The sequence below is a fragment of the Schistocerca gregaria genome, unplaced genomic scaffold (genome assembly GCF_023897955.1).
Source record: "Schistocerca gregaria isolate iqSchGreg1 unplaced genomic scaffold, iqSchGreg1.2 ptg000156l, whole genome shotgun sequence".
NCBI classification, from domain to species: domain Eukaryota; kingdom Metazoa; phylum Arthropoda; class Insecta; order Orthoptera; family Acrididae; genus Schistocerca; species Schistocerca gregaria.
This window is the reverse complement of record NW_026061720.1, coordinates 6,138,710-6,210,798: the sequence shown is the minus strand read 5'-3', so window position 1 is coordinate 6,210,798 and position 72,089 is coordinate 6,138,710.

Here is a 72,089-nt window from a genome sequence, read left to right as displayed (position 1 = left end):
GACCAGTAGTAGCTTCCGATGCACATCTGGAGGCATACTGTAATCTGTGGACTATCAGAATGATGATGGAACACAGAAATTGCATCGGGATTGAATACAACAGTCACCATGCCCACTTTCCTCCGCGGGAGTAATGTCTCAAACAGTCTACGCTTTGATCGTTCCCTGGAAGACCAGTAGTAGTTTCCGATGCACATCTGGTGGCATTCTGTAATCTGTGGACTATCAGAGTGTTGATGATACACAGAAATTGCATCGGGATTGAATACAACAGTCACCATGCGCACTTTCCTCCATGGGAGTAATGTCTCAAACAGTCTACGCTTTGATCGTTCCCTGGAAGACCAGTAGTAGTTTCCGATGCACGTCTGGTGGCATTCTGTAATGTGTGTGCTATCAGAGTGTTGATGAAACACATAAATTGCGTCGGAATTGAATCCAAGAGTAACCATAAGCACTTTCTCCACGGGAGTAATATCTTAAAAAATCTAATATTTGATCGTTCCCTGGAAGACCAGTAGTAGTTTCCGTTGCACATCTGGAGGCATTCTTGAATTTGTGGACTATCAGAGTGTTGATGAAGCACAGAAATTACATCGGGATTGAAAACAACAGTCATCATGCGCACTTTCCTCCACGGGAGTAATGTCACAAACAGTCTACGCTTTGATCGTTCCCTGGAAGACCAGTGGTAGTTTCCGTTGCACATCTGGAGGCATTCTGTAATATGTGGTCTATCAGAGTGTTGATAAAACACAGAAATTCCATCGGGATTGAATACAACAGTCACCATGCCCACTTTCCTCCACGGGAGTAATGTCTCAAACAGTCTACGCTTTGATCGTTCCCTGGAAGACCAGTAGTAGTTTCCGATGCACGTCTGGTGGCATGCTGTAATGTGTGTACTATCAGAGTGTTGATGAAACACAGAAATTGCATCAGGATTGAATACAACAGTCACCATGCGCACTTTCCTCCATGGGAGTAATGTCTCAAACAGTCTACGCTTTGAACGTTCCTGGTAGACCAGTAGTTGTTTAGGAAGCACATCTGGTGGCATTCTGTAATCTGTGGACTATCAGAGTGTTGATGAAAGACATAAATTGCATCGGGATTGAATACAACAGTCACCATGCGCTCTTTCCTCCATGGGAGTAATGTCTGAAACAGTCTATGCATTGATCGTTCAATTAAAGACCAGTACTAGTTTCCGATGCATATCTGGTGGCATTCTGTAACCTGTGGACTATCGGAGTGTTGATGGAACACAGAAATTGCATCGGGGTTGAATACAACAGTCACCATGCCCACTTTCCTCCACGGGAGTAATGTCTCAAACAGTCTACGCTTTGATCGTTCCCTGGAAGACCAGTAGTAGTTTCCGATGCACATCTGGTGGCATTCTGTAATCTGTGGACTATCAGAGTGTTGATGAAACACAGAAATTGCATCGGGATTGAATACACCAGTCACCATGCGCACTTTCTCCACGGGAGTAATATCTTAAACAGTCTAAGCTTTGATCGCTCCCTGGAAGTCCAGTTGTAGTTTGTGATGCACATCTGGAGTCATTCTGTAATCTGTGGCCTATCAGAGTGTTGATGGAACACAGAAATTGCATCGGGGTTGAATACAACAGTCACCATGCCAACTTTCCTCCATGGGAGTAATGTCTCAAACAGTCTACGCTTTGATCGTTCCCTGGAAGACCAGTAGTAGTTTCCGATGCACATCTGGTGGCATTCTGTAATCTGTGGACTATCAGAGTGTTGATGAAACACAGAAATTGCATCGGGATTGAATACAACAGTCACCATGCGCACTTTCTCCACGGGAGTAATATCTTAAACAGTCTAAGCTTTGATCGTTCCCTGGAAGACCAGTAGTAGTTTCCGTTGCACATCTGGAGGCATTCTGTAATCTGTGGCCTATCAGAGTGTTGATGAAACACAGAAATTGCATCGGGATTGAATACAACAGTCACCATGCGCTCTTTCCTCCATGGGAGTAATGTCTGAAACAGTCTACGCATTGATCGTTCAATAGAAGACCAGTACTAGTTTCCGATGCATATCTGGTGGCATTCTGTAACCTGTGGACTATCGGAGTGTTGATGGAACACAGAAATTGCATCGGGGTTGAATACAACAGTCACCATGCCCACTTTCCTTCACGGGAGTAATGTCTCAAACAGTCTACGCTTTGATCGTTCCCTGGAAGACCAGTAGTAGTTCCCGATGCACATCTGGCGGCATTCTGTAATCTGTGGACTATCAGAGTGTTGATGAAACACAGATATTGCATCGGGATTGAATACAACAGTCACCATGCGCACTTTCCTCCACGGGAGTAATGTCTCAAACAGTCTACGCTTTGATCGTTCCCTGGAAGACCAGTAGTAGTTTCCGATGCACGTCTGGTGGCATTCTGTAATCTGTGGACTATCTGAGTGTTGATGAAACACAGAAATTGTATCGGGATTGAATCCAACAGTCACCATGCGCACTTTCTCCATGGGAGTAGTGTCTTAAACAGAGTAAGCTTTGATCGTTCCCTGGAAGACCAGTAGCAGTTTCCGATGCACATCTGGAGGCATTCTGTAATCTGTGGACTATCAGAGTGTTGGTGAAACAGAGAAATTGCTTCGGGATTGAATACAACAATCACCATGCACACTTTCCGTCATGGAAGTAATGTCTCAAACAGTCTACGGTTTGATCGTTCCCTGGAAGACCACTAGTAGTTTCCGGTGCCCATTTGGAGACATTCTGTAATCTGTGGACTATCAGAGTGTTGATGAAACACAGAAATTGCATCGGGATTGAATACAACAGTCAAAATGTGCACATTCCTCCATGGGAATAATGTCTCAAACAGCCTACGCTTTGATCGTTCCCTGGAAGACCAGAAGTAGTTTCCGATGCACATCTGGTGGCATTCTGTAATCTGTGGACTAACTGAGTTCTATGAAACACTGAAACTGCATCGGGATTGAATACAACGGTCACCATGCGCACTTTCCTCCATGGGAGTAATGTCTCAAATAGTCGACGCTTTGATCGTTCCCTGGAAGACCAGTAATAGTTTCCGATGCACATCTGGAGGCATACTGTAATCTGTGGACTATCAGAGTGTTGGTGAAACACAGAGATTGCTTCGGGATTGAATACAACAGTCACCATGCACACTTTCCGTCATGGAAGTAATGTCTCAAACAGTCTACGGTTTGATCGTTCCCTGGAAGACCAGTAGTAGTTTCCGATGCACATCTGGTGGCATTCTGTAATCTGTGGACTAACAGAGTTCTATGAAACACTGAAACTGCATCGGGATTGAATACAACGGTCACCATGCGCACTTTCCTCAATGGGAGTAATGTCTCAAATAGTCTACGCTTTGATCGTTCCCTCGAAGACCAGAAGTAGTTTCCGATGCACGTCAGGCGGCTTTTTCTGTAATCTGTGGACTATCACAGTGTTGATGAAACACAGAAATTGCATCCGGATTGAATCCAACTGTCACCATACGCACTTTCTCCATGGGAGTAATTTCTTAAACAGTCTACGCTTTGATCGTTCCCTGGGAGACCATTAGTAGTTTCCGATGCACATCTGGTGGCATTCTGTAACCTGTGGACTATCAGAGTGTTGATGAAACACAGAAATTGCATCGGGATTGAACACAACAGTCACCATGCGCACTTTCCTCCATGGGAGTAATGTCTCAAACAGTCTACGGTTTGATCGTTCCCTGGAAGACCAGTAGTTGTTTCCGATGTACATCTGGTGGCATTCTGTAATCTGTACACCGTCAGAGTGTTGATGAAACAGAGAAATTGCATCGGGATTGAATACAACAATCAGCATGCGCTTTTTTCACCACGGGAGTAATGTCTCAAACAGTCTACGGTTTGACGCTTCCCTGGAAGACCAGTGGTAGTTTCCGATGCACATCTGGAGGCATTCTGTAATCTTTGGACTATCAGAGTGTTGATGAAACACAGGGCATTGCATCGGGATTGAATACAACATTCACCTTGCGCACTTTCCTCCAGGGGAGTAATGTCTCTAACAGTCTACGCTTTGATCGTTCCCTGGAAGACCAGTAGTAGCTTCGGATGCACATCTGGAGGACTATCAGAATGATGATGGAACACAGAAATTGCATCGGGATTGAATACAACAGTCACCATGCCCACTTTCCTCCGCGGGAGTAATGTCTCAAACAGTCTACGCTTTGATCGTTCGCTGGAAGACCAGTAGTAGTTTCCGATGCACATCTGGTGGCATTCTGTAATCTGTGGACTATCGGAGTGTTGATGATATACAGAAATTGCATCGGGATTGAATACAACAGTCACCATGCGCACTTTCCTCCATGGGAGTAATGTCTCAAACAGTCTACGCTTTGATCGTTCCCTGGAAGACCAGTAGTAGTTTCCGATGCACGTCTGGTGGCATTCTGTAATGTGTGTACTATCAGAGTGTTGATGAAACACAGAAATTGCATCGGAATTGAATCCAACAGTCACCATGCGCACTTTCTCCACGGGAGTAATATCTTAAACAATCTAAGCTTTGATCGTTCCCTGGAAGACCAGTAGTAGTTTCCGTTGCACATCTGGAGGCATTCTTGAATCTGTGGACTATCAGAGTGTTGATGAATCACAGAAATTACATCGGGATTGAAAACAACAGTCATCATGCGCACTTTCCTCCATGGGAGTAATGTCACAAACAGTCTACGCTTTGATCGTTCCCTGGAAGACCAGTGGTAGTTTCCGATGCACATCTGGAGGCATTCTGTAATATGTGGTCTATCAGAGTGTTGATGAAACAAAGAAATTCCATCGGGATTGAATACAACAGTCACCATGCCCACTTTCCTCCACGGGAGTAATGTCTCAAACAGTCTACGCTTTGATCGTTCCCTGGAAGACCAGTAGTAGTTTCCGATGCACGTCTGGTGGCATTCTGTAATGTGTGTACTATCAGAGTGTTGATGAAACACAGAAATTGCATCGGAATTGAATCCAACAGTCACCATGCGCACTTTCTCCACAGGAGTAATGTCTCAAACAGTCTACGCTTTGATCGTTCCCTGGAAGACCAGTAGTAGTTTCCGATGCACGTCTGGTGGCATTCTGTAGTGTGTGTACTATCAGAGTGTTGATGAAACACAGAAATTGCATCGGAATTGAATCCAACAGTCACCATGCGCACTTTCTCCACGGGAGTAATATCTTAAACAATCTAAACGTTGATCGTTCCCTGGAAGACCAGTAGTAGTTTCCGATGCACATCTGGAGGCATTCAGAAATCTGTGGACTAACTGAGTGTCTATGAAACACAGAAATTGCATCGGGATTGAATACAACTGTCACCATGCAACCTTTCCTCAATGGGAGTAATGTCTCAAACAGTCTACGCATTGTTCGTTCCCTCTAAGACCAATTGTAGTTTCCTATGCACGTCAGGCGGCTTTTTCTGTAATCTGTGGACTATCACAGTGTTGATGAAACACAGAAATTGCATCCGGATTGAATCCAACTGTCACCATACGCACTTTCTCCATGGCAGTAATTTCTTAAACAGTCTACGCTTTGATCGTTCCCTGGGAGACCATTAGTAGTTTCCGATGCACATCTGGTGGCATTCTGTAACCTGTGGACTATCAGAGTGTTGATGAAACACAGAAATTGCATCGGGATTGAACACAACAGTCACCATGCGCACTTTCCTCCATGGGAGTAATATCTCAAACAGTCTACGGTTTGATCGTTCCCTGGAAGACCAGTAGTTGTTTCCGATGCACATCTGGAGGCATTCTTGAATCTGTGGACTATCAGAGTGTTGATGAATCACAGAAATTACATCGGGATTGAAAACAACAGTCATCATGCGCACTTTCCTCCATGGGAGTAATGTCACAAACAGTCTACGCTTTGATCGTTCCCTGGAAGACCAGTGGTAGTTTCCGATGCACATCTGGAGACATTCTGTAATATGTGGTCTATCAGAGTGTTGATGAAACAAAGAAATTCCATCGGGATTGAATACAACAGTCACCATGCCCACTTTCCTCCATGGGAGTAATGTCTCAAACAGTCTACGCTTTGATCGTTCCCTGGAAGACCAGTAGTAGTTTCCGATGCACGTCTGGTGGCATTCTGTAATGTGTGTACTATCAGAGTGTTGATGAAACACAGAAATTGCATCGGAATTGAATCCAACAGTCACCATGCGCACTTTCTCCACAGGAGTAATGTCTCAAACAGTCTACGCTTTGATCGTTCCCTGGAAGACCAGTAGTAGTTTCCGATGCACGTCTGGTGGCATTCTGTAGTGTGTGTACTATCAGAGTGATGATGAAACACAGAAATTGCATCGGAATTGAATCCAACAGTCACCATGCGCACTTTCTCCACGGGAGTAATATCTTAAACAATCTAAACGTTGATCGTTCCCTGGAAGACCAGTAGTAGTTTCCGATGCACATCTGGAGGCATTCAGAAATCTGTGGACTAACTGAGTGTCTATGAAACACAGAAATTGCATCGGGATTGAATACAACTGTCACCATGCAACCTTTCCTCAATGGGAGTAATGTCTCAAACAGTCTACGCTTTGTTCGTTCCCTCTAAGACCAATTGTAGTTTCCTATGCACGTCAGGCGGCTTTTTCTGTAATCTGTGGACTATCACAGTGTTGATGAAACACAGAAATTGCATCCGGATTGAATCCAACTGTCACCAAACGCACTTTCTCCATGGCAGTAATTTCTTAAACAGTCTACGCTTTGATCGTTCCCTGGGAGACCATTAGTAGTTTCCGATGCACATCAGGTGGCATTCTGTAACCTGTGGACTATCAGAGTGTTGATGAAACACAGAAATTGCATCGGGATTGAACACAACAGTCACCATGCGCACTTTCCTCCATGGGAGTAATATCTCAAACAGTCTACGGTTTGATCGTTCCCTGGAAGACCAGTAGTTGTTTCCGATGTACATCTGGTGGCATTCTGTAATCTGTACACCGTCAGAGTGTTGATGAAACAGAGAAATTGCATCGGGATTGAATACAACAGTCACCATGCGCTTTTTCCACCACGGGAGTAATGTCTCAAGCAGTCCACTGTTTGACGCTTCCCTGGAAGACCAGTGGTAATTTCCGATGCACATCTGGACTCATTCTGTAATCTTTGGACTATCAGAGTGTTGATGAAGCACAGGGCATTGCATCGGGATTGAATACAACATTCACCTTGCGCACTTTCCTCCAGGGGAGTAATGTCTCTAACAGTCTACGCTTTGATCGTTCCCTGGAAGACCAGTAGTAGCTTCCGATGCACATCTGGAGGCATACTGTAATCTGTGGACTATCAGAATGGTGATGGAACACAGAAATTGCATCGGGATTGAATACAACAGTCACCATGCCCACTTTCCTCCGCGGGAGTAATGTCTCAAACAGTCTACGCTTTGATCGTTCCCTGGAAGACCAGTAGTAGTTTCCGATGCACATCTGGTGGCATTCTGTAATCTGTGGACTATCAGAGTGTTGATGATACACAGAAATTGCATCGGGATTGAATACAACAGTCACCATGCGCACTTTCCTCCATGGGAGTAATGTCTCAAACAGTCTACGCTTTGATCGTTCCCTGGAAGACCAGTAGTAGTTTCCGATGCACGTCTGGTGGCATTCTGTAATGTGTGTACTATCAGAGTGTTGATGAAACACAGAAATTGCATCGGAATTGAATCCAACAGTCACCATGCGCACTTTCTCCACAGGAGTAATATCTTAAACAATCTAAGCTTTGATCGTTCCCTGGAAGACCAGTAGTAGTTTCCGTTGCACATCTGGAGGCATTCTTGAATCTGTGGACTATCAGAGTGTTGATGAAACACAGAAATTACATCGGGATTGAAAACAACAGTCATCATGCGCACTTTCCTCCACGGGAGTAATGTCACAAACAGTCTACGCTTTGATCGTTCCCTGGCAGACCAGTGGTAGTTTCCGATGCACATCTGGAGGCATTCTGTAATATGTGGTCTATCAGAGTGTTGATGAAACAAAGAAATTCCATCGGGATTGAATACAACAGTCACCATGCCCACTTTCCTCCACGGGAGTAATGTCTCAAACAGTCTACGCTTTGATCGTTCCCTGGAAGACCAGTAGTAGTTTCCGATGCACGTCTGGTGGCATTCTGTAATCTGTGTACTATCAGAGTGTTGATGAAACACAGAAATTGCATCGGAATTGAATCCAACAGTCACCATGCGCACTTTCTCCACGGGAGTAATATCTTAAACAGTCTAAGTTTTGATCGTTCCCTGGAAGACCAGTAGTAGTTTCCGTTGCACATCTGGAGGCATTCTTGAATCTGTGGACTATCAGAGTGTTGATGAAACACAGAAATTACATCGGGATTGAATACAACAGTCACCATGCGCACTTTCCTCCACGGGAGTAATGTCTCAAACAGTCTACGCTTTGATCGTTACCTGGAAGACCAGTGGTAGTTTCCGATGCACATCTGGAGGCATTCTGTAATATGTGGTGTATCAGAGTGTTGATGAAACACAGAAATTCCATCGGGATTGAATACAACAGTCACATTGCCCACTTTCCTCCACAGGAGTAATGTCTCAAACAGTCTACGCTTTGATCGTTCCCTGGAAGACCAGTAGTAGTTTCCGATGCACGTCTGGTGGCATTCTGTAATGTGTGTACTATCAGAGTGTTGATGAAACACAGAAATTGCATCGGAATTGAATCCAACAGTCACCATGCGCACTTTCTCCACGGGAGTAATATCTTAAACAATCTAAACGTTGATCGTTCCCTGGAAGACCAGTAGTAGTTTCCGTTGCACATCAGGAGGCATTCTTGAATCTGTGGACTATCAGAGTGTTGATGAAACACAGAAATTACATCGGGATTGAAAACAACAGTCACCATGCGCACTTTCCTCAATGGGAGTAATGTCTCAAAGAGTCTACGCTTTGATCGTTCCCTGGAAGACCAGTAGTAGCTTCCGATGCACATCTGGAGGCATACTGTAATCTGTGGACTATCAGAATGATGATGGAACACAGAAATTGCATCGGGATTGAATACAACAGTCACCATGCCCACTTTCCTCCGCGGGAGTAATGTCTCAAACAGTCTACGCTTTGATCGTTCCCTGGAAGACCAGTAGTAGTTTCCGATGCACATCTGGTGGCATTCTGTAATCTGTGGACTATCAGAGTGTTGATGATACACAGAAATTGCATCGGGATTGAATACAACAGTCACCATGCGCACTTTCCTCCATGGGAGTAATGTCTCAAACAGTCTACGCTTTGATCGTTCCCTGGAAGACCAGTAGTAGTTTCCGATGCACGTCTGGTGGCATTCTGTAATGTGTGTACTATCAGAGTGTTGATGAAACACAGAAATTGCATCGGAATTGAATCCAACAGTCACCATGCGCACTTTCTCCACGGGAGTAATATCTTAAACAATCTAAGCTTTGATCGTTCCCTGGAAGACCAGTAGTAGTTTCCGTTGCACATCTGGAGGCATTCTTGAATCTGTGGACTATCAGAGTGTTGATGAATCACAGAAATTACATCGGGATTGAAAACAACAGTCATCATGCGCACTTTCCTCCATGGGAGTAATGTCACAAACAGTCTACGCTTTGATCGTTCCCTGGAAGACCAGTGGTAGTTTCCGATGCACATCTGGAGGCATTCTGTAATATGTGGTCTATCAGAGTGTTGATGAAACAAAGAAATTCCATCGGGATTGAATACAACAGTCACCATGCCCACTTTCCTCCACGGGAGTAATGTCTCAAACAGTCTACGCTTTGATCGTTCCCTGGAAGACCAGTAGTAGTTTCCGATGCACGTCTGGTGGCATTCTGTAATGTGTGTACTATCAGAGTGTTGATGAAACACAGAAATTGCATCGGAATTGAATCCAACAGTCACCATGCGCACTTTCTCCACAGGAGTAATGTCTCAAACAGTCTACGCTTTGATCGTTCCCTGGAAGACCAGTAGTAGTTTCCGATGCACGTCTGGTGGCATTCTGTAGTGTGTGTACTATCAGAGTGTTGATGAAACACAGAAATTGCATCGGAATTGAATCCAACAGTCACCATGCGCACTTTCTCCACGGGAGTAATATCTTAAACAATCTAAACGTTGATCGTTCCCTGGAAGACCAGTAGTAGTTTCCGATGCACATCTGGAGGCATTCAGAAATCTGTGGACTAACTGAGTGTCTATGAAACACAGAAATTGCATCGGGATTGAATACAACTGTCACCATGCAACCTTTCCTCAATGGGAGTAATGTCTCAAACAGTCTACGCATTGTTCGTTCCCTCTAAGACCAATTGTAGTTTCCTATGCACGTCAGGCGGCTTTTTCTGTAATCTGTGGACTATCACAGTGTTGATGAAACACAGAAATTGCATCCGGATTGAATCCAACTGTCACCATACGCACTTTCTCCATGGCAGTAATTTCTTAAACAGTCTACGCTTTGATCGTTCCCTGGGAGACCATTAGTAGTTTCCGATGCACATCTGGTGGCATTCTGTAACCTGTGGACTATCAGAGTGTTGATGAAACACAGAAATTGCATCGGGATTGAACACAACAGTCACCATGCGCACTTTCCTCCATGGGAGTAATATCTCAAACAGTCTACGGTTTGATCGTTCCCTGGAAGACCAGTAGTTGTTTCCGATGCACATCTGGAGGCATTCTTGAATCTGTGGACTATCAGAGTGTTGATGAATCACAGAAATTACATCGGGATTGAAAACAACAGTCATCATGCGCACTTTCCTCCATGGGAGTAATGTCACAAACAGTCTACGCTTTGATCGTTCCCTGGAAGACCAGTGGTAGTTTCCGATGCACATCTGGAGACATTCTGTAATATGTGGTCTATCAGAGTGTTGATGAAACAAAGAAATTCCATCGGGATTGAATACAACAGTCACCATGCCCACTTTCCTCCATGGGAGTAATGTCTCAAACAGTCTACGCTTTGATCGTTCCCTGGAAGACCAGTAGTAGTTTCCGATGCACGTCTGGTGGCATTCTGTAATGTGTGTACTATCAGAGTGTTGATGAAACACAGAAATTGCATCGGAATTGAATCCAACAGTCACCATGCGCACTTTCTCCACAGGAGTAATGTCTCAAACAGTCTACGCTTTGATCGTTCCCTGGAAGACCAGTAGTAGTTTCCGATGCACGTCTGGTGGCATTCTGTAGTGTGTGTACTATCAGAGTGATGATGAAACACAGAAATTGCATCGGAATTGAATCCAACAGTCACCATGCGCACTTTCTCCACGGGAGTAATATCTTAAACAATCTAAACGTTGATCGTTCCCTGGAAGACCAGTAGTAGTTTCCGATGCACATCTGGAGGCATTCAGAAATCTGTGGACTAACTGAGTGTCTATGAAACACAGAAATTGCATCGGGATTGAATACAACTGTCACCATGCAACCTTTCCTCAATGGGAGTAATGTCTCAAACAGTCTACGCTTTGTTCGTTCCCTCTAAGACCAATTGTAGTTTCCTATGCACGTCAGGCGGCTTTTTCTGTAATCTGTGGACTATCACAGTGTTGATGAAACACAGAAATTGCATCCGGATTGAATCCAACTGTCACCAAACGCACTTTCTCCATGGCAGTAATTTCTTAAACAGTCTACGCTTTGATCGTTCCCTGGGAGACCATTAGTAGTTTCCGATGCACATCAGGTGGCATTCTGTAACCTGTGGACTATCAGAGTGTTGATGAAACACAGAAATTGCATCGGGATTGAACACAACAGTCACCATGCGCACTTTCCTCCATGGGAGTAATATCTCAAACAGTCTACGGTTTGATCGTTCCCTGGAAGACCAGTAGTTGTTTCCGATGTACATCTGGTGGCATTCTGTAATCTGTACACCGTCAGAGTGTTGATGAAACAGAGAAATTGCATCGGGATTGAATACAACAGTCACCATGCGCTTTTTCCACCACGGGAGTAATGTCTCAAGCAGTCCACTGTTTGACGCTTCCCTGGAAGACCAGTGGTAATTTCCGATGCACATCTGGACTCATTCTGTAATCTTTGGACTATCAGAGTGTTGATGAAGCACAGGGCATTGCATCGGGATTGAATACAACATTCACCTTGCGCACTTTCCTCCAGGGGAGTAATGTCTCTAACAGTCTACGCTTTGATCGTTCCCTGGAAGACCAGTAGTAGCTTCCGATGCACATCTGGAGGCATACTGTAATCTGTGGACTATCAGAATGATGATGGAACACAGAAATTGCATCGGGATTGAATACAACAGTCACCATGCCCACTTTCCTCCGCGGGAGTAATGTCTCAAACCGTCTACGCTTTGATCGTTCCCTGGAAGACCAGTAGTAGTTTCCGATGCACATCTGGTGGCATTCTGTAATCTGTGGACTATCAGAGTGTTGATGATACACAGAAATTGCATCGGGATTGAATACAACAGTCACCATGCGCACTTTCCTCCATGGGAGTAATGTCTCAAACAGTCTACGCTTTGATCGTTCCCTGGAAGACCAGTAGTAGTTTCCGATGCACGTCTGGTGGCATTCTGTAATGTGTGTACTATCAGAGTGTTGATGAAACACAGAAATTGCATCGGAATTGAATCCAACAGTCACCATGCGCACTTTCTCCACAGGAGTAATATCTTAAACAATCTAAGCTTTGATCGTTCCCTGGAAGACCAGTAGTAGTTTCCGTTGCACATCTGGAGGCATTCTTGAATCTGTGGACTATCAGAGTGTTGATGAAACACAGAAATTACATCGGGATTGAAAACAACAGTCATCATGCGCACTTTCCTCCACGGGAGTAATGTCACAAACAGTCTACGCTTTGATCGTTCCCTGGCAGACCAGTGGTAGTTTCCGATGCACATCTGGAGGCATTCTGTAATATGTGGTCTATCAGAGTGTTGATGAAACAAAGAAATTCCATCGGGATTGAATACAACAGTCACCATGCCCACTTTCCTCCACGGGAGTAATGTCTCAAACAGTCTACGCTTTGATCGTTCCCTGGAAGACCAGTAGTAGTTTCCGATGCACGTCTGGTGGCATTCTGTAATCTGTGTACTATCAGAGTGTTGATGAAACACAAAAATTGCATCGGAATTGAATCCAACAGTCACCATGCGCACTTTCTCCACGGGAGTAATATCTTAAACAGTCTAAGTTTTGATCGTTCCCTGGAAGACCAGTAGTAGTTTCCGTTGCACATCTGGAGGCATTCTTGAATCTGTGGACTATCAGAGTGTTGATGAAACACAGAAATTACATCGGGATTGAATACAACAGTCACCATGCGCACTTTCCTCCACGGGAGTAATGTCTCAAACAGTCTACGCTTTGATCGTTACCTGGAAGACCAGTGGTAGTTTCCGATGCACATCTGGAGGCATTCTGTAATATGTGGTGTATCAGAGTGTTGATGAAACACAGAAATTCCATCGGGATTGAATACAACAGTCACATTGCCCACTTTCCTCCACAGGAGTAATGTCTCAAACAGTCTACGCTTTGATCGTTCCCTGGAAGACCAGTAGTAGTTTCCGATGCACGTCTGGTGGCATTCTGTAATGTGTGTACTATCAGAGTGTTGATGAAACACAGAAATTGCATCGGAATTGAATCCAACAGTCACCATGCGCACTTTCTCCACGGGAGTAATATCTTAAACAATCTAAACGTTGATCGTTCCCTGGAAGACCAGTAGTAGTTTCCGTTGCACATCAGGAGGCATTCTTGAATCTGTGGACTATCAGAGTGTTGATGAAACACAGAAATTACATCGGGATTGAAAACAACAGTCACCATGCGCACTTTCCTCAATGGGAGTAATGTCTCAAAGAGTCTACGCTTTGATCGTTCCCTGGAAGACCAGTAGTAGCTTCCGATGCACATCTGGAGGCATACTGTAATCTGTGGACTATCAGAATGATGATGGAACACAGAAATTGCATCGGGATTGAATACAACAGTCACCATGCCCACTTTCCTCCGCGGGAGTAATGTCTCAAACAGTCTACGCTTTGATCGTTCCCTGGAAGACCAGTAGTAGTTTCCGATGCACATCTGGTGGCATTCTGTAATCTGTGGACTATCAGAGAGTTGATGATACACAGAAATTGCATCGGGATTGAATACAACAGTCACCATGCGCACTTTCCTCCATGGGAGTAATGTCTCAAACAGTCTACGCTTTGATCGTTCCCTGGAAGACCAGTAGTAGTTTCCGATGCACGTCTGGTGGCATTCTGTAATGTGTGTACTATCAGAGTGTTGATGAAACACAGAAATTGCATCGGAATTGAATCCAACAGTCACCATGCGCACTTTCTCCACGGGAGTAATATCTTAAACAATCTAAGCTTTGATCGTTCCCTGGAAGACCAGTAGTAGTTTCCGTTGCACATCTGGAGGCATTCTTGAATCTGTGGACTATCAGAGTGTTGATGAAACACAGAAATTACATCGGGATTGAAAACAACAGTCATCATGCGCACTTTCCTCCACGGGAGTAATGTCACAAACAGTCTACGCTTTGATCGTTCCCTGGAAGACCAGTGGTAGTTTCCGATGCACACCTGGAGGCATTCTGTAATATGTGGTCTATCAGAGTGTTGATGAAACAAAGAAATTCCATCGGGATTGAATACAACGGTCACCATGCCCACTTTCCTCCACGGGAGTAATGTCTCAAACAGTCTACGCTTTGATCGTTCCCTGGAAGACCAGTAGTAGTTTCCGATGCACGTCTGGTGGCATTCTGTAATCTGTGTACTATCAGAGTGTTGATGAAACACAGAAATTGCATCGGAATTGAATCCAACAGTCACCATGCGCACTTTCTCCACGGGAGTAATATCTTAAGCAGTCTAAGTTTTGATCGTTCCCTGGAAGACCAGTAGTAGTTTCCGTTGCACATCTGGAGGCATTCTTGAATCTGTGGACTATCAGAGTGTTGATGAAACACAGAAATTACATCGGGATTGAATACAACAGTCACCATGCGCACTTTCCTCCACGGGAGTAATGTCTCAAAGAGTCTACGCTTTGATCGTTCCCTGGAAGACCAGTGGTAGTTTCCGATGCACATCTGGAGGCATTCTGTAATATGTGGTCTATCAGAGTGTTGATGAAACACAGAAATTCCATCGGGATTGAATACAACAGTCACATTGCCCACTTTCCTCCACAGGAGTAATGTCTCAAACAGTATACGCTTTGATCGTTCCCTGGAAGACCAGTAGTAGTTTCCGATGCACGTCTGGTGGCATTCTGTAATGTGTGTACTATCAGAGTGTTGATGAAACACAGAAATTGCATCGGAATTGAATCCAACAGTCACCATGCGCACTTTCTCCACGGGAGTAATATCTTAAACAATCTAAACGTTGATCGTTCCCTGGAAGACCAGTAGTAGTTTCCGTTGCACATCTGGAGGCATTCTTGAATCTGTGGACTATCAGAGTGTTGATGATACACAGAAATTGCATCGGGATTGAATACAACAGTCACCATGCAACCTTTCCTCAATGGGAGTAATGTCTCAAACAGTCTACGCTTTGTTCTTTCCCTCTAAGACCAATTGTAGTTTCCCATGCACGTCAGGCGGCTTTTTCTGTAATCTGTGGACTATCACAGTGTTGATGAAACACAGAAATTGCATCCGGATTGAATCCAACTGTCACCATACGCACTTTCTCCATGGGAGTAATTTCTTAAACAGTCTACGCTTTGATCGTTCCCTGGGAGACCATTAGTAGTTTCCGATGCACATCTGGTGGCATTCTGTAACCTGTGGACTATCAGAGTGTTGATGAAACACAGAAATTGCATCGGGATTGAACACAACAGTCACCATGCGCACTTTCCTCCATGGGAGTAATGTCTCAAACAGTCTACGGTTTGATCGTTCCCTGGAAGACCTGTAGTTGTTTCCGATGTACATCTGGTGGCATTCTGTAATCTGTACACCGTCAGAGTGTTGATGAAACAGAGAAATTGCATCGGGATTGAATACAACAGTCACCATGCGCTTTTTCCACCACGGGAGTAATGTCTCAAACAGTCCACTGTTTGACGCTTCCCTGGAAGACCAGTGGTAATTTCCGATGCACATCTGAGGGCATTCTGTAATCTTTGGACTATCAGAGTGTTGATGAAGCACAGGGCATTGCATCGGGATTGAATACAACATTCACCTTGCGCACTTTCCTCCAGGGGAGTAATGTCTCTAACAGTCTACGCTTTGATCGTTCCCTGGAAGACCAGTAGTAGCTTCCGATGCACATCTGGAGGCATACTGTAATCTGTGGACTATCAGAATGATGATGGAACACAGAAATTGCATCGGGATTGAATACAACAGTCACCATGCCCACTTTCCTCCGCGGGAGTAATGTCTCAAACAGTCTACGATTTGATCGTTCCCTGGAAGACCAGTAGTAGTTTCCGATGCACATCTGGTGGCATTCTGTAATCTGTGGACTATCAGAGTGTTGATGATACACAGAAATTGCATCGGGATTGAATACAACAGTCACCATGCGCACTTTCCTCCATGGGAGTAATGTCTCAAACAGTCTACGCTTTGATCGTTCCCTGGAAGACCAGTAGTAGTTTCCGATGCACGTCTGGTGGCATTCTGTATTGTGTGTACTATCAGAGTGTTGATGAAACACAGAAATTGCATCGGAATTGAATCCAACAGTCACCATGCGCACTTTCTCCACGGGAGTAATATCTTAAACAATCTAAGCTTTGATCGTTTCCTGGAAGACCAGTAGTAGTTTCCGTTGCACATCTGGAGGCATTCTTGAATCTGTGGACTGTCAGAGTGTTGATGAAACACAGAAATTACATCGGGATTGAAAACAACAGTCATCATGCGCACTTTCCTCCACGGGAGTAATGTCACAAACAGTCTACGCTTTGATCGTTCCCTGGAAGACCAGTGGTAGTTTCCGATGCACATCTGGAGGCATTCTGTAATATGTGGTCTATCAGAGTGTTGATAAAACAAAGAAATTCCATCGGGATTGAATACAACAGTCACCATGCCCACTTTCCTCCACGGGAGTAATGTCTTAAACAGTCTACGCTTTGATCGTTCCCTGGAAGACCAGTAGTAGTTTCCGATGCACGTCTGGTGGCATTCTGTAATGTGTGTACTATCAGAGTGTTGATGAAACACAGAAATTGCATCGGAATTGAATCCAACAGTCACTATGCGCACTTTCTCCACGGGAGTAATATCTTAAACAATCTAAACGTTGATCGTTCCCTGGAAGACCAGTAGTAGTTTCCGTTGCACATCTGGAGGCATTCTTGAATCTGTGGACTATCAGAGTGTTGATGAAACACAGAAATTACATCGGGATTGAAAACAACAGTCACCATGCGCACTTTCCTCAATGGGAGTAATGTCTCAAAGAGTCTACGCTTTGATCGTTCCCTGGAAGACCAGTAGTAATTTCCGATGCACATCTGGAGGCATTCTGTAATCTGTGGACTATCAGAGTGTTGATGAAACACAGAAATTGCATCGGGATTGAATACAACAGTCACCATGAGCACTTTCCTCCATGGGAGTAATGTCTATACCAGCAACGATTTGGTCGATCCCTGGAAGACCAGTAGTAGCTTCTGATGCACATCTGAAGGCATTCTGTAATCTGTGGACTATCAGAGTGTTGAGGAAACACAGAAGTTGCATCGGGATTGAATACAACAGTCACCATGCGCACTTTCCTCCACGGGAGTAATGTCTCAAACAGTCTACGCTTTGATCGTTCCCTGGAAGACCAGTGGTAGTTTCCGATGCTCATCTGGAGGCATTCTGTAATATGTGGTCTATCAGAGTGTAGATGAAACACAGAAATTCCATCGGGATTGAATACAACAGTCACCATGCCCACTTTCCTCCACGGGAGTAATGTCTCAAACAGTCTACGCTTTGATCGTTCCCTGGAAGACCAGTAGTAGTTTCCGATGCACATCGGGTCGCATTCTGTAATCTGTGGACTATCAGAGTGTTGATGATACACAGAAATTGCATCGGGATTGAATACAACAGTCACATGCGCACTTTCCTATACGGGAGTAATGTCTAAAACAGTCTACGCTTTGATCGTTCCCTGGAAGACCAGTAGTAGTTTCCGTTGCACATCTGAAGGCATTCTTGAATCTGTGGACTATCAGAGTGTTGATGATACACAGAAATTGCATCGGGATTGAATACAACAGTCACCATGCAACCTTTCCTCAATGGGAGTAATGTCTCAAACAGTCTACGCTTTGTTCGTTCCCTCTAAGACCAATTGTAGTTTCCCATGCACGTCAGGCGGCTTTTTCTGTAATCTGTGGACTATCACAGTGTTGATGAAACACAGAAATTGCATCCGGATTGAATCCAACTGTCACCATACGCACTTTCTCCATGGGAGTAATTTCTTAAACACTCTACGCTTTGATCGTTCCCTGGGAGACCATTAGTAGTTTCCGATTTACATCTGGTGGCATTCTGTAACCTGTGGACTATCAGAGTGTTGATGAAACACAGAAATTGCATCGGGATTGAACACAACAGTCACCATGCGCACTTTCCTCCATGGGAGTAATGTCTCAAACAGTCTACGGTTTGATCGTTCCCTGGAAGACCAGTAGTTGTTTCCGATGTATATCTGGTGGCATTCTGTAATCTGTACACCGTCAGAGTGTTGATGAAACAGAGAAATTGCATCGGGATTGAATACAACAGTCACCATGCGCTTTTTCCACCACGGGAGTAATGTCTCAAACAGTCCACTGTTTGACGCTTCCCTGGAAGACCAGTGGTAATTTCCGATGCACATCTGGAGGCATTCTGTAATCTTTGGACTATCAGAGTGTTGATGAAGCACAGGGCATTGCATCGGGATTGAATACAACATTCACCTTGCGCACTTTCCTCCAGGGGAGTAATGTCTCTAACAGTCTACGCTTTGATCGTTCCCTGGAAGACCAGTAGTAGCTTCCGATGCACATCTGGAGGCATACTGTAATCTGTGGACTATCAGAATGATGATGGAACACAGAAATTGCATCGGGATTGAATACAACAGTCACCATGCCGACTTTCCTCCGCGGGAGTAATGTCTCAAACAGTCTACGCTTTGATCGTTCCCTGGAAGACCAGTAGTAGTTTCCGATGCACATCTGGTGGCATTCTGTAAACTGTGGACTATCAGAGTGTTGATGATACACAGAAATTGCATCGGGATTGAATACAACAGTCACCATGCGCACTTTCCTCCATGGGAGTAATGTCTCAAACAGTCTACGCTTTGATCGTTCCCTGGAAGACCAGTAGTAGTTTCCGATGCACGTCTGGTGGCATTCTGTATTGTGTGTACTATCAGAGTGTTGATGAAACACAGAAATTGCATCGGAATTGAATCCAACAGTCACCATGCGCACTTTCTCCACGGGAGTAATATCTTAAACAATCTAAGCTTTGATCGTTCCCTGGAAGACCAGTAGTAGTTTCCGTTGCACATCTGGAGGCATTCTTGAATCTGTGGACTATCAGAGTGTTGATGAAACACAGAAATTACATCGGGATTGAAAACAACAGTCATCATGCGCACTTTCCTCCACGGGAGTAATGTCACAAACAGTCTACGCTTTGATCGTTCCCTGGAAGACCAGTGGTAGTTTCCGATGCACATCTGGAGGCATTCTGTAATATGTGGTCTATCAGAGTGTTGATGAAACAAAGAAATTCCATCGGGATTGAATACAACAGTCACCATGCCCACTTTCCTCCACTGGAGTAATGTCTCAAACAGTCTACGCTTTGATCGTTCCCTGGAAGACCAGTAGTAGTTTCCGATGCACGTCTGGTGGCATTCTGTAATCTGTGTACTATCAGAGTGTTGATGAAACACAGAAATTGCATCGGAATTGAATCCAACAGTCACCATGCGCACTTTCTCCACGGGAGTAATATCTTAAACAGTCTAAGTTTTGATCGTTCCCTGGAAGACCAGTAGTAGTTTCCGTTGCACATCTGGAGGCATTCTTGAATCTGTGGACTATCAGAGTGTTGATGAAACACAGAAATTACATCGGGATTGAATACAACAGTCACCATGCGCACTTTCCTCCACGGGAGTAATGTCTCAAACAGTCTACGCTTTGATCGTTACCTGGAAGACCAGTGGTAGTTTCCGATGCACATCTGGAGGCATTCTGTAATATGTGGTCTATCAGAGTGTTGATGAAACACAGAAATTCCATCGGGATTGAATACAACAGTCACATTGCCCACTTTCCTCCACAGGAGTAATGTCTCAAATAGTCTACGCTTTGATCGTTCCCTGGAAGACCAGTAGTAGTTTCCGATGCACGTCTGGTGGCATTCTGTAATGTGTGTACTATCAGAGTGTTGATGAAACACAGAAATTGCATCGGAATTGAATCCAACAGTCACTATGCGCACTTTCTCCACGGGAGTAATATCTTAAACAATCTAAACGTTGATCGTTCCCTGGAAGACCAGTAGTAGTTTCCGTTGCACATCTGGAGGCATTCTTGAATCTGTGGACTATCAGAGTGTTGATGAAACACAGAAATTACATCGGGATTGAAAACAACAGTCACCATGCGCACTTTCCTCAATGGGAGTAATGTCTCAAAGAGTCTACGCTTTGATCGTTCCCTGGAAGACCAGTAGTAATTTCCGATGCACATCTGGAGGCATTCTGTAATCTGTGGACTATCAGAGTGTTGATGAAACACAGAAATTGCATCGGGATTGAATACAACAGTCACCATGAGCACTTTCCTCCATGGGAGTAATGTCTATTCCAGCAACGATTTGGTCGATCCCTGGAAGACCAGTAGTAGCTTCTGATGCACATCTGAAGGCATTCTGTAATCTGTGGACTATCAGAGTGTTGAGGAAACACAGAAGTTGCATCGGGATTGAATACAACAGTCACCATGCGCACTTTCCTCCACGGGAGTAATGTCTCAAACAGTCTACGCTTTGATCGTTCCCTGGAAGACCAGTGGTAGTTTCCGATGCTCATCTGGAGGCATTCTGTAATATGTGGTCTATCAGAGTGTAGATGAAACACAGAAATTCCATCGGGATTGAATACAACAGTCACCATGCCCACTTTCCTCCACGGGAGTAATGTCTCAAACAGTCTACGCTTTGATCGTTCCCTGGAAGACCAGTAGTAGTTTCCGATGCACATCGGGTCGCATTCTGTAATCTGTGGACTATCAGAGTGTTGATGATACACAGAAATTGCATCGGGATTGAATACAACAGTCACATGCGCACTTTCCTATACGGGAGTAATGTCTAAAACAGTCTACGCTTTGATCGTTCCCTGGAAGAGCAGTAGTAGTTTCCGATGCACGCCTGGTGGCATTCTGTAATGTGTGGACTATCAGAGTGTTGATGAAACACAGAAATTGCATCGGAATTGAATCCAACAGTCACCATGCGCACTTTCTCCACGGGAGTAATATCTTAAACAGTCTAAGCTTTGATCGTTCCCTGGAAGACCAGTAGTAGTTTCCGTTGCACATCTGGAGGCATTCTTGAATCTGTGGACTATCAGAGTGTTGATGAAACACAGAAATTACATCGGGTTTGAATACAACAGTCACCATGCGCACTTTCCTCCATGGGAGTAATGTCTCAAACAGTCTACGCTTTGATCGTTCCCTGGAAGACCAGTGGTAGTTTCGGATGCACATCTGGAGGCATTCTGTAATATGTGGTCTATCAGAGTGTTGATGAAACACAGATATTCCATCGGGATTGAATACAACAGTCACCATGCGCACCTTCCTCCATGGGAGAAATGTCTCTAACAGTCTACGCTTTGATCGTTCCCTGGAAGACCAGTAGTAGTTTCCGATGCACATCTGGAGGCATTCTGAAATCTGTGGACTAACTGAGTGTTGATGAAACACAGAAATTGCATCGGGATTGAATACAGCAGTCACCATGCGCACTTTCCTCCATAAGAGTAATGTCTCAAATAGTCTACGCTTTGATCGTTCCCTGGAAGACCAGTAATAGTTTCCGATGCACATCTGGAGGTATTCTGTATTCTGTGGACTATCTGAGTGTTGGTGAAACACAGAAATTGCTTCGGGATTGAATACAACAGTCACCATGCGCACTTTTCGTCATGGAAGTAATGTCTCCAACAGTCTACGGTCTGATCGTTCCCTGGAAGACCAGTAGTAGTTTCCGATGCACATTTGGAGGCATTCTGTAATCTGTGGACTATCAGAGTGTTGATGAAACACGGAAATTACATCGGGATTGAATACAACAGTCACCATGTGCACATTCCTCCATGGGAGTAATGTCTCAAACAGTCTACGCTTTGATCGTTCCCTGGAAGACCAGAAGTAGTTTCCGATGCACATCTGAAGGCATTCTGTAATCTGTGGACTATCAGAGTGTTGAGGAAACACAGACGTTGCATCGGGATTGAATACAACAGTCACCATGCGCACTTTCCTCCACGGGAGTAATGTCTCAAACAGTCTACGCTTTGATCGTTCCCTAGAAGACCAATAGTATTTTCCGATGCACGTCTGGCTTCTTTTTCTGTAATCTGTGGACTATCAGAGTGTTGATGAAACACAGAAATTGCATCCGGATTGAATCCAACAGTCACCATACGCACTTTCTCCATGGGAGTAATTTCTTAAACAGTCTACGCTTTGATCGTTCCCTGTTAGACAATTAGTAGTTTCCGATGCACATCTGGTGGCATTCTGTAATCTGTAGACTATCCGAATGTTGATAAATCACAGAAGTTGCATCGGGATTGAATACAACAGTCACCATACGCACTTTCCTCAACGGGAGTAATGTCTCAAACAGTCTACGGTTTGATCGTTCCTTGGAAGACCAGTAGTTGTTTCCGATGTACATCTGGTGGCATTCTGTAATCTGTACACCGTCAGAGTGTTGGTGAAACAGAGAAATTGCATCGGGATTGAATACAACAGTCACCATGCGCGTTTTCCACCACGGGAGTAATGTTTCAAACAGTCTACGGTTTGACCCTTCCCTGGAAGACCAGTTTTAGTTTCTGATGAACATCTGGAAGCATTCTGTAATCTTTGGACTATCAGAGTGTTGATGAAACACAGGGCATTGCATCGGGATTGAATACAACTTTCACACTTGCGCACTTTCCTCCAGGGGAGTAATGTCTCTAACAGTCTACGCTTTGATCGTTCCCTGGAAGACCAGTAGTAGCTTCCGATGCACATCTGGAGGCGTACTGTAATCTGTGGACTATCAGAGTGTTGATGAAACACAGATATTGCATCGGGATTGAATACAACAGTCACAATGCGCACTTTCCTCCATGGGAGTAATGTCACAAACAGTCTACGCTTTGATCGTTCCCTGGAAGACTATTAGTAGTTTCCGATGCACATCAAGATGCATTCTGTAATCTGTGGAGTATCAGAGTGTTGATAAAACACAGAAATTGCACCGGGATTGAATACCACAGTCACCATGAGCACTTTCCTCCATTGGAGTAATGTCTCAAACAGTCTACGCATTGATCGTGCCCTGGAAGACCAGTGGTAGTTTCCGATTCACATCTGGAGGCATTCTGTAACCTGTGGACTATCAAAGTGTTGATGAAGCACAGGGCATTGCATCGGGATTGAATACAACAATCACCAAGCCCACTTTCCACCACAGGAGTAATGTCTAAAACAGTCTACGCCTTGATCGTTCCCTGGAATACCAGTAGTAAGTTCCGATGCATGTCTGGTGGCATTCTGTAATCTGTGGACCTTCAAAGTGTTGATGAAACACAGAAATTGCATCGGGATAGAATACAACAGTCACCATGCGCACTTTCCTCCATGTTAGTAACGTCTCAAACAGTCTACGCTTTGATCGTTCCCTGGGAGACCAGTGGTAGTTTCCGATGCACATCGGGTGGCATTCTGTAATCTGTGGACTATCAGAGTGTTGATGATACACAGAAATTGCATCGGGATTGAATACAACAGTCACATGCGCACTTTTCTATACGGGAGTAATGTCTAAAACAGTCTACGCTTTGATCGTTCCCTGGAAGACCTGTAGTAGTTTCCGATGCACGCCTGGTGGCATTCAGTAATATGTGGACTATCAGAGTGTCGATGAAACACAGAAATTGCATCGGAATTGAATCCAACAGTCACCATGCGCACTTTCTCCACGGGAGTAATATCTTAAACAGTCTAAGCTTTGATCGTTCCCTGGAAGACCAGTAGTAGTTTCCGTTGCACATCTGGAGGCATTCTTGAATCTGTGGACTATCAGAGTGTTGATGAAACACAGAAATTACATCGGGTTTGAATACAACAGTCACCATGCGCACTTTCCTCCACGGGAGTAATGTCTCAAACAGTCTACGCTTTGATCGTTCCCTGGAAGACCAGTGGTAGTTTCGGATGCACATCTGGAGGCATTCTGTAATATGTGGTCTATCAGAGTGTTGATAAAACACAGATATTCCATCAGGATTGAATACAACAGTCACCATGCGCACTTTCCTCCATGGGAGAAATGTCTCTAACAGTCTACGCTTTGATCGTTCCCTGGAAGACCAGTAGTAGTTTCCGATGCACATCTGGAGGCATTCTGAAATCTTTGGACTAACTGAGTGTTGATGAAACACAGAAATTGCATCGGGATTGAATACAGCAGTCACCATGCGCACTTTCCTCCATAAGAGTAATGTCTTAAATAGTCTACGCTTTGATCGTTCCCTGGAAGACCAGTAATAGTTTCCGATGCACATCTGGAGGTATTCTGTAATCTGTGGACTATCTGAGTGTTGGTGAAACACAGAAATTGCTTCGGGATTGAATACAACAGTCACCATGCGCACTTTCCGTCATGGAAGTAATGTCTCCAACAGTCTACGGTTTGATCGTTCCCTGGAAGACCAGTAGTAGTTTCCGATGCACATTTGGATGCATTCTGTAATCTGTGGACTATCAGAGTGTTGATGAAACACGGAAATTACATCGGGATTGAATACAACAGTCACCATGTGCACATTCCTCCATGGGAGTAATGTCTCAAACAGTCTACGCTTTGATCGTTCCCTGGAAGACCAGAAGTAGTTTCCGATGCACATCTGAAGGCATTCTGTAATCTGTGGACTATCAGAGTGTTGAGGAAACACAGACGTTGCATCGGGATTGAATACAACAGTCACCATGCGCACTTTCCTCTACGGGAGTAATGTCTCAAACAGTCTACGCTTTGATCGTTCCCTGGAAGACCAATAGTATTTTCCGATGCACGTCTGGCGGCTTTTTCTGTAATCTGTGGACTATCAGAGTGTTGATGAAACACAGAAATTGCATCCGGATTGAATCCAACAGTCACCATACGCACTTTCTCCATGGGAGTAATTTCTTAAACAGTCTACGCTTTGATCGTTCCCTGTTAGACAATTAGTAGTTTCCGATGCACATCTGGTGGCATTCTGTAATCTGTGGACTATCCGAGTGTTGATAAATCACAGAAGTAGCATCGGGATTGAATACAACAGTCACCATGCGCACTTTCCTCAACGGGAGTAATGTCTCAAACAGTCTACGGTTTGATCGTTCCCTGGAAGACCAGTAGTTGTTTCCGATGTACATCTGGTGGCATTCTGTAATCTGTACACCGTCAGAGTGTTGATGAAACAGAGAAATTGCATCGGGATTGAATACAACAGTCACCATGCGCTTTTTCCACCATGGGAGTAATGTTTCAAACAGTCCACGGTTTGACCCTTCCCTGGAAGACCTGTTTTAGTTTCCGATGAACATCTGGAAGCATTCTGTAATCTTTGGACTATCAGAGTGTTGATGAAACACAGGGCATTGCATCGGGATTGAATACAACTTTCACCTTGCGCACTTTCCTCCAGGGGAGTAATGTCTCTAACAGTCTACGCTTTGATCGTTCCCTGGAAGACCAGTAGTAGCTTCCGATGCACATCTGGAGGCGTACTGTAATCTGTGGACTATCGGAGTGTTGATGAAACACAGATATTGCATCGGGATTGAATACAACAGTCACAATGCGCACTTTCCTCCATGGGAGTAATGTCTCAAACAGTCTACGCTTTGATCGTTCCCTGGAAGACTAGTAGTAGTTTCCGATGCACATCTGGATGCATTCTGTAATCTGTGGAGTATCAGAGTGTTGATAAAACACAGAAATTGCATCGGGATTGAATACCACAGTCACCATGAGCACTTTCCTCCATTGGAGTAATGTCTCAAACAGTCTACGCATTGATCGTGCCCTGGAAGACCAGTGGTAGTTTCCGATTCACATCTGGAGGCATTCTGTAACCTGTGGACTATCAAAGTGTTGATGAAGCACAGGGCATTGCATCGGGATTGAATACAACAATCACCAAGCCCACTTTCCTCCACAGGAGTAATGTCTAAAACAGTCTACGCCTTGATCGTTCCCTGGAATACCAGTAGTAGGTTCCGATGCATGTCTGGTGGCATTCTGTAATCTGTGGACCTTCAAAGTGTTGATGAAACACAGAAATTGCATCGGGATTGAATACAACAGTCACCATGCGCACTTTCCTCCATGTTAGTAACGTCTGAAACAGTCTACGCTTTGATCGTTCCCTGGAAGACCAGTGGTAGTTTCCGATTAAACATCTGGAGGCTTTCTGTAATCTGTGGACTATCAGAGTTTTGATGAAACACAGAGATTTCATCGGGATTAAATACAACAGTCGCCATGCGCACTATCCTCCATGGGAGTAATGTCTCAAACAGTCTACGCTTTGATCGTTCCCTGGAAGACCAGTAGTAGTTTCCGATGCACATCTGGAGGCATTCTGTAATCTGTGGACTATCAGAGTGTTGATGAAACACAGAAATTGCATCGGGATTGAATACAACAGTCACCATGAGCACTTTCCTCCATGGGAGTAATGTCTATAACAGCAACGATTTGGTCGATCCCTGGAAGACCAGTAGTAGTTTCCGATGCACATCTGGAGGCATTCTGTAATCTGTGGACTATCAGAGTGTTGATGAAACACAGAAGTTGCATCGGGATTGAATACAACAGTCACCATGCGCACTTTCCTCCACGGGAGTAATGTCTCAAACAGTCTACGCTTTGATCGTTCCCTGGAAGACCAATTGTAGTTTCCCATGCACGTCAGGCTGCTTCTTCTGTAATCTGTGGACTATCAGAGTGTTGATGAAACACAGATATTGCATCCGGATTGAATCCAACTGTCACCATACGCACTTTCTCCATGGGAGTAATTTCTTAAACAGTCTACGCTTTGATCGTTCCCTGGAAGACCATTAGTAGTTTCCGATGCACATCTGGTGGCATTCTGTAATCTGTGGACTATCCGAGTGTTGAAAAATCACAGAAGTTGCATCGGGATTGAACACAACAGTCACCATGCGCACTTTCCGCCATGGGAGTAATGTCTCAAACAGTCTACGGTTTGATCGTTCCCTGGAAGACCAGTAGTTGTTTCCGATGTACATCTGGTGGCATTCTGTAATCTGTGGACTATCAGAGTGTTGATGATACATAGAAATTGCATCGGGATTGAATACAACAGTCACATGCGCACTTTCCTATACGGGAGTAATGTCTCAAACAGTCTACGCTTTGATCGTTCCCTGGAAGACCAGTAGTAGTTTCCGATGCACGCCTGGTGGCATTCTGTAATGTGTGGACTATCAGAGTGTTGATGAAACACAGAAATTGCATCGGAATTGAATCCAACAGTCACCATGCGCACTTTTTCCACGGGAGTAATATCTTAAACAGTCTAAGCTTTGATCGTTCCCTGGAATACCAGTAGTAATTTCCGTTGCACATCTGGAGGCATTCTTGAATCTGTGGACTATCAGAGTGTTTACGAAACACAGAAATTACATCGGGATTGAATACAACAGTCACCGTGAGCACTTTCCTCCACGGGAGTAATGTCTCAAACAGTCTACGCTTTGATCGTTCCCTGGAAGACCAATAGTATTTTCCGATGCACGTCTGGTGGCTTTTTCTGTAATCTGTGGACTATCAGAGTGTTGATGAAACACAGAAATTGCATCCGGATTGAATCCAACAGTCACCATACGCACTTTCTCCATGGGAGTAATTTCTTAAACAGTCTACGCTTTGATCGTTCCCTGTTAGACAATTAGTAGTTTCCGATGCACATCTGGTGGCATTCTGTAATCTGTGGACTATCCGAGTGTTGATATATCACAGAAGTAGCATCGGGATTGAATACAACAGTCACCATGCGCACTTTCCTCAACGGGAGTAATGTCTCAAACAGTCTACGGTTTGATCGTTCCCTGCAAGACCAGTAGTTGTTTCCGATGTACATCTGGTGGCATTCTGTAATCTGTACACCGTCAGAGTGTTGATGAAACAGAGAAATTGCATCGGGATTGAATACAACAGTCACCATGCGCTTTTTCCACCATGGGAGTAATGTTTCAAACGGTCTACGGTTTGACCCTTCCCTGGAAGACCAGTTTTCGTTTCCGATGTACATCTGGTGGCATTCTGTAATCTGTGGACTATCAGAGTGTTGATGATACATAGAAATTGCATCGGGATTGAATACAACAGTCACATGCGCACTTTCCTATACGGGAGTAATGTCTCAAACAGTCTACGCTTTGATCGTTCCCTGGAAGACCAGTAGTAGTTTCCGATGCACGCCTGGTGGCATTCTGTAATGTGTGGACTATCAGAGTGTTGATGAAACACAGAAATTGCATCGGAATTGAATCCAACAGTCACCATGCGCACTTTTTCCACGGGAGTAATATCTTAAACAGTCTAGGCTTTGATCGTTCCCTGGAAGACCAGTAGTAATTTCCGTTGCACATCTGGAGGCATTCTTGAATCTGTGGACTATCAGAGTGTTTACGAAACACAGAAATTACATCGGGATTGAATACAACAGTCACCGTTCGCACTTTCCTCCACGGGAGTAATGTCTCAAACAGTCTACGCTTTGATCGTTCCCTGGAAGACCAATAGTATTTTCCGATGCACGTCTGGCGGCTTTTTCTGTAATCTGTGGACTATCAGAGTGTTGATGAAACACAGAAATTGCATCCGGATTGAATCCAACATTCACCATACGCACTTTCTCCATGGGAGTAATTTCTTAAACAGTCTACGCTTTGATCGTTCCCTGTTAGACAATTAGTAGTTTCCGATGCACATCTGGTGGCATTCTGTAATCTGTAGACTATCCGAGTGTTGATAAATCACAGAAGTAGCATCGGGATTGAATACAACAGTCACCATGCGCACTTTCCTCAACGGGAGTAATGTCTCAAACAGTCTACGGTTTGATCGTTCCCTGGAAGACCAGTAGTTGTTTCCGATGTACATCTGGTGGCATTCTGTAATCTGTACACCGTCAGAGTGTTGATGAAACAGAGAAATTGCATCGGGATTGAATACAACAGTCACCATGCGCTTTTTCCACCATGGGAGTAATGTTTCAAACAGTCTACGGTTTGACCCTTCCCTGGAAGACCAGTTTTAGTTTCCGATGAACATCTGGAAGCATTCTGTAATCTTTGGACTATCAGAGTGTTGATGAAACACAGGGCATTGCATCGGGATTGAATAATAATTTCACCTTGCGCACTTTCCTCCAGGGGAGTAATGTCTCTAACAGTCTACGCTTTGATCGTTCCCTGGAAGACCAGTAGTAGCTTCCGATGCACATCTGGAGGCGTACTGTAATCTGTGGACTATCGGAGTGTTGATGAAACACAGATATTGCATCGGGATTGAATACAACAGTCACAATGCGCACTTTCCTCCATGGGAGTAATGTCTCAAACAGTCTACGCTTTGATCGTTCCCTGGAAGACTAGTAGTAGTTTCCGATGCACATCTGGATGCATTCTGTAATCTGTGGAGTATCAGAGTGTTGATAAAACACAGAAATTGCATCGGGATTGAATACCACAGTCACCATGAGCACTTTCCTCCATTGGAGTAATGTCTCAAACAGTCTACGCATTGATCGTGCCCTGGAAGACCAGTGGTAGTTTCCGATTCACATCTGGAGACATTCTGTAATCTGTAGACATTCAAAGTGTTGATGAAACTCAGAAATTGCCTCGGGATAGAATACAACAGTCATCATGCGCATTTTCCTACATGGGAGTATTGTCTCAAACAGTCTACGCTTTAATCGTTCATTGGAAGACCAGTAGTAGTTTCCGATGCACGTCTGGAGGCATTCTTTAACCTGTGGACTATCAAAGTGTTGATGAAGCACAGGGCATTGCATCGGGATTGAATACAACAATCACCAAGCCCACTTTCCTCCACAGGAGTAATGTCTAAAACAGTCTACGCCTTGATCGTTCCCTGGAATACCAGTAGTAGGTTCCGATGCATGTCTGGTGGCATTCTGTAATCTGTGGACCTTCAAAGTGTTGATGAAACACAGAAATTGCATCGGGATTGAATACAACAGTCACCATGCGCACTTTCCTCCATGTTAGTAACGTCTGAAACAGTCTACGCTTTGATCGTTCCCTGGAAGACCAGTGGTAGTTTCCGATTAAACATCTGGAGGCTTTCTGTAATCTGTGGACTATCAGAGTTTTGATGAAACACAGAGATTTCATCGGGATTAAATACAACAGTCGCCATGCGCACTATCCTCCATGGGAGTAATGTCTCAAACAGTCTACGCTTTGATCGTTCCCTGGAAGACCAGTAGTAGTTTCCGATGCACATCTGGAGGCATTCTGTAATCTGTGGACTATCAGAGTGTTGATGAAACACAGAAATTGCATCGGGATTGAATACAACAGTCACCATGAGCACTTTCCTCCACGGGAGTAATGTCTCAAACAGTCTACGCTTTGATCGTTCCCTGGAAGACCAATTGTAGTTTCCCATGCACGTCAGGCTGCTTCTTCTGTAATCTGTGGACTATCAGAGTGTTGATGAAACACAGATATTGCATCCGGATTGAATCCAACTGTCACCATACGCACTTTCTCCATGGGAGTAATTTCTTAAACAGTCTACGCTTTGATCGTTCCCTGGGAGACCATTAGTAGTTTCCGATGCACATCTGGTGGCATTCTGTAATCTGTGGACTATCCGAGTGTTGAAAAATCACAGAAGTTGCATCGGGATTGAACACAACAGTCACCATGCGCACTTTCCTCCATGGGAGTAATGTCTCAAACAGTCTACGGTTTGATCTTTCCCTGGAAGACCAGTAGTTGTTTCCGATGTACATCTGGTGGCATTCTGTAATCTGTGGACTATCAGAGTGTTGATGATACATAGAAATTGCATCGGGATTGAATACAACAGTCACATGCGCACTTTCCTATACGGGAGTAATGTCTCAAACAGTCTACGCTTTGATCGTTCCCTGGAAGACCAGTAGTAGTTTCCGATGCACGCCTGGTGGCATTCTGTAATGTGTGGACTATCAGAGTGTTGATGAAACACAGAAATTGCATCGGAATTGAATCCAACAGTCACCATGCGCACTTTTTCCACGGGAGTAATATCTTAAACAGTCTAAGCTTTGATCGTTCCCTGGAAGACCAGTAGTAATTTCCGTTGCACATCTGGAGGCATTCTTGAATCTGTGGACTATCAGAGTGTTTACGAAACACAGAAATTACATCGGGATTGAATACAACAGTCACCGTGCGCACTTTCCTCCACGGGAGTAATGTCTCAAACAGTCTACGCTTTGATCGTTCCCTGGAAGACCAATAGTATTTTCCGATGCACGTCTGGCGGCTTTTTCTGTAATCTGTGGACTATCAGAGTGTTGATGAAACACAGAAATTGCATCCGGATTGAATCCAACAGTCACCATACGCACTTTCTCCATGGGAGTAATTTCTTAAATAGTCTACGCTTTGATCGTTCCCTGTTAGACAATTAGTAGTTTCCGATGCACATCTGGTGGCATTCTGTAATCTGTGGACTATCCGAGTGTTGATAAATCACAGAAGTAGCATCGGGATTGAATACAACAGTCACCATGCGCACTTTCCTCAACGGGAGTAATGTCTCAAATAGTCTACGGTTTGATCGTTCCCTGCAAGACCAGTAGTTGTTTCCGATGTACATCTGGTGGCATTCTGTAATCTGTACACCGTCAGAGTGTTGATGAAACAGAGAAATTGCATCGGGATTGAATACAACAGTCACCATGCGCTTTTTCCACCATGGGAGTAATGTTTCAAACAGTCTACGGTTTGACCCTTCCCTGGAAGACCAGTTTTAGTTTCCGATGTACATCTGGTGGCATTCTGTAATCTGTGGACTATCAGAGTGTTGATGATACATAGAAATTGCATCGGGATTGAATACAACAGTCACATGCGCACTTTCCTATACGGGAGTAATGTCTCAAACAGTCTACGCTTTGATCGTTCCCTGGAAGACCAGTAGTAGTTTCCGATGCACGCCTGGTGGCATTCTGTAATGTGTGGACTATCAGAGTGTTGATGAAACACAGAAATTGCATCGGAATTGAATCCAACAGTCACCATGCGCACTTTTTCCACGGGAGTAATATCTTAAACAGTCTAAGCTTTGATCGTTCCCTGGAAGACCAGTAGTAATTTCCGTTGCACATCTGGAGGCATTCTTGAATCTGTGGACTATCAGAGTGTTTACGAAACACAGAAATTACATCGGGATTGAATACAACAGTCACCGTGCGCACTTTCCTCCACGGGAGTAATGTCTCAAACAGTCTACGCTTTGATCGTTCCCTGGAAGACCAATAGTATTTTCCGATGCACGTCTGGCGGCTTTTTCTGTAATCTGTGGACTATCAGAGTGTTGATGAAACACAGAAATTGCATCCGGATTGAATCCAACAGTCACCATACGCACTTTCTCCATGGGAGTAATTTCTTAAACAGTCTACGCTTTGATCGTTCCCTGTTAGACAATTAGTAGTTTCCGATGCACATCTGGTGGCATTCTGTAATCTGTGGACTATCCGAGTGTTGATAAATCACAGAAGTAGCATCGGGATTGAATACAACAGTCACCATGCGCACTTTCCTCCATGGGAGTAATGTCTCAAACAGTCTACGGTTTGATCGTTCCCTGGAAGACCAGTAGTTGTTTCCGATGTACATCTGGTGGCATTCTGTAATCTGTACACCGACAGAGTGTTGATGAAACAGAGAAATTGCATCGGGATTGAATACAACAGTCACCATGCGCTTTTTCCACCATGGGAGTAATGTTTCAAACAGTCTACGGTTTGACCCTTCCCTGGAAGACCAGTTTTAGTTTCCGATGAACATCTGGAAGCATTCTGTAATCTTTGGACTATCAGAGTGTTGATGAAACACAGGGCATTGCATCGGGATTGAATAATAATTTCACCTTGCGCACTTTCCTCCAGGGGAGTAATGTCTCTAACAGTCTACGCTTTGATCGTTCCCTGGAAGACCAGTAGTAGCTTCCGATGCACATCTGGAGGCGTACTGTAATCTGTGGACTATCGGAGTGTTGATGAAACACAGATATTGCATCGGGATTGAATACAACAGTCACAATGCGCACTTTCCTCCATAGGAGTAATGTCTCAAACAGTCTACGCTTTGATCGTTCCCTGGAAGACTAGTAGTAGTTTCCGATGCACATCTGGATGCATTCTGTAATCTGTGGAGTATCAGAGTGTTGATAAAACACAGAAATTGCATCGGGATTGAATACCACAGTCACCATGAGCACTTTCCTCCATTGGAGTAATGTCTCAAACAGTCTACGCATTGATCGTGCCCTGGAAGACCAGTGGTAGTTTCCGATTCACATCTGGAGACATTCTGTAATCTGTAGACATTCAAAGTGTTGATGAAACTCAGAAATTGCCTCGGGATAGAATACAACAGTCATCATGCGCATTTTCCTACATGGGAGTATTGTCTCAAACAGTCTACGCTTTAATCGTTCATTGGAAGACCAGTAGTAGTTTCCGATGCACGTCTGGAGGCATTCTTTAACCTGTGGACTATCAAAGTGTTGATGAAGCACAGGGCATTGCATCGGGATTGAATACAACAATCACCAAGCCCACTTTCCTCCACAGGAGTAATGTCTAAAACAGTCTACGCCTTGATCGTTCCCTGGAATACCAGTAGTAGGTTCCGATGCATGTCTGGTGGCATTCTGTAATCTGTGGACCTTCAAAGTGTTGATGAAACACAGAAATTGCATCGGGATTGAATACAACAGTCACCATGCGCACTTTCCTCCATGTTAGTAACGTCTGAAACAGTCTACGCTTTGATCGTTCCCTGGAAGACCAGTGGTAGTTTCCGATTAAACATCTGGAGGCTTTCTGTAATCTGTGGACTATCAGAGTTTTGATGAAACACAGAGATTTCATCGGGATTAAATACAACAGTCGCCATGCGCACTATCCTCCATGGGAGTAATGTCTCAAACAGTCTACGCTTTGATCGTTCCCTGGAAGACCAGTAGTAGTTTCCGATGCACATCTGGAGGCATTCTGTAATCTGTGGACTATCAGAGTGTTGATGAAACACAGAAATTGCATCCGGATTGAATCCAACTGTCACCATACGCACTTTCTCCATGGGAGTAATTTCTTAAACAGTCTACGCTTTGATCGTTCCCTGGGAGACCATTAGTAGTTTCCGATGCACATCTGGTGGCATTCTGTAATCTGTGGACTATCCGAGTGTTGAAAAATCACAGAAGTTGCATCGGGATTGAACACAACAGTCACCATGCGCACTTTCCTCCATGGGAGTAATGTCTCAAACAGTCTACGGTTTGATCTTTCCCTGGAAGACCAGTAGTTGTTTCCGATGTACATCTGGTGGCATTCTGTAATCTGTGGACTATCAGAGTGTTGATGATACATAGAAATTGCATCGGGATTGAATACAACAGTCACATGCGCACTTTCCTCTACGGGAGTAATGTCTCAAACAGTCTACGCTTTGATCGTTCCCTGGAAGACCAGTAGTAGTTTCCGATGCACGCCTGGTGGCATTCTGTAATGTGTGGACTATCAGAGTGTTGATGAAACACAGAAATTGCATCGGAATTGAATCCAACAGTCACCATGCGCACTTTTTCCACGGGAGTAATATCTTAAACAGTCTAAGCTTTGATCGTTCCCTGGAAGACCAGTAGTAATTTCCGTTGCACATCTGGAGGCATTCTTCAATCTGTGGACTATCAGAGTGTTTACGAAACACAGAAATTACATCGGGATTGAATACAACAGTCACCGTGCGCACTTTCCTCCACGGGAGTAATGTCTCAAACAGTCTACGCTTTGATCGTTCCCTGGAAGACCAATAGTATTTTCCGATGCACGTCTGGCGACTTTTTCTGTAATCTGTGGACTATCAGAGTGTTGATGAAACACAGAAATTGCATCCGGATTGAATCCAACAGTCACCATACGCACTTTCTCCATGGGAGTAATTTCTTAAATAGTCTACGCTTTGATCGTTCCCTGTTAGACAATTAGTAGTTTCCGATGCACATCTGGTGGCATTCTGTAATCTGTGGACTATCCGAGTGTTGATAAATCACAGAAGTAGCATCGGGATTGAATACAACAGTCACCATGCGCACTTTCCTCAACGGGAGTAATGTCTCAAATAGTCTACGGTTTGATCGTTCCCTGCAAGACCAGTAGTTGTTTCCGATGTACATCTGGTGGCATTCTGTAATCTGTACACCGTCAGAGTGTTGATGAAACAGAGAAATTGCATCGGGATTGAATACAACAGTCACCATGCGCTTTTTCCACCATGGGAGCAATGTTTCAAACAGTCTACGGTTTGACCCTTCCCTGGAAGACCAGTTTTAGTTTCCGATGTACATCTGGTGGCATTCTGTAATCTGTGGACTATCAGAGTGTTGATGATACATAGAAATTGCATCGGGATTGAATACAACAGTCACATGCGCACTTTCCTATACGGGAGTAATGTCTCAAACAGTCTACGCTTTGATCGTTCCCTGGAAGACCAGTAGTAGTTTCCGATGCACGCCTGGTGGCATTCTGTAATGTGTGGACTATCAGAGTGTTGATGAAACACAGAAATTGCATCGGAATTGAATCCAACAGTCACCATGCGCACTTTTTCCACGGGAGTAATATCTTAAACAGTCTAAGCTTTGATCGTTCCCTGGAAGACCAGTAGTAATTTCCGTTGCACACCTGGAGGCATTCTTGAATCTGTGGACTATCAGAGTGTTTACGAAACACAGAAATTACATCGGGATTGAATACAACAGTCACCGTGCGCACTTTCCTCCACGGGAGTAATGTCTCAAACAGTCTACGCTTTGATCGTTCCCTGGAAGACCAATAGTATTTTCCGATGCACGTCTGGCGGCTTTTTCTGTAATCTGTGGACTATCAGAGTGTTGATGAAACACAGAAATTGCATCCGGATTGAATCCAACAGTCACCATACGCACTTTCTCCATGGGAGTAATTTCTTAAACAGTCTACGCTTTGATCGTTCCCTGTTAGACAATTAGTAGTTTCCGATGCACATCTGGTGGCATTCTGTAATCTGTGGACTATCCGAGTGTTGATAAATCACAGAAGTAGCATCGGGATTGAATACAACAGTCACCATGCGCACTTTCCTCCATGGGAGTAATGTCTCAAACAGTCTACGGTTTGATCGTTCCCTGGAAGACCAGTAGTTGTTTCCGATGTACATCTGGTGGCATTCTGTAATCTGTACACCGTCAGAGTGTTGATGAAACAGAGAAATTGCATCGGGATTGAATACAACAGTCACCATGCGCTTTTTCCACCATGGGAGTAATGTTTCAAACAGTCTACGGTTTGACCCTTCCCTGGAAGACCAGTTTTAGTTTCCGATGAACATCTGGAAGCATTCTGTAATCTTTGGACTATCAGAGTGTTGATGAAACACAGGGCATTGCATCGGGATTGAATACAACTTTCACCTTGCGCACTTTCCTCCAGGGGAGTAATGTCTCTAACAGTCTACGCTTTGATCGTTCCCTGGAAGACCAGTAGTAGCTTCCGATGCACATCTGGAGGCGTACTGTAATCTGTGGACTATCGGAGTGTTGATGAAACACAGATATTGCATCGGGATTGAATACAACAGTCACAATGCGCACTTTCCTCCATGGGAGTAATGTCTCAAACAGTCTACGCTTTGATCGTTCCCTGGAAGACTAGTAGTAGTTTCCGATGCACATCTGGATGCATTCTGTAATCTGTGGAGTATCAGAGTGTTGATAAAACACAGAAATTGCATCGGGATTAAATACCACAGTCACCATGAGCACTTTCCTCCATTGGAGTAATGTCTCAAACAGTCTACGCATTGATCGTGCCCTGGAAGACCAGTGGTAGTTTCCGATTCACATCTGGAGGCATTCTGTAACCTGTGGACTATCAAAGTGTTGATGAAGCACAGGGCATTGCATCGGGATTGAATACAACAATCACCAAGCCCACTTTCCTCCACAGGAGTAATGTCTAAAACAGTCTACGCCTTGATCGTTCCCTGGAATACCAGTAGTAGGTTCCGATGCATGTCTGGTGGCATTCTGTAATCTGTGGACCTTCAAAGTGTTGATGAAACACAGAAATTGCATCGGGATTGAATACAACAGTCACCATGCGCACTTTCCTCCATGTTAGTAACGTCTGAAACAGTCTACGCTTTGATCGTTCCCTGGAAGACCAGTGGTAGTTTCCGATTAAACATCTGGAGGCTTTCTGTAATCTGTGGACTATCACAGTTTTGATGAAACACAGAGATTTCATCGGGATTAAATACAACAGTCGCCATGCGCACTATCCTCCATGGGAGTAATGTCTCAAACAGTCTACGCTTTGATCGTTCCCTGGAAGACCAGTAGTAGTTTCCGATGCACATCTGGAGGCATTCTGTAATCTGTGGACTATCAGAGTGTTGATGAAACACAGAAATTGCATCGGGATTGAATACAACAGTCACCATGAGCACTTTCCTCCATGGGAGTAATGTCTATAACAGCAACGATTTGGTCGATCCCTGGAAGACCAGTAGTAGTTTCCGATGCACATCTGGAGGCATTCTGTAATCTGTGGACTATCAGAGTGTTGATGAAACACAGAAGTTGCATCGGGATTGAATACAACAGTCACCATGCGCACTTTCCTCCACGGGAGTAATGTCTCAAACAGTCTACGCTTTGATCGTTCCCTGGAAGACCAATTGTAGTTTCCCATGCACGTCAGGCTGCTTCTTCTGTAATCTGTGGACTATCAGAGTGTTGATGAAACACAGATATTGCATCCGGATTGAATCCAACTGTCACCATACGCACTTTCTCCATGGGAGTAATTTCTTAAACAGTCTACGCTTTGATCGTTCCCTGGGAGACCATTAGTAGTTTCCGATGCACATCTGGTGGCATTCTGTAATCTGTGGACTATCCGAGTGTTGAAAAATCACAGAAGTTGCATCGGGATTGAACACAACAGTCACCATGCAAACTTTCATCCATGGGAGTAATGTCTCAAACAGTCTACGGTTTGATCGTTCCCTGGAAGACAAGTAGTTGTTTCCGATGTACATCTGGTGGCATTCTGTAATCTGTGGACTATCAGAGTGTTGATGATACATAGAAATTGCATCGGGATTGAATACAACAGTCACATGCGCACTTTCCTATACGGGAGTAATGTCTCAAACAGTCTACGCTTTGATCGTTCCCTGGAAGACCAGTAGTAGTTTCCGATGCACGCCTGGTGGCATTCTGTAATGTGTGGACTATCAGAGTGTTGATGAAACACAGAAATTGCATCGGAATTGAATCCAACAGTCACCATGCGCACTTTTTCCACGGGAGTAATATCTTAAACAGTCTAAGCTTTGATCGTTCCCTGGAAGACCAGTAGTAATTTCCGTTGCACATCTGGAGGCATTCTAGAATCTGTGGACTATCAGAGTGTTTACGAAACACAGAAATTACATCGGGATTGAATACAACAGTCACCGTGCGCACTTTCCTCCACGGGGGTAATGTCTCAAACAGTCTACGCTTTGATCGTTCCCTGGAAGACCAATTGTAGTTTCCCATGCACGTCAGGCTGCTTCTTCTGTAATCTGTGGACTATCAGAGTGTTGATGAAACACAGATATTGCATCCGGATTGAATCCAACTGTCACCATACGCACTTTCTCCATGGGAGTAATTTCTTAAACAGTCTACGCTTTGATCGTTCCCTGGGAGACCATTAGTAGTTTCCGATGCACATCTGGTGGCATTCTGTAATCTGTGGACTATCCGAGTGTTGAAAAATCACAGAAGTTGCATCGGGATTGAACACAACAGTCACCATGCGCACTTTCCTCCATGGGAGTAATGTCTCAAACAGTCTACGGTTTGATCGTTCCCTGGAAGACCAGTAGTTGTTTCCGATGTACATCTGGTGGCATTCTGTAATCTGTGGACTATCAGAGTGTTGATGATACATAGAAATTGCATCGGGATTGAATACAACAGTCACATGCGCACTTTCCTATACGGGAGTAATGTCTCAAACAGTCTACGCTTTGATCGTTCCCTGGAAGACCAGTAGTAGTTTCCGATGCACGCCTGGTGGCATTCTGTAATGTGTGGACTATCAGAGTGTTGATGAAACACAGAAATTGCATCGGAATTGAATCCAACAGTCACCATGCGCACTTTTTCCACGGGAGTAATATCTTAAACAGTCTAAGCTTTGATCGTTCCCTGGAAGACCAGTAGTAATTTCCGTTGCACATCTGGAGGCATTCTAGAATCTGTGGACTATCAGAGTGTTTACGAAACACAGAAATTACATCGGGATTGAATACAACAGTCACCGTGCGCACTTTCCTCCACGGGAGTTATGTCTCAAACAGTCTACGCTTTGATCGTTCCCTGGAAGACCAGTGGTAGTTTCCGATGCACATCTGGAGACATTCTGTATTATGTGGTCTATCAGAGTGTTGATGAAACACAGAAATTCCATCGGGATTGAATACAACAGTCACCATGCGCACTTTCCTCCACGGGAGTAATGTCTCAAACAGTCTACGCTTTAATCGTTCCCTGGAAGACCAGTAATAGTTTCCGATGCACATCTGGAGGTATTCTGTAATCTGTGGACTATCAGAGTGTTGATGAAACACAGAAATTGCATCCGGATTGAATCCAACAGTCACCATACGCACTTTCTCCACGGGAGTAATTTCTTAAACAGTCTACGCTTTGATCGTTCCCTGTTAGACAATTAGTAGTTTCCGATGCACATCTGGTGGCATTCTGTAATCTGTGGACTATCCGAGTGTTGATAAATCACAGAAGTTGCATCGGGATTGAATACAACAGTCACCATGCGCACTTTCCTCAACGGGAGTAATGTCTCAAACAGTCTACGGTTTGATCGTTACCTGGAAGACCAGTAGTTGTTTCCGATGTACTTCTGGTGGCATTCTGTAATCTGTACACCGTCAGAGTGTTGATGAAAGAGAGAAATTGCATCGGGATTGAATACAACAGTCACCACGCGCTTTTTCCACCACGGGAGAAATGTCTCAAACAGTCTACGGTTTGACCCTTCCCTGGAAGACCAGTGGTAGTTTCCGATGCACATCTGGAGGCATTCTGTAATCTTTGACTATCAGAGTGTTGATGAAACACAGGGCATTGCATCGGGATTGAATGCAACATTCACCTTGCGCACTTTCCTCCAGGGGAGTAATGTCTCTAACAGTCTACGCTTTGATCGTTCCCTGGAAGACCAATAGTAGCTTCCGATGCACATCTGGAGGGGTACTGTAATCTGTGGACTATCATAGTGTTAATGAAACACAGAAATTGCATCGGGATTGAATACAACAGTCACAATGCGCACTTTCCTCCATGGGAGTAATGTCTCAAACAGTCTACGCTTTGATCGTTCCCTGGAAGACTAGTAGTAGTTTCCGATGCACATCTGGATGCATTCTGTAATCTGTGGACTATCAGAGTGTTGATAAAACACAGAAATTGCATCGGGATTGAATACCACAGTCACCATGAGCACTTTCCTCCATTGGAGTAATGTCTCAAACAGTCTACGCATTGATCGTGCGCTGGAAGACCAGTGGTAGTTTCCGATTCACATCTGGAGGCATTCTGTAACCTGTGGACTATCAGAGTGTTGATGAAGCACAGGGCATTGCATCGGGATTGAATACAACAATCACCAAGCCCACTTTCCTCCACAGGAGTAATGTCTAAAACAGTCTACGCCTTGATCGTTCCCTGGAATACCAGTAGTAGATTCCGATGCATGTCTGGTGGCATTCTGTAATCTGTGGACCTTCAAAGTGTTGATGAAACACAGAAATTGCATCGGGATTGAATACAACAGTCACCATGCGCACTTTCCTCCATGTTAGTAATGTCTCAAACAGTCTACGCTTTGATCGTTCCCTGGAAGACCAGTGGTAGTTTCCGATTAAACATCTGGATTCGTTCTGTAATCTGTGGACTATCAGAGTGTTGATGAAACACAGAAATTTCATCGGGTTTAAATACAACAGTCGCCATGCGCACTTTCCTCCACGGGAGTAATGTCTCAAACAGTCTACGCTTTGATCGTTCCCTGGAAGACCAGTAGTTGTTTCCGATGCGCATCTTTTGGCATTCTGTAATCTGTACACCGTCAGATTGTTGATGAAACAGAGAATTTGCTTCGGGATTGAATACAACAGTCACCATGCGCATTTTCCACCACGATAGTAATGTCTCAAACAGTGTAGGATTTGACCCTTCCCTGGAAGACCAGTGGTAGTTTCCGATGCACATCTGGAGGCATTCTGTAATCTGTGGACTATCAGAGTTATGATGAAACACAGAAATTGCTTCGGGATTGGATACAACGGTCACCATACGCACTTTCCTCCATGGGAGTAATGTCTCAAACAGTCTACGCTTTGATCGTTCTCAGGAAGACAAGTAGTAGTTTCCGATGCACATCTGGAGCCATTCTGTAATCTGTGGACTATGAGAGTGTTGATGAAACACAGAAATTGCATCGGGATTTGATACAACAGTGACCATGCGCACTCTCCTCCAAGGGAGTAATGTCTCAAACAGTTTACGCTTTGATCGTTCCCTGGAAGACCACTAGTAGTTACCGATTCACATCTGGATGCATTCGGTAATCTGTGGACTATCAGAGTGTTGATGAAACACAGAAATGTCATCGGGATTGAATACAACAGTCGCCATGCGCACTTTCATCCATGGGACTAATGTCTCAAACTGTCTACGCTTTTATCGTTCCCTCGAAGACCAGTAGTAGTTTCCGGTGCACATCTGGAGGCATTCTGTAATCTGTCGTCTATCAGAGTGTTGATGAAACACAGAAAATGCATCGGGATTGAATACAACAGTCACCATGCGCACTTTCCTCCATGGGAGTAATGTCTCAAAGAGTCTACGCTTTGATAATTTCCTGGAAGACCAGTAGTAGTTTCCCATGCACATCTGGAGGCAATCTGTAATCTGTGCACGTTCAAAGTGTTGATAAAACACAGAAATTGCAGCGAGATTGAATACAACAGTCACCATGCGCACTTTCCTCCATGGGAGTAATGTCTCAAACAGTCTACGCTTTGATCGTTCCCTCGAAGACCAGTAGTAGCTTCCGATGCACATCTGGAGGCATTCTGTATCTGCGGACTATCAGAGTGCTGATGAAACACAGTAATTGCATCGGGATTGAATACAACAGTCACCATGCGCACTTTCCTCCATGGGAGTAATGTCTCAAAGAGTCTACGCTTTCATCGTTCCCTAAAAGACCAGAAGTAGTTTCCGATGCACATCTGGAGGCATTCTGTAGTCTGTGGACTACCAGAGTGTTGATGAAACAAAGAAATTGCATCGGGATTGAATACAACAGTCTCCATGCGCACTTTCATCCATGGGAGTAATGTCTCAAACAGTTTACGCTTTGATCGTTCCCTGGAAGACCAGTAGTAGTTGCCGATGCACATCTGGATGCATTCGGTAATCTGTGTACCATCAGAGTGTTGATGAAATACAGAAATTGCATCGGGATTGATTACAACATTCACCATGCGCACTTTCCCCATGGGAATAATGTCTCAAACAGTCTACGCTTTGATCGTTCCCTCGAAGACCAGTAGTAGCTTCCGATGCACATCTGGAGGCATTCTGTAATCTGTGGACTATCAGACTGTTGATGAAACACAGAAATTGCTTCGGGATTGGATACAACAGTCACCATGCGCACTTTCCTCCATGGGAGTAATGTCCCAAACAGTCTATACTTTGATCGTTCCCTCGAAAACCAGTAGTAGTTTCCGATGCACATCTGGAGACATTCTGTAATCTGCGGACTATCAGAGTGCTGATGAAACACAGTAATTGCATCGGGATTGAATACAACAGTCACCATGCGCTACTTCCCTCCATGGTTGTAATGTCTCAAACAGTCTACGCATTCATCGTTCCCTGAAAGACCAGTAGTAGTTTCCGATGCACATCTGGAGGCATTCTGTAATCTGTGGACTACCAGAGTGTTGATGAAACAAAGAAATTGCATCGGGTTTCAATACAACAGTCTCCATGCGCACTTTCATCCATGGGAGTAATGTCTCAAACAGTCTACGCTTTGATCGTTCCCTGGAAGACCACTAGTAGTTTCCGATGCACATCTGAAGGCATTCTGCAATCTGTGGACCTTCAAAGTGTTGATGAAACAAAGAAATTGCTTCGGGATTGAATACAACATTCACCTTGCGCACTTTCCTCCATGGGAGTAATGTCTCAAACAGTCTACGCTTTTATCGTTTCCCGGAAGACCAGTAGTAGTTTCCGATGCACATCTGGAGGCTTTCTGTAATCTGTGGACTATCAAAGTGTTGTTGAAACAGAGAAACTGCATCGGGATTGAGTACAACAGTCATCATGCCCACTTTCCCCCATGGGAGTAATGTCTCAAACAGTCTACGAATTGATCGTTCCCTGGAAGACCAGTAGTAGTTTACGATGCATGTCTGGAGGCATTCTGTAATCTGTGGACTATCAGAGTGTTGATGAAAAACAGAATTGGCATCGGGATTGAATACAACAGTCACCATGCGCACTTTCCTCCATGGGAGTAATGTCTCTAACACTCTACGCCTTGATCGTTCCCTAGAAGACCAGTAGTTGTTTCCGATGCACATCTGGAGGCACCCTGTAATCTGTGGACTATCAGAGTGTTGATGAAACACAGATATTGCATCGGGAGTGAATACAAGAGTCACCATGCGCAGTTTCCTCCATGGGAGTTATGTCTCAAACAGTCTACGCTTTTGGTCTTCCCCTCGAAGGCCAGTAGTAGTTTCTGATGCACATTTGGAGGTATTCTGTAATCTGTGGACAATCAGAGTGTTGATGAAACACAGAAATTGCATTGGGATTGAATACAACAGTCACCATGCGCACTTTCCTCCATGGGAGTAATGTCTCAAAGAGTCTACGCCTTTGGTCGTTCCCTGGAAGACCAGTAGTAGTTTCCGATGAACATCTGGAGGCATTCTGTAATCTGTGGACCTTCAGAGTGTTGATGAAACACAGAAATTACTTCGGGATCGAATACAACAGCCACCATGCGCTGTTTCCTCCATGGGAGTAATGTCTCAAACAGTCTACGGTTTGATCGTTCCCTGGAAGACCAGTAGTTGTTTCCGATGTACATCTGGTGGCATTCTGTAATCTGTGGACTATCAGAGTGTTGATGATACATAGAAATTGCATCGGGATTGAATACAACAGTCACATGCGCACTTTCCTATACGGGAGTAATGTCTCAAACAGTCTACGCTTTGATCGTTCCCTGGAAGACCAGTAGTAGTTTGCGATGCACGCCTGGTGGCATTCTGTAATGTGTGGACTATCAGAGTGTTGATGAAACACAGAAATTGCATCGGAATTGAATCCAACAGTCACCATGCGCACTTTTTCCACGGGAGTAATATCTTAAACAGTCTAAGCTTTGATCGTTCCCTGGAAGACCAGTAGTAATTTCCGTTGCACATCTGGAGGCATTCTAGAATCTGTGGACTATCAGAGTGTTTACGAAACACAGAAATAACATCGGGATTGAATACAACAGTCACCGTGCGCACTTTCCTCCACGGGAGTAATGTCTCAAACAGTCTACGCTTTGATCGTTCCCTGGAAGACCAGTGGTAGTTTCCGATGCACATCTGGAGGCATTCTGTATTATGTGGTCTATCAGAGTGTTGATGAAACACAGAAATTCCATCGGGATTGAATACAACAGTCACCATGCGCACTTTCCTCCACGGGAGTAATGTCTCAAACAGTCTACGCTTTGATCGTTCCCTGGAAGACCAGTAATAGTTTCCGATGCACATCTGGAGGTATTCTGTAATCTGTGGACTATCAGAGTGTTGATGAAACACATAAATTGCATCCGGATTGAATCCAACAGTCACCATACACACTTTCTCCACGGGAGTAATTTCTTAAACAGTCTACGCTTTGATCGTTCCCTGTTAGACAATTAGTAGTTTCCGATGCACATCTGGTGGCATTCTGTAATCTGTGGACTATTCGAGTGTTGATAAATCACAGAAGTTGCATCGGGATTGAATACAACAGTCACCATGCGCACTTTCCTCAACGGGAGTAATGTCTCAAACAGTCTACGGTTTGATCGTTCCCTGGAAGACCAGTAGTTGTTTCCGATGTACTTCTGGTGGCATTCTGTAATCTGTACACCGTCAGAGTGTTGATGAAAGAGAGAAATTGCATCGGGATTGAATACAACAGTCACCACGCGCTTTTTCCACCACGGGAGAAATGTCTCAAACAGTCTACGGTTTGACCCTTCCCTGGAAGACCAGTGGTAGTTTCCGATGCACATCTGGAGGCATTCTGTAATCTTTGACTATCAAAGTGTTGATGAAACACAGGGCATTGCATCGGGATTGAATGCAACATTCACCTTGCGCACTTTCCTCCAGGGGAGTAATGTCTCTAACAGTCTACGCTTTGATCGTTCCCTGGAAGACCAATAGTAGCTTCCGATGCACATCTGGGGGGGTACTGTAATCTGTGGACTATCATAGTGTTAATGAAACACTGAAATTGCATCGGGATTGAATACAACAGTCACAATGCGCACTTTCCTCAATGGGAGTAATGTCTCAAACAGTCTACGCTTTGATCGTTCCCTGGAAGACTAGTAGTAGTTTCCGATGCACATCTGGATGCATTCTGTAATCTGTGGACTATCAGAGTGTTGATAAAACACAGAAATTGCATCGGGATTGAATACCACAGTCACCATGAGCACTTTCCTCCATTGGAGTAATGTCTCAAACAGTCTACGCATTGATCGTGCGCTGGAAGACCAGTGGTAGTTTCCGATTCACATCTGGAGGCATTCTGTAACCTGTGGACTATCAGAGTGTTGATGAAGCACAGGGCATTGCATCGGGATTGAATACAACAATCACCAAGCCCACTTTCCTCCACAGGAGTAATGTCTAAAAGAGTCTACGCCTTGATCGTTCCCTGGAATACCAGTAGTAGATTCCGATGCATGTCTGGTGGCATTCTGTAATCTGTGGACTATCAGAGTGTTGATGAAACACAGAAATTTCATCGGGTTTAAATACAACAGTCGCCATGCGCACTTTCCTCCACGGGAGTAATGTCTCAAACAGTCTACGTTTTGATCGTTCCCTGGAAGACCAGTAGTTGCTTCCGATGCGCATCTTTTGGCATTCTGTAATCTGTACACCGTCAGATTGTTGATGAAACAGAGAATTTGCTTCGGGATTGAATACAACAGTCACCATGCGCATTTTCCACCATGATAGTAATGTCTCAAACAGTGTACGGTTTGACCCTTCCCTGGAAGACCAGTGGTAGTTTCCGATGCACATCTGGAGGCATTCTGTAATCTGTGGACTATCAGAGTTATGATGAAACACAGAAATTGCTTCGGGATTGGATACAACGGTCACCATACGCACTTTCCTCCATGGAAGTAATGTCTCAAACAGTCTACGCTTTGATCGTTCTCAGGAAGACAAGTAGTAGTTTCCGATGCACATCTGGAGCCATTCTGTAATCTGTGGACTATGAGAGTGTTGATGAAACACAGAAATTGCATCGGGATTGAATACAACAGTCGCCATGCGCCCTTTCCTCCATGGGACTAATGTCTCAAACTGTCTACGCTTTTATCGTTCCCTCGAAGACCAGTAGTAGTTTCCGGTGCACATCTGGAGGCATTCTGTAATCTGTCGTCTATCAGAGTGTTGATGAAACACAGAAAATGCATCGGGATTGAATACAACAGTCACCATGCGCACTTTCCTCCATGGGAGTAATGTCTCAAAGAGTCTACGCTTTGATAATTTCCTGGAAGACCAGTAGTAGTTTCCCATGCACATCTGGAGGCAATCTGTAATCTGTGCACGTTCAAAGTGTTGATAAAACACAGAAATTGCAGCGAGATAGAATACAACAGTCACCATGCGCACTTTCCTCCATGGGAGTAATGTCTCAAACAGTCTACGCTTTGATCGTTCCCTCGAAGACCAGTAGTAGCTTCCGATGCACATCTGGAGGCATTCTGTATCTGCGGACTATCAGAGTGCTGATGAAACACAGTAATTGCATCGGGATTGAATACAACAGTCACCATGCGCACTTTCCTCCATGGGAGTAATGTCTCAAAGAGTCTACGCTTTCATCGTTCCCTAAAAGACCAGAAGTAGTTTCCGATGCACATCTGGAGGCATTCTGTAGTCTGTGGACTACCAGAGTGTTGATGAAACAAAGAAATTGCATCGGGATTGAATACAACAGTCTCCATGCGCACTTTCATCCATGGGAGTAATGTCTCAAACAGTTTACGCTTTGATCGTTCCCTGGAAGACCAGTAGTAGTTGCCGATGCACATCTGGATGCATTCGGTAATCTGTGTACCATCAGAGTGTTGATGAAATACAGAAATTGCATCGGGATTGATTACAACATTCACCATGCGCACTTTCCCCATGGGAATAATGTCTCAAACAGTCTACGCTTTGATCGTTCCCTCGAAGACCAGTAGTAGCTTCCGATGCACATCTGGAGGCATTCTGTAATCTGTGGACTATCAGACTGTTGATGAAACACAGAAATTGCTTCGGGATTGGATACAACAGTCACCATGCGCACTTTCCTCCATGGGAGTAATGTCCCAAACAGTCTATGCTTTGATCGTTCCCTCGAAGACCAGTAGTAGTTTCCGATGCACATCTGGAGACATTCCGTAATCTGCGGACCATCAGGGTGCTGATGAAACACAGTAATTGCATCGGGATTGAATACAACAGTCACCATGCGCACTTCCCTCCATGGTTGTAATGTCTCAAACAGTCTACGCATTCATCGTTCCCTGAAAGACCAGTAGTAGTTTCCGATGCACATCTGGAGGCATTCTGTAATCTGTGGACTACCAGAGTGTTGATGAAATAAAGAAATTGCATCGGGTTTCAATACAACAGTCTCCATGCGCACTTTCATCCATGGGAGTAATGTCTCAAACAGTCTACGCTTTGATCGTTCCCTGGAAGACCACTAGTAGTTTCCGATGCACATCTGAAGGCATTCTGCAATCTGTGGACCTTCAAAGTGTTGATGAAACAAAGAAATTGCTTCGGGATTGAATACAACATTCACCTTGCGCACTTTCCTCCATGGGAGTAATGTCTCAAACAGTCTACGCTTTTATCGTTTCCCGGAATACCAGTAGTAGTTTCCGATGCACATCTGGAGGCTTTCTGTAATCTGTGGACTATCAAAGTGTTGTTGAAACAGAGAAACTGCATCGGGATTGAGTACAACAGTCATCATGCCCACTTTCCCCCATGGGAGTAATGTCTCAAACAGTCTACGACTTGATCGTTCCCTGGAAGATCAGTAGTAGTTTACGATGCATGTCTGGAGGCATTCTGTAATCTGTGGACTATCAGAGTGTTGATGAAACACAGAATTGGCATCGGGATTGAATACAACAGTCACCATGCGCACTTTCCTCCATGGGAGTAATGTCTCTAACACTCTACGCCTTGATCGTTCCCTAGAAGACCAGTAGTTGTTTCCGATGCACATCTGGAGGCACCCTGTAATCTGTGGACTATCAGAGTGTTGATGAAACACAGATATTGCATCGGGAGTGAATACAAGAGTCACCATGCGCAGTTTCCTCCATGGGAGTTATGTCTCAAACAGTCTACGCTTTTGGACTTTCCCTCGAAGACCAGTAGTAGTTTCTGATGCACATTTGGAGGTATTCTGTAATCTGTGGACAATCAGAGTGTTGATGAAACACAGAAATTGCATTGGGATTGAATACAACAGTCACCATGCGCACTTTCCTCCATGGGAGTAATGTCTCAAAGAGTCTACGCCTTTGGTCGTTCCCTGGAAGACCAGTAGTAGTTTCCGATGAACATCTGGAGGCATTCTGTAATCTGTGGACCTTCAGAGTGTTGATGAAACACAGAAATTACTTCGGGATCGAATACAACAGCCACCATGCGCTGTTTCCTCCATGGGAGTAATGTCTCAAACAGTCTACGCTTTGATCGTTCCCAGGAAGACCAGTAGTAGTTTCCGATACACGTCCTGAGGCATTCTGTAATCTGTGGACTATCAGAGTGTTTAGGAACACAGAAATTGCTTCGGGATTGAATACAACAGTCACCATGCGCACTTTCCTCCATGGGAGTAATGTCTCAAACTGTTTACGCTTTGATCGTTCCCTGAAAGACCAGTAGTAGTTTCCGATGCACATCTGGAGGCATTCTGTAATCTGTGGACTACCAGAGTGTTGATGAAACAAAGAAATTGCATCGGGATTGAATACAACAGTCTACATGCGCACTTTCATCCATGGGAGTAATGTCTCAAACAGTTTACGCTTTGATCGTTCCCTGGAAGACCAGTAGTAGTTACCAATGCACATCTGGATGCATTCGGTAATCTGTGTACCATCAGAGTGTTGATGAAATACAGAAATTGCATCGGGATTGAATACAACAGTCAAAATGCGCACTTTCCTCCATGGGAGTAATGTCCCTAACAGTCTACGCCTTGATCGTTACCTGGAAGACCAGTAGTAGTTTCCGATGCACATCTGGATGCATTCTGAAATCTGTGGACTATCAGAGTGTTTAGGAACACAGATATTGCTTCGGGATTGAATACAACAATCACCATGCGCACTTTCCTCCATGGGAGTAATGTCTCTAACAGTCAACGCCTTGATCGTTCCCTGGAAGACCAGTAGTAGTTTCCGATGCACATCTGGACTCATTCTGTAATCTGTGGACCATCAGAGTGTTGATGAAACACAGAAATTACTTCGGGATTGAATACAACAGCCACCATGCGCTGTTTCCTCCATGGGAGTAATGTCTCAAACAATCTACGCTTTGATCGTTCCCAGGAAGACCAGTAGTAGATTCCGATACACATCTGGAGGCATTCTGTAATCTGTGCACGTTCAAAGTGTTGATAAAACACAGAAATTGCAGCGGGATTGAATGCAACAGTCACCATGCGCACTTTCCTCCATGGGAGTAATGTCTCAAACAGTCTACGCTTTGATCGTTCCCTGGAAGACCACTAGTAGTTTCCGATGCACATCTGAAGGCATTCTGCAATCTGTGGACCTTCAAAGTGTTGATGAAACACAGAAATTGCTTCGGGATTGAATATAACATTCACCTTGCGCACTTTCCTCCATGGGAGTAATGTCTCAAACAGTCTACGCTTTTATCGTTTCCCGGAAGACCAGTAGTAGTTTCCGATGCACATCTGGAGGCTTTCTGTAATCTGTGGACTATCAAAGTGTTGATGAAACAGAGAAACTGCATCGGGATTGAGTACAACAGCCACCATGCGCTGTTTCCTCCATGGGAGTAATGTCTCAAACAGTATACGCTTTGATCGTTCCCAGGAAGACCAGTAGTAGTTTCCGATACACGTCCTGAGGCATTCTGTAATCTGTGGACTATCAGAGTGATTAGGAACACAGAAATTGCTTCGGGATTGAATACAACAGTCACCATGCGCACTTTCCTCCATGGGAGTAATGTCTCAAACTGTTCACGCTTTGATCGTTCCCTGAAAGACCAGTAGTAGTTTCCGATGCACATCTGGAGGCATTCTGTAATCTGTGGACTACCAGAGTGTTGATGAAACAAAGAAATTGCATCGGGATTGAATACAACAGTCTACATGCGCACTTTCATCCATGGGAGTAATGTCTCAAACAGTTTACGCTTTGATCGTTCCCTGGAAGACCAGTAGTAGTTACCGATGCACATCTGGATGCATTCGGTAATCTGTGTACCATCAGAGTGTTGATGAAATACAGAAATTGCATCGGGATTGATTACAACATTCACCATGCGCACTTTCCCCATGGGAGTAATGTCTCAAACAGTCTACACTTTGATCGTTCCCTCGAAGACCAGTAGTAGTTTCCGATGCACATCTGGAGGCATTCTGTAATCTGTGGACTATCAGACTGTTGATGAAACACAGAAATTGCTTAGGGATTGGATACAACAGTCACCATGCGCACTTCCCTCCATGGGAGTAATGTCTCAAACAGTCTACGCTTTCATCGTTCCCTGAAAGACCAGTAGTAGTTTCCGATGCACATCTGGAGGCATTCAGTATTCTGTGGACTACCAGAGTGTTGATGAAACAAAGAAATTGCATCGGGTTTCAATACAACAGTCTACCTGCGCACTTTCATCCATGCGAGTAATGTCTCAAACAGTCTACGCTTTGATCGTTCCCTGAAAGACCACTAGTAGTTTCCGATGCACATCTGAAGGCATTCTGTAATCTGTGGACCTTCAAAGTGTTGATGAAACACAGAAATTGCATCGGGATTGAATACAACATTCACCATGCGCACTTCCCTCCATGGGAGTAATGTCTCAAACAGTCTACGCTTTCATCGTTCCCTGAAAGACCAGTAGTAGTTTCCGATGCACATCTGGATGCATTCTGTAATCTGTGGACTATCAGAGTGTTGATGAAACACAGAATTGGCATCGGGATTGAATACAACAGTCACCATGCGCACTTTCCTCCATGGGAGTAATGTCCCTAACAGTCTACGCCTTGATCGTTCCCTGGAAGACCAGTAGTTGTTTCCGATGCACATCTGGAGGCCTCTGTAATCTGTGGACTATCAGAGTGTTGATGAAACACAGATATTGCATCGGGAGTGAATACAAGAGTCACCATGCGCAGTTTCCTCCATGGGAGTTATGTCTCAAACAGCCTACGCTTTTGGTCTTTCCCTCGAAGACCAGTAGTAGTTTCAGATACACATCTGGAGGCATTCTGAAATCTGTGGACTATCAGAGTGTTTAGGAACACAGATATTGCCTCGGGATTGAATACAACAATCACCATGCGCACTTTCCTCCATGGGAGTAATGTCTCTAACAGTCAACGCCTTGATCGTTCCCTGGAAGACCAGTAGTAGTTTCCGATGCACATCTGGACTCATTCTGTAATCTGTGGACCATCAGAGTGTTGATGAAACACAGAAATTACTTCGGGATTGAATACAACAGCCACCATGCGCTGTTTCCTCCATGGGAGTAATGTCTCAAACAATCTACGCTATGATCGTTCCCAGGAAGACCAGTAGTAGTTTCCGATACACATCTGGAGGCATTCTGTAATCTGTGGACTATCAGAGTGTTTAGGAACACAGAAATTGCTTCGGGATTAAATACAACAGTGACCATGCGCACTTTCCTTCATGGGAGTAATGTCTCAAACAGTTTACGCTTTGATCGTTCCCTTTAAGACCAGTAGTAGTTTCCGATGCACATCTGGAGGCATTATATAATCTGTGGACTACCAGAGTGTTGATGATACACAGAAATTGCATCGAGATTGAATACAACAGTCACCATGCGCACTTTCCTCCATGGGAGTAATGTCTCAAACAGTCTGCGCTTTGATCGTTCCCAGGAAGACCAGTAGTAATTTCCGATGCAATTCTGGAGGCATTCCGTAATCTGTGGACTATCAGAGTGTTGATGAAACAATGAAATTGCATCGGGATTGAATACAACAGTCACCATGCGCACTTTCCTCCATGGGAGTAATGTCTCAAACAGTCTACGCTTTGATCGTTCCCTCGAAGACCAGTAGTAGTTTCCGATGCACATCTAGAGGCATTCTGTAATCTGTGGACTATCAGACTGTTGATGAAACACAGAAATTGCTTAGGGATTGAATACAACAGTCACCATACGCACTTTCCTCATTGGGAGTAATGTCTCAAACAGTCTACGCTTTGATCGTTCCCTCGAAGACCAGTAGTAGTTTCCGATGCACATCTGGAGGCATTCTGTAATCTGCGGACTACCAGAGTGCTGATGAAACACAGTAATTGCATCGGGATTGAATACAACAGTCACCATGCGCACTTCCCTCCATGGGAGTAATGTCTCAAACAGTCTACGCGTTCATCGTTCCCTGAAAGACCAGTAGTAGTTTCCGATGCACATCTGGAGGCACTCTGTAATATGTGGACTATCAGAGTGTTGATGAAACACAGATATTGCATCGGGAGTGAATACAAGAGTCACCATGCGCAGTTTCCTCCATGGGAGATATGTCTCAAACAGTCTACGCTTTTGGTCTTTCCCTCGAAGACCAGTAGTAGTTTCTGATGCACATTTGGAGGTATTCTGTAATATGTGGACTACCAGAGTGTTTAGGAACACAGAAATTGCTTCGGGATTGAATACAACAGTCACCATGCGCACTTTCCTCCATGGGAGTAATGTCTCAAACAGTTTACGCTTTGATCGTTCCCTGGAGGACCAGTAGTAGTTTCCGATGCACATCTGGAGCCATTCTGTAATCTGTGGACTATCAGAGTGTTGATGAAACACAGAAATTGCATCGGGATTTGATACAACAGTCACCATGCGCACTTTCCTCCATGGGAGTAATGTCTCAAAAAGTTTACGCTTTGATCGTTCCCTGGAAGACCAGTAGTAGTTACCGATTCACATCTGGATGCATTCGGTAATCTGTGGACTATCAGAGTGTTGATGAAACACAGAAATGGCATCGGGTTTGAATACAACAGTCGCCATGCGCACTTTCCTCCATGGGACTAATGTCTCAAACTGTCTACGCTTTGATCGTTCCCTCGAAGACCAGTAGTAGTTTCCGATGCACATTTGGAGGCATTCTGTAATCTGTCGTCTATCAGAGTGTTGATGAAACACAGAAAATGCATCGGGATTGAATACAACAGTCACCATGCGCACTTTCCTCCATGGGAGTAATGTCTCAAACAGTCTACGCTTTGATAGTTTCCTGGAAGACCAGTAGTAGTTTCCGATGCACATCTGGAGGCAATCTGTAATCTGTGCACGTTCAAAGTGTTGATAAAGCACAGAAATTGCAGCGGGATTGAATACAACAGTCACAATGCGCACTTTCCTCCATGGGAGTAATGTCTCAAACAGTCTACGCTTTGATCGTTCCCTCGAAGACCAGTAGTAGCTTCCGATGCACATCTGGAGGCATTCTGTATCTGCGGACTATCAGAGTGCTGATGAAACACAGTAATTGCATCGGGATTGAATACAATAGTCACCATGCGCACTTTCCTCCATGGGAGTAATGTCTCAAACAGTTTACGCTTTGAACGTTCCCTGGAGGACCAGTAGTAGTTTCCGATGCACATCTGGAGCCATTCTGTAATCTGTGGACTATCAGAGTGTTGATGAAACACAGAAATTGCATCGGGATTGGATACAACAGTCACCATGCGCACTTTCCTACATGGGAGTAATGTCTCAAAAAGTTTACGCTTTGATCGTTCCCTGGAAGACCAGTAGTAGTTACCGATTCACATCTGGATGCATTCGGTAATCTGTGGACTATCAGAGTGTTGATGAAACACAGATATTGCTTAGTGATTGGATACAACAGTCACCATGCGCACTTCCCTCCATGGGAGTAATGTCTCAAACAGTCTACGCTTTCATCGTTCCCTGGAAGACCAGTAGTAGTTTCCGATGCACATCTATAGGCATTCTGTAAACTGTGGACTACCAGAGTGTTGATGAAACAAAGAAATTGCATCGGGTTTGAATACAACAGTCTCCATGCGCACTTTCATCCATATGAGTAATGTCTCAAACAGTCTACGCTTTGATCGTTCCCTGGAAGACCACTAGTAGTTTCCGATGCACATCTGGATGCATTCTGTAATCTGTGGACTATCAGAGTGTTGATGAAACACAGAATTGGCATCGGGATTGAATACAACAGTCACCATGCGCACTTTCCTCCATGGGAGTAATGTCTCTAACAGTCTACGCCTTGATCGTTCCCTGGAAGACCAGTAGTTGTTTCCGATGCACATCTGGAGGCACTATGTAATAAGTGGACTATCAGAGTGTTGATGAAACACAGGTATTGCATCGGGAGTGAATGCAAGAGTCACCATGCGCAGTTTCCTCCATGGGAGATATGTCTCAAACAGTCTACGCTTTTGGTCTTTCCCTCGAAGACCAGTAGTAGTTTCTGATGCACATTTGGAGGTATTCTGTAATCTGTGGACTACCAGAGTGTTTAGGAACACAGAAATTGCTTCGGGATTGAATACAACAGTCACCATGCGCACTTTCCTCCATGGGAGTAATGTCTCAAACAGTTTACGCTTTGATCGTTCCCTGGAGGACCAGTAGTAGTTTCCGATGCACATCTGGAGCCATTCTGTAATCTGTGGACTATCAGAGTGTTGATGAAACACAGAAATTGCATCGGGATTGGATACAACAGTCACCATGCGCACTTTCCTACATGGGAGTAATGTCTCAAAAAGTTTACGCTTTGATCGTTCCCTGGAAGACCAGTAGTAGTTTCTGATGCACATTTGGAGGTATTCTGTAATCTGTGGACAATCCGAGTGTTGATGAAACACAGATATTGCATTGGGATTGAATACAACAGTCACCATGCGCACTTTCCTCCATGGGACTAATGTCTCAAAGAGTCTACGCCTTTGGTCGTTCCAGGAAGACCAGTAGTAGTTTCCGATGCACATCTGGAGGCATTCTGTAATCTGTGGACCTTCAGAGTGTTGATGAAACACAGAAATTACTTCGGGATTGAATACAACAGCCACCATGCGCTGTTTCCTCCATGGGAGTAATGTCTCAAACAGTCTACGCTTTGATCGTTCCCAGGAAGACCAGTAGTAGTTTCCGATACACGTCTGGAGGCATTCTGTAATCTGTGGACTATCAGAGTGTTTAGGAACACAGAAATTGCTTCGGGATTGAATACAACAGTCACCATGCGCACTTTCAACCATGGGAGTAATGTCTCTAACAGTCTACGCAATGATCGTTCCCTGGAAGACCAGTAGTTGTTTCCGATGCACATCTGGAGGCACTCTGTAATCTGTGGACTCTCAGAGTGTTGATGAAACACAGATATTGCATCGGGAGTGAATACAAGAGCCACCATGCGCTGTTTCCTCCATGGGAGTAATGTCTCAAACAATGTACGCTTTGATCGTTCCCAGGAAGACCAGTAGTAGTTTCCGATACACATCTGGAGGCATTCTGTAATCTGTGGACTATCAGAGTGTTTAGGAACACAGAAATTGCTTCGGGATTGAATACAACAATCACCATGCGCACTTTCCTTCATGGGAGTAATGTCTCAAACAGTTTACGCTTTGATCGTTCCCTGGAAGACCAGTAGTAGTTTCCGATGCACATCTGGAGGCATTGTATAATCTGTGGACTACCAGAGTGTTGATGATACACAGAAATTGCATCGAGATAGAATACAACAGTCACCATGCGCACTTTCCTCCATGGGAGTAATGTCTCAAACAGTCTGCGCTTTGATCGTTCCCAGGAAGACCAGTAGTAATTTCCGATGCACTTCTGGAGGCATTCCGTAATCTGTGGACTATCAGAGTGTTGATGAAACACAGAAATTGCATCGGGATTGAATACAACAGTCACCATGCGCACTTTCCTCCATCGGAGTAATGTCTCAAACAGTCTACGCTTTGATCGTTCCCTCGAAGACCAGTAGTAGTTTCCGATGCACATCTGGAGGCATTCTGTAATCTGTGGACTATCAGAGTGTTGATGAAACACAGAAATTGCATCGGGATTGAATACAACATTCAGCATGCGCACTTTCCTCCATGGGAGTAATGTCTCAAACAGTCTACGCTTTGATAGTTTCCTGGAAGACCAGTAGTAGTTTCCCATGCACATCTGGAGGCAATCTGTAATATGTGCACGTTCAAAGTGTTGATGAAACACAGAAATTGCAACGGGATTGAATACAACAGTCACCATACGCACTTTCCTCCTTGGGTGTAATGTCTCAAACAGTCTACGCTTTGATCGTTCCCTCGAAGACCAGTAGTAGTTTCCGATGCACATCTGGAGGCATTCTGTAATCTGCGGACTACCAGAGTGCTGATGAAACACAGTAGTTGCATCGGGATTGAATACAACAGTCACCATGCGCACTTCCCTCCATGGGAGTAATGTCTCAAACAGTCTACGCGTTCATCGTTCCCTGAAAGACCAGTAGTAGTTTCCGATGCACATCTGGAGTCATTCTGTAATCTGTGGACTACCAGAGTGTTGATGAAACAAAGAAATTGCATCGGGATTGAATACAGCAGTCTCCATGCGCTCTTTCCTCCATGGGAGTAATGTCTCTAACAGTCTATGCTTTGATCGTTCCCTCGAAAACCAGTAGTAGTTTCCGATGCACATCTGGAGGCATTCTGTAATCTGTGGACTATCAGACTGTTGATGAAACACAGAAATTGCTTCGGGATTGGATACAACAGTCACCATGCGCACTTTCCTCCATGGGAGTAATGTCTCAAACAGTCTACGCTTTGATCGTTCCCTCGAAGACCAGTAGTAGTTTCCGATGCACATCTGGAGGCATTCTGTAATCTGCGGACTATCAGAGTGCTGATGAAACACAGTAATTGCATCGGGATTGAATACAACAGTCACCATGCGCACTTCCCTCCATGGGAGTAATGTCTCAAACAGTCTACGCATTCATCGTTCCCTGAAAGACCAGTAGTAGTTTCCGATGCACATCTGGAGGCATTCTGTAATCTGTGGACTACCAGAGTGTTGATGAAACAAAGAAATTGCATCGGGTTTGAATACAACAGTCTCCATGCGCACTTTCATCAATATGAGTAATGTCTCAAACAGTCTACGCTTTGATCGTTCCCTGGAAGACCACTAGTAGTTTCCGATGCACATCTGAAGGCATTCTGTAATCTGTGGACCTTCAAAGTGTTGTTGAAACACAGAAATTGCATCGGGATTGAATACAACATTCACCATGCGCACTTCCCTCCATGGGAGTAATGTCTCAAACAGTCTACGCTTTCATCGTTCCCTGAAAGACCAGTAGTAGTTTCCGATGCACATCTGTATGCATTCTGTAATCTGTGGACTATCAGAGTGTTGATGAAACACAGAATTGGCATCGGGATTGAATACAACAGTCACCATGCGCACTTTCCTCCATGGGAGTAATGTCTCTAACAGTCTACGCCTTGATCGTTCCCTGGAAGACCAGTAGTTGTTTCCGATGCACATCTGGAGGCACTCTGTAATATGTGGACTATCAGAGTGTTGATGAAACACAGATATTGCATCGGGAGTGAATACAACAGTCAGCATGCGCACTTTCCTCCATGGGAGTAATGTCTCAAACAGTCTACGCTTTGATAGTTTCCTGGAAGACCAGTAGTAGTTTCCCATGCACATCTGGAGGCAATCTGTAATCTGTGCACGTTCAAAGTGTTGATGAAACACAGAAATTGCAACGGGATTGAATACAACAGTCACCATACGCACTTTCCTCCTTGGGAGTAATGTCTCAAACAGTCTACGCTTTGATCGTTCCCTCGAAGACCAGTAGTAGTTTCCGATGCACATCTGGAGGCATTCTGTAATCTGCGGACTACAAGAGTGCTGATGAAACACAGTAATTGCATCGGGATTGAATACAACAGTCACCATCCGCACTTCCCTCCATGGGAGTAATGTCTCAAACAGTCTACGCGTTCATCGTTCCCTGAAAGACCAGTAGTAGTTTCGAATGCACATCTGGAGGCATTCTGTAATCTGTGGACTACCAGAGTGTTGATGAAACAAAGATATTGCATCGGGATTGAATACAGCAGTCTCCCTGCGCACTTTCATCCATGGGAGTAATGTCTCAAACAGTCTACGCTTTGATCGTTCCCAGGAAGACCAGTAGTAGTTTCCGATACACATCTGGAGGCATTCTGTAATCTGTGGACTACCAGAGTGTTTAGGAACACAGAAATTGCTTCGGGATTGAATACAACAGTCACCATGCGCACTTTCCTCCATGGGAGTAATGTCTCAAACAGTTTACGCTTTGATCGTTAACTGGAGGACCAGTAGTAGTTTCCGATGCAAATCTGGAGGCAATGTGTAATCTGCGGACTATCAGAGTGTTGATGAAACACAGAAATTGCATCGAGATTGAATACAACAGTCACCATGCGCACTTTCCTCCATGAAAGTAATGTCTCAAACAGTCTACGCTTTGATCGTTCTCAGGAAGACCAGTAGTAGTTTCCGATGCACATCTGGAGCCATTCTGTAATCTGTGGACTATCAGAGTGTTGATGAAACACAGAAATTGCATCGGGATTGGATACAACAGTCACCATGCGCACTTTCCTACATGGGAGTAATGTCTCAAAAAGTTTAGGCTTTGATCGTTCCCTGGAAGACCAGTAGTAGTTACCGATTCACATCTGGATGCATTCGGTAATCTGTGGACTATCAGAGTGTTGATGAAACACAGAAATGGCATCGGGATTGAATACAACAGTCGCCATGCGCACTTTCCTCCATGGGGCTAATGTCTCAAACTGTCTACGCTTTGATCGTTCCCTCGAGGACCAGTAGTAGTTTCCGATGCACATCTGGAGGCATTCTGTAATCTGTGGACTATCAGAGTGTTGATGAAACACAGAATTGGCATCGGGATTGAATACAACAGTCACCATGCGCACTTTCCTCCATGGGAGTAATGTCTCTAACAGTCTACGCTTTGATCGTTCCCTCGAAAACCAGTAGTAGTTTCCGATGCACATCTGGAGGCATTCTGTAATCTGTGGACTATCAGACTGTTGATGAAACACAGAAATTGCTTCGGGATTGGATACAACAGTCACCATGCGCACTTTCCTCCATGGGAGTAATGTCTCAAACAGTCTACGCTTTGAACGTTCCCTCGAAGAAAAGTAGTAGTTTCCGATGCACATCTGGAGGCATTCTGTAATCTGCGGACTATCAGAGTGCTAATGAAACACAGTAATTGCATCGGGATTGAATACAACAGTCACCATGCGCACTTCCCTCCATGGGAGTAATGTCTCAAACAGTCTACGCATTCATCGTTCCCTGAAAGACCAGTAGTAGTTTCCGATGCACATCTGGAGGCATTCTGTAATCTGTGGACTACCAGAGTGTTGATGAAACAAACAAATTCCATGGGGTTTGAATACAACAGTCTCCATGCGCACTTTCATCCATATGAGTAATGTCTCAAACAGTCTACGCTTTGATCGTTCCCTGGAAGACCACTAGTAGTTTCCGATGCACATCTGAAGGCATTCTGTAATCTGTGGACCTTCAAAGTGTTGATGAAACACAGAAATTGCATCGGGATTGAATACAACATTCACCATGCGCACTTCCCTCCATGGGAGTAATGTCTCAAACAGTCTACGCTTTCATCGTTCCCTGAAAGACCAGTAGTAGTTTCCGATGCACATCTGTATGCATTCTGTAATCTGTGGACTATCAGAGTGTTGATGAAACACAGAAATTGCATTGGGATTGTATACAGCAGTCTCCATGCGCACTTTCATCCATGGGAGTAATGTCTCAAACAGTCTACGCTTTGATCGTTCCCAGGAAGACCAGTAGTAGTTTCCGATGCACATCTGGAGGCATTCTGTAATCTGTGGACTACCAGAGTGTTGATGAAACAAAGAAATTGCATCGGGTTTGAATACAACAGTCTCCATGCGCACTTTCATCCATATGAGTAACGTCTCAAACAGACTACGCTTTGATCGTTCCCTGGAAGACCACTAGTAGTTTCCGATGCACATCTGAAGGCATTCTGTAATCTGTGGACCTTCAAAGTGTTGATGAAACACAGAAATTGCATCGAGATTGAATACAACAGTCACCATGCGCACTTTCCTCCATGGGAGTAATGTCTCAAAGAGTCTACGCCTTTGGTCGTTCCCAGGAAGACCAGAAGTAGTTTCCGATGCACATCTGGAAGCATTCTGTAATCTGTGGACCTTCAGAGTGTTGATGAAACACAGAAATTACTTCGGGATTGAATGCAACAGCCACCATGCGCTGTTTCCTCCATGGGAGTAATGTCTCAAACAGTCTACGCTTTGATCGTTCCCAGGAAGACCAGTAGTAGTTTCCGATACACGTCTGGAGGCATTCTGTAATCTGTGGACTATCAGAGTGTTTAGGAACACAGAAATTGCTTCGGGATTGAATACAACAGTCACCATGCGCACTTTCAACCATGGGAGTAATGTCTCTAACAGTCTACGCCTTGATCGTTCCCTGGAAGACCAGTAGTTGTTTCCGATGCACATCTGGAGGCACTCTGTAATTTTTGGAGTATCAGAGTGTTGATGAAACACAGATATTGCATCGGGAGTGAATACAAGAGCCACCATGCGCTGTTTCCTCCATGGGAGTAATGTCTCAAACAATCTACGCTTTGATCGTTCCCAGGAAGACCAGTAGTAGTTTCCGATACACATCTGGAGGCATTCTGTAATCTGTGGACTATCAGAGTGTTTAGGAACACAGAAATTGCTTCGGGATTGAATACAACAGTCACCATGCGCACTTTCCTTCATGGGAGTAATGTCTCAAACTGTTTACGCTTTGATCGTTCCCTGGAAGACCAGTAGTAGTTTCCGATGCACATCTGGAGGCATTGTATAATCTGTGGACTACCAGAGTGTTGATAATACACAGAAATTGCATCGAGATTGAATACAACAGTCACCATGCGCACTTTCCTCCATGGGAGTAATGTCTCAAACTGTCTGCGCTTTGATCGCTCCCAGGAAGACCAGTAGTAATTTCCGATGCACTTCTGGAGGCATTCCGTAATCTGTGGACTATCAGAGTGTTGATGAAACACAGAAATTGCATCGGGATTGAATACAACAGTCACCATGCGCACTTTCCTCCATGGGAGTAATGTCTCAAACAGTCTACGCTTTGATCGTTCCCTCGAAGACCAGTAGTAGTTTCCGATGCACATCTGGAGGCATTCTGTAATCTGTGGACTATCAGAGTGTTGATGAAACACAGAAATTGCATCGGGATTGAATACAACAGTCAGCATGCGCACTTTCCTCCATGGGAGTAATGTCTCAAACAGTCTACGCTTTGATAGCTTCCTGGAAGACCAGTAGTAGTTTCCCATGCACATCTGGAGACAATCTGTAATCTGTGCACGTTCAAAGTGTTGATGAAACACAGAAATGGCAACGGGATTGAATACAACAGTCACCATACGCACTTTCCTCCTTGGGAGTAATGTCTCAAACAGTCTACGCTTTGATCGTTCCCTCGAAGACCAGTAGTAGTATCCGATGCACATCTGGAGGCATTCTGTAATCTGCGGACTACCAGAGTGCTGATGAAACACAGTAATTGCATCGGGATTGAATACAACAGTCACCATGCGCACTTCCCTCCATAGGAGTAATGTCTCAAACAGTCTACGCGTTCATCGTTCCCTGAAAGACCAGTAGTAGTTTCCGATGCACATCTGGAGGCATTCTGTAATCTGTGGACCTTCAGAGTGTTGATGAAACACAGAAATTACTTCGGGATTGAATACAACAGCCACCATGCGCTGTTTCCTCCATGGGAGTAATGTCTCAAACAGTCTACGCTTTGATCGTTCCCAGGAAGACCAGTAGTAGTTTCCGATACACGTCCTGAGGCATTTTGTAATCTGTGGACTATCAGACTGTTGATGAAACACAGAAATTGCATCGGGATTGAATACAACATTCACCATGCGCACTTCCCTCCATGGGAGTAATGTCTCAAACAGTGTACGCTTTCATCGTTCCCTGAAAGACCAGTAGTAGTTTCCGATGCACATCTGGATGCATTCTGTAATCTGTGGACTATCAGAGTGTTGATGAAACACAGAATTGGCATCGGGATTGAATACAACAGTCACCATGAGCACTTTCCTCCATGGGAGTAATGTCTCAAACAGTCTACGCCTTGATCGTTCCCTGGAAGACCAGTAGTTGTTTCCGATGCACATCTGGAGACACTCTGTAATCTGTGGACTATCAGAGTGTTGATGAAACACAGATATTGCATCGGGAGTGAATACAAGAGTCACCATGCGCAGTTTCCTCCATGGCAGTTATGTCTCAAACAGTCTACGCTTTTGGTCTTTCCCTCGAAGACCAGTAGTAGTTTCTGATGCACATTTGGATGTATTCTGTAATCTGTGGACAATCAGAGTGTTGATGAAACACAGAAATTGCATTGGGATTGAATACAACAGTCACCATGCGCACTTTCCTCCATGGGAGTAATGTCTCAAAGAGTCTACGCCTTTGGTCGTTCCCTGGAAGACCAGTAGTAGTTTCCGATGCACATCTGGAGGCATTCTGTAATCTGTGGACCTTCAGAGTGTTGATGAAACACAGAAATTACTTCGGGATTGAATACAACAGCCACCATGCGCTGTTTCCTCCATGGGAGTAATGTCTCAAACAGTCTACGCTTTGATCGTTCCCAGGAAGACCAGTAGTAGTTTCCGATACACATCTGGAGGCATTCTGTAATCTGTGGACTATCAGAGTGTTTAGGAACACAGAAATTGCTTCGGGATTGAATACAACAGTCACCATGCGCACTTTCCTTCATGGGAGTAATGTCTCAAACTGTTTACGCTTTGATCGTTCCCTGGAAGACCAGTAGTAGTTTCCGATGCACATCTGGAGGCATTGTATAATCTGTGGACTACCAGAGTGTTGATAATACACAGAAATTGCATCGAGATTGAATACAACAGTCACCATGCGCACTTTCCTCCATGGGAGTAATGTCTCAAACTGTCTGCGCTTTGATCGCTCCCAGGAAGACCAGTAGTAATTTCCGATGCACTTCTGGAGGCATTCCGTAATCTGTGGACTATCAGAGTGTTGATGAAACACAGAAATTGCATCGGGATTGAATACAACAGTCACCATGCGCACTTTCCTCCATGGGAGTAATGTCTCAAACAGTCTACGCTTTGATCGTTCCCTCGAAGACCAGTAGTAGTTTCCGATGCACATCTGGAGGCATTCTGTAATCTGTGGACTATCAGAGTGTTGATGAAACACAGAAATTGCATCGGGATTGAATACAACAGTCAGCATGCGCACTTTCCTCCATGGGAGTAATGTCTCAAACAGTCTACGCTTTGATAGCTTCCTGGAAGACCAGTAGTAGTTTCCCATGCACATCTGGAGACAATCTGTAATCTGTGCACGTTCAAAGTGTTGATGAAACACAGAAATGGCAACGGGATTGAATACAACAGTCACCATACGCACTTTCCTCCTTGGGAGTAATGTCTCAAACAGTCTACGCTTTGATCGTTCCCTCGAAGACCAGTAGTAGTATCCGATGCACATCTGGAGGCATTCTGTAATCTGCGGACTACCAGAGTGCTGATGAAACACAGTAATTGCATCGGGATTGAATACAACAGTCACCATGCGCACTTCCCTCCATAGGAGTAATGTCTCAAACAGTCTACGCGTTCATCGTTCCCTGAAAGACCAGTAGTAGTTTCCGATGCACATCTGGAGGCATTCTGTAATCTGTGGACCTTCAGAGTGTTGATGAAACACAGAAATTACTTCGGGATTGAATACAACAGCCACCATGCGCTGTTTCCTCCATGGGAGTAATGTCTCAAACAGTCTACGCTTTGATCGTTCCCAGGAAGACCAGTAGTAGTTTCCGATACACGTCCTGAGGCATTTTGTAATCTGTGGACTATCAGACTGTTGATGAAACACAGAAATTGCATCGGGATTGAATACAACATTCACCATGCGCACTTCCCTCCATGGGAGTAATGTCTCAAACAGTGTACGCTTTCATCGTTCCCTGAAAGACCAGTAGTAGTTTCCGATGCACATCTGGATGCATTCTGTAATCTGTGGACTATCAGAGTGTTGATGAAACACAGAATTGGCATCGGGATTGAATACAACAGTCACCATGAGCACTTTCCTCCATGGGAGTAATGTCTCAAACAGTCTACGCCTTGATCGTTCCCTGGAAGACCAGTAGTTGTTTCCGATGCACATCTGGAGACACTCTGTAATCTGTGGACTATCAGAGTGTTGATGAAACACAGATATTGCATCGGGAGTGAATACAAGAGTCACCATGCGCAGTTTCCTCCATGGCAGTTATGTCTCAAACAGTCTACGCTTTTGGTCTTTCCCTCGAAGACCAGTAGTAGTTTCTGATGCACATTTGGATGTATTCTGTAATCTGTGGACAATCAGAGTGTTGATGAAACACAGAAATTGCATTGGGATTGAATACAACAGTCACCATGCGCACTTTCCTCCATGGGAGTAATGTCTCAAAGAGTCTACGCCTTTGGTCGTTCCCTGGAAGACCAGTAGTAGTTTCCGATGCACATCTGGAGGCATTCTGTAATCTGTGGACCTTCAGAGTGTTGATGAAACACAGAAATTACTTCGGGATTGAATACAACAGCCACCATGCGCTGTTTCCTCCATGGGAGTAATGTCTCAAACAGTCTACGCTTTGATCGTTCCCAGGAAGACCAGTAGTAGTTTCCGATACACGTCTGGAGGCATTCTGTAATCTGTGGACTATCAGAGTGTTTAGGAACACAGAAATTGCTTCGGGATTGAATACAACAGTCACCATGCGCACTTTCCTCCATGGGAGTAATGTCTCAAACAGTTTACGTTTTGATCGTTCCCTGGAAGACCAATAGTAGTTTCCGATGCACATCTGGATTCATTGTGTTATCTGTGGACTATCAGAGTGTTGATGAAACACAGAAATTGCATCGAGATTGAATACAACAGTCACCATGCGCACTTTCCTCCATGGGAGTAATGTCTCAAAAAGTCTACGCTTTGATCGTTCTCAGGAATACCAGTAGTAGTTTCCGATGCACATCTTGAGCCATTCTGTAATCTGTGGACTATCAGAGTGTTGATGAAAATCAGAAATTGCATCGGGATTGGATACAACAGTCACCATGCGCACTTTCCTCCATGGGAGTAATGTCTCAAACAGTCTGCGCTTTGATCGTTCCCAGGAAGACCAGTAGTAATTTCCCATGCACATCTGGAGGCATTCTGTAATCTGCAGACTACCAGAGTGCTGATGAAACACAGTAATTGCATCGGGATTGAATACAACAGTCACCATGCGCACTTCCCTCCATGGGAGTAATGTCTCAAACAGTCTACGCGTTCATCGTTCCCTGAAAGACCAGTAGTAGTTTCCGATGCACATCTGGAGGCATTCTGTAATCTGTGGACTACCAGAGTGTTGATGAAACAAAGAAATTGCATCGGGATTGAATACAGCAGTCTCCCTGCGCACTTTCATCCATGGGAGTAATGTCTCAAACAGTCTACGTTTTGATCGTTCCCAGGAAGACCAGTAGTAGTTTCCGATACACATCTGGAGGCATTCTGTAATCTGTGGACTACCAGAGTGTTTAGGAACACAGAAATTGCTTCGGGATTGAATACAACAGTCACCATGCGCACTTTCCTCCATGGGAGTAATGTCTCAAACTGTTTACGCTTTGATCGTTCCCTGGAGGACCAGTAGTAGTTTCCGATGCAAATCTGGAGGCAATGTGTAATCTGCGGACTATCAGAGTGTTGATGAAACACAGAAATTGCATCGAGATTGAATACAACAGTCACCATGCGCACTTTCCTCCATGAAAGTAATGTCTCAAACAGTCTACGCTTTGATCGTTCTCAGGAAGACCAGTAGTAGTTTCCGATGCACATCTGGAGCCATTCTGTAATCTGTGGACTATCAGAGTGTTGATGAAACACAGAAATTGCATCGGGATTGGATACAACAGTCACCATGCGCTGTTTCCTCCATGGGAGTAATGTCTCAAACAGTCTACGCTTTGATCGTTCCCAGGAAGACCAGTAGTAGTTTCCGATACACGTCTGGAGGCATTCTGTAATCTGTGGACTATCAGAGTGTTTAGGAACACAGAAATTGCTTCGGGATTGAATACAACAGTCACCATGCGCACTTTCCTCCATGGGAGTAATGTCTCAAACAGTTTACGTTTTGATCGTTCCCTGGAAGACCAATAGTAGTTTCCGATGCACATCTGGATTCATTGTGTTATCTGTGGACTATCAGAGTGTTGATGAAACACAGAAATTGCATCGAGATTGAATACAACAGTCACCATGCGCACTTTCCTCCATGGGAGTAATGTCTCAAAAAGTCTACGCTTTGATCGTTCTCAGGAATACCAGTAGTAGTTTCCGATGCACATCTTGAGCCATTCTGTAATCTGTGGACTATCAGAGTGTTGATGAAAATCAGAAATTGCATCGGGATTGGATACAACAGTCACCATGCGCACTTTCCTCCATGGGAGTAATGTCTCAAACAGTCTGCGCTTTGATCGTTCCCAGGAAGACCAGTAGTAATTTCCCATGCACATCTGGAGGCATTCTGTAATCTGCAGACTACCAGAGTGCTGATGAAACACAGTAATTGCATCGGGATTGAATACAACAGTCACCATGCGCACTTCCCTCCATGGGAGTAATGTCTCAAACAGTCTACGCGTTCATCGTTCCCTGAAAGACCAGTAGTAGTTTCCGATGCACATCTGGAGGCATTCTGTAATCTGTGGACTACCAGAGTGTTGATGAAACAAAGAAATTGCATCGGGATTGAATACAGCAGTCTCCCTGCGCACTTTCATCCATGGGAGTAATGTCTCAAACAGTCTACGTTTTGATCGTTCCCAGGAAGACCAGTAGTAGTTTCCGATACACATCTGGAGGCATTCTGTAATCTGTGGACTACCAGAGTGTTTAGGAACACAGAAATTGCTTCGGGATTGAATACAACAGTCACCATGCGCACTTTCCTCCATGGGAGTAATGTCTCAAACTGTTTACGCTTTGATCGTTCCCTGGAGGACCAGTAGTAGTTTCCGATGCAAATCTGGAGGCAATGTGTAATCTGCGGACTATCAGAGTGTTGATGAAACACAGAAATTGCATCGAGATTGAATACAACAGTCACCATGCGCACTTTCCTCCATGAAAGTAATGTCTCAAACAGTCTACGCTTTGATCGTTCTCAGGAAGACCAGTAGTAGTTTCCGATGCACATCTGGAGCCATTCTGTAATCTGTGGACTATCAGAGTGTTGATGAAACACAGAAATTGCATCGGGATTGGATACAACAGTCACCATGCGCACTTTCCTACATGGGAGTAATGTCTCAAAAAGTTTAGGCTTTGATCGTTCCCTGGAAGACCAGTAGTAGTTACCGATTCACATCTGGATGCATTCGGTAATCTGTGGACTATCAGAGTGTTGATGAAACACAGAAATGGCATCGGGATTGAATACAACAGTCGCCATGCGCACTTTCCTCCATGGGACTAATGTCTCAAAGTGTCTACGCTTTGATCGTTCCCTCGAGGACCAGTAGTAGTTTCCGATGCACATCTGGAGGCATTCTGTAATCTGTGGACTATCAGAGTGTTGATGAAACACAGAATTGGCATCGGGATTGAATACAACAGTCACCATGCGCACTTTCCTCCATGGGAGTAATGTCTCTAACAGTCTACGCTTTGATCGTTCCCTCGAAAACCAGTGGTAGTTTCCGATGCACATCTGGAGGCATTCTGTAATCTGTGGACTATCAGACTGTTGATGAAACACAGAAATTGCTTCGGGATTGGATACAACAGTCACCATGCGCATTTTCCTCCATGGGAGTAATGTCTCAAACAGTCTACGCTTTGAACGTTCCTTTGAAGAAAAGTAGTAGTTTCCGATGCACATCTGGAGGCATTCTGTAATCTGCGGACTATCAGAGTGCTGATGAAACACAGTAATTGCATCGGGATTGAATACAACAGTCGCCATGCGCACTTCCCTCCATGGGAGTAATGTCTCAAACAGTCTACGCATTCATCGTTCCCTGAAAGACCAGTAGTAGTTTCCGATGCACATCTGGAGGCATTCTGTAATCTGTGGACTACCAGAGTGTTGATGAAACAAAGAAATTGCATCGGGTTTGAATACAACAGTCTCCATGCGCACTTTCATCCATATGAGTAATGTCTCAAACAGTCTACGCTTTGATCGTTCCCTGGAAGACCACTAGTAGTTTCCGATGCACATCTGAAGGCATTCTGTAATCTGTGGACCTTCAAAGTGTTGATGAAACACAGAAATTGCATCGGGATTGAATACAACATTCACCATGCGCACTTCCCTCCATGGGAGTAATGTCTCAAACAGTCTACGTTTTCATCGTTCCCTGAAAGACCAGTAGTAGTTTCCGATGCACATCTGTATGCATTCTGTAATCTGTGGACTATCAGAGTGTTGATGAAACACAGAAATTGCATTGGGATTGAATACAGCAGTCTCCATGCGCACTTTCATCCATGGGAGTAATGTCTCAAACAGTCTACGCTTTGATCGTTCCCAGGAAGACCAGTAGTAGTTTCCGATGCACATCTGGAGGCATTCTGTAATCTGTGGACTACCAGAGTGTTGATGAAACAAAGAAATTGCATCGGGTTTGAATACAACAGTCTCCATGCGCACTTTCATCCATATGAGTAACGCCTCAAACAGTCTACGCTTTGATCGTTTCCTGGAAGACCACTAGTAGTTTCCGATGCACATCTGAAGGCATTCTGTAATCTGTGGACCTTCAAAGTGTTGATGAAACACAGAAATTGCATCGAGATTGAATACAACAGTCACCATGCGCACTTTCCTCCATGGGAGTAATGTCTCAAAGAGTCTACGCCTTTGGTCGTTCCCAGGAAGACCAGAAGTAGTTTCCGATGCACATCTGGAAGCATTCTGTAATCTGTGGACCTTCAGAGTGTTGATGAAACACAGAAATTACTTCGGGATTGAACACAACAGCCACCATGCGCTGTTTCCTCCATGGGAGTAATGTCTCAAACAGTCTACGCTTTGATCGTTCCCAGGAAGACCAGTAGTAGTTTCCGATACACGTCTGGAGGCATTCTGTAATCTGTGGACTATCAGAGTGTTTAGGAACACAGAAATTGCTTCGGGATTGAATACAACAGTCACCATGCGCACTTTCAACCATGGGAGTAATGTCTCTAACAGTCTACGCCTTGATCGTTCCCTGGAAGACCAGTAGTTGTTTCCGATGCACATCTGGAGGCACTCTGTAATCTTTGGAGTATCAGAGTGTTGATGAAACACAGATATTGCATCGGGAGTGAATTCAAGAGCCACCATGCGCTGTTTCCTCCATGGGATTAATGTCTCAAACAATCTACGCTTTGATCGTTCCCAGGAAGACCAGTAGTAGTTTCCGATACACATCTGGAGGCATTCTGTAATCTGTGGACTATCAGAGTGTTTAGGAACACAGAAATTGCTTCGGGATTGAATACAACAGTCACCATGCGCACTTTCCTTCATGGGAGTAATGTCTCAAACTGTTTACGCTTTGATCGTTCCCTGGAAGACCAGTAGTAGTTTCCGATGCACATCTGGAGGCATTGTATAATCTGTGGACTACCAGAGTGTTGATAATACACAGAAATTGCATCGAGATTGAATACAACAGTCACCATGCGCACTTTCCTCCATGGGAGTAATGTCTCAAACTGTCTGCGCTTTGATCGCTCCCAGGAAGACCAGTAGTAATTTCCGATGCACTTCTGGAGGCATTCCGTAATCTGTGGACTATCAGAGTGTTGATGAAACACAGAAATTGCATCGGGATTGAATACAACAGTCACCATTCGCACTTTCCTCCATGGGAGTAATGTCTCAAACAGTCTACGCTTTGATCGTTCCCTCGAAGACCAGTAGTAGTTTCCGATGCACATCTGGAGGCATTCTGTAATCTGTGGACTATCAGAGTGTTGATGAAACACAGAAATTGCATCGGGATTGAATACAACAGTCAGCATGCGCACTTTCCTCCATGGGAGTAATGTCTCAAACAGTCTACGCTTTGATAGTTTCCTGGAAGACCAGTAGTAGTTTCCCATGCACATCTGGAGGCAATCTGTAATCTGTGCACGTTCAAAATGTTGATGAAACACAGAAATGGCAACGGGATTGAATACAACAGTCACCATACGCACTTTCCTCCTTGGGAGTAATGTCTCAAACAGTCTACGCTTTGATCGTTCCCTCGAAGACCAGTAGTAGTATCCGATGCACATCTGGAGGCATTCTGTTTTCTGCGGACTACCAGAGTGCTGATGAAACACAGTAATTGCATCGGGATTGAATGCAACAGTCACCATGCGCACTTCCCTCCATAGGAGTAATGTCTCAAACAG